This window comes from Ursus arctos, unplaced genomic scaffold (genome assembly GCF_023065955.2).
Source record: "Ursus arctos isolate Adak ecotype North America unplaced genomic scaffold, UrsArc2.0 scaffold_30, whole genome shotgun sequence".
Taxonomy (NCBI): domain Eukaryota; kingdom Metazoa; phylum Chordata; class Mammalia; order Carnivora; family Ursidae; genus Ursus; species Ursus arctos.
The window spans coordinates 722,668-794,756 of NW_026622986.1; positions in this window are offsets into that span (position 1 = coordinate 722,668).

Sequence of the window (72,089 nt, forward strand, 5' to 3'; positions counted from 1 at the left end):
AAAGGACCCCTGCGCCAAAACACCCGGGCCCATCCTCCCGCTCACCAGCGCCCTCAACTCGGTCCGCCACTCTGCTATCCACACAGCTGGCGAATAGGGCCTGCTGGCCTCCTAGGGGCTACCCTAACCCTATCTTGGCCCCCGAAGGGCCCCTCCCAAGGGGCCTGGCACCGGAACGCGGGGGATTGGTGATACCCGAGCCTCAGCGCCTGACTCACCCTGCTGCCCCACCACCATTTGGGCTGCTAGGGGCGCCGCCAGTCATTCAGGGAGGAGAATGGGCATGGCCCGCTGACTCCCCGGACACATTCGAAGGCCCCCGGTGCCAAAACGTTTGGGCCCACGCTCCCGCTCCACAGAGACCTCACCTCGACCCACCCCTCCTTTCGCCACACAGCTGGCAGATTGAGCCTGCTGGCGTCCCGGGGGCTAAACCTAACCCTAGGTCATCCCCCGAGGGGCCCCTCCCAAGCGGCCTGCTGCCCCAACGTGGTGGATTGGGGACCCCCGAGCCCCAGCGCCAGACTCACCTGCCGCCCCGCCATCACCCGGGCCGCTAGGGGCCCCGCGGGTCATTCAGGGTGGGAGAATTGGCAGGGCCCTCCTTTTCACCTGCGAAATTCGAAGGCCCCCCGCTCAAAAAAGTTGGCTCCACGCTCCTGCTCGCCAGCGCCCTCACCTCGGCCCGCCCCTCCGCTTGATGCAGAGCAGTGGATAGTTCCTGCCAAGCTCCTGGGGGCTAACCGAAACCCTAGGTTGGCCCCGTAGGGCACATCCCAAGGGGCCTGGCTCTGCAACGCTTGGGATTGGTGACTGAGCCCCAGAGCCAGACTCACCCTGCCGCACTGTCGCCACCCGGGCCGCTAGGGGCGCTGCCAGTCATTCAGGGTGGTAGAACAGTCAGGGCCCTGGAGAAACCGGCGACATTTGAAGCCTCCCGCGCCAAAATGCAGGGGCCCACGCTCCTGCTTGCCAGGGCCTTTACCTCGGCCTGCCCACCTCTCGCCGCCCAGCCAGAGGATTGGGCCTGCCGGCCTCCTGGGGGCTAACTCTAACCCTAGGTCAGCCCAGGAGGAGCCCCTTCCAAGGGGCCAGGCGCTGCAACGCTGGGGATTGGGGATCCCCGAGCCACCGTGCGGGACTCACCCTGCTGCCCCACCACCAACGGATCCGGTAGGGGCGCCGCTGCTTATTCAGGGCAGGAGAATGGGCAGGGCACTATGAGCCATGGCAACATTTGAAGGCCCAGGGCGCCAAAACGCTGGGGCCCACGCTCCCACTCGCCATCGCCCTCAACTCGGCCCGCAACTCTGCTCCTCACACAGCCAGCAGATCGGGCCTGTCGGCCTCCTGGGCGCTAACCCTAACCCTAGGATGGCCCCTGATGGTCCCTTCCTAACGGGCCTGGCGCCACAACACCGGGGCTTGGGGACCCCCAAGCCCCAGCGCCAGATGCACCCTGCCGCCCCGCCCCACAGAGGCCGCTAGGGGCGCCGACTTTCCTTCAGGGTGGGAGAACGGGCAGGGCCCTCCGAACACCCGCCAACCTTCGAAGGCGCCCTGAACCAAAACGCTTCAGCCCAGGCTCATGTTCACCAGCACTCTCACCTCAGCCCAACTCTCCTCTCAAGGCACAGGTGGTGTATCGGGCCTGCTGGCCTCCTGGTGGCTAACCCTAACTGTAGGTCAGCCCCGGAGGGGTCCTTCCCAAGTGTCCTGGCGCCGCAACGCTGGGGATGGGGACCCTGAGCCCAAGTGCCGGACTCACCCTGCTGCCCTTCAGCCACCGGAGACGCTAGGGGCCCACTGCTCAATCAGGGCAGGAGAACGGGCAGGGCCCTCTGAACCCACACCATCCTTCGAAAGCCCCCCATGCTCCCATGCTAAATGCTTTCCCCCATTTTAGCCCATGCTAAAATGCTTGGGCTCATGCTCAGGCTTGGCAGCGCCCTCACCTCGGCCCAACACTCTGCGTGTTGCACAGACGCTGATCAGGTCCACAGGCCTTCTGCAGGTAACCATAACCCTAGATCGATCCCCGAGGGGCCCCTCCCAAGGGGTCTGGCGCCGCAACGCCGGGGATTGGGGACCCCAACCTCAGCACTGGACTCACCCTGCCGCCCAGCCGCCACCCGGGTCTTGGGGTGCTGCCGTTCATTCAGGGCGGTAGAACAGGCAGGGTCCTCCAAGACAGGGTGACCTTCAAAGCCCCCCGGCGCCAAAAGGCCTGGGCCCACGCTCCCGCTCACCAGCGCCCTCACCTCGGTCTGCCACTCCGCTCTCCAACAGCTGGCGAATAGGGCCTGCTGGCCTCCTAGGGGCTAAACCTAACCCTAGGTTGGCCCCTGAGGGGCCCCTTCCAAGGGTCCTGGCGCTGGAATGCGGGGGAGTGGGGATACCCGAGTCGAAGCGCCTGACTCACCCTGCCGCCCTGCCGCCACCTGGCCTGCTAGGGGCACTGCCGGTCATTCAGGGCTAGAGAAGGGGCAAGGCCTTCCCAGCTCCCTGTGACTTTCAAAGGCTCCCTGGGCAAAAACGCTGGTGCCCATGCTCCGGCTCCCCAGCACTCTCACCTCGGCCCACCCCTCCCTTTGCTGCAGAGCCAGTGGATAGGGCCTGCCTGCCTCCTGGGAGCTAACCCTAACCCTAGGTCTGCCCCCCAGGGACCCCTCCCAAGGTTCCTGGTGCCGCTACTCCGGGGATCTGGCACTCCAAGCCCCAGAGCCAGACTCACCCTGCCACAACGCCGCCACCCAGGCCGCTAGGGGCGCCGCCGCTCATTCAGGGAGGTGAATGGGCAGGGCCCGCGGGGTCCCAGGAGACATTCGAAGGACCCTGGCGCCAAAACGCTTGGGCCCGCGCGCCCGCTCGACAGAGACTTCACATCGACCCACCCCTCCATTAGCCACACAGCTGGCGGATTGAGCCTGCTGGTGTCCTGGGAGCTAACTCTAACCCTAGGTTGGCCCACGAGGAGCCCCTCCCAAGGGGCCTGGTGCTGCAATGCCGGGGATTGGGGATCTCTGAGCTGCAGCGTGGGACTCACCCTGCCGCCCCACCACTAATGGAGCCGCTAGGGGCACCGCTGATTATTCAGGGACGGAGAACGGGCAGGGCCCTTCGAGCCATGGCAAAATCCCAAGGACCAGGGCGCCAAAACGCTGGGGCTCACACTCCCGCTCGCCGTCGTCCTCAACTCGGCCCGCACCTCCGCCCATCGCACAGCCGGCAGATCGGGCCTGCCAGCGTCCTGGGCGCTAACCCTAACCCTAGGACGGCCCCTGAGGGTCCCTTCCTAAGGGGCATGGCACCGCAACGCCGGGGATTGGGGACCCGCAAGACCCAGCTCTGGATGCAACATGCCGCCCCGCAACACACGTGCTGCTAGGGGCGCCACCATTCATTCAGTGTTGGAGAACTTGCAGGGCCCTCCGAACCCCCGCCCACCTTCAAAGCCGCCCGGAGCCAAAATGCTTGGGCCCAGGCTCATGTTCACCAGCATCCTCAGCTCGTCCCAACTCACCGCTCAACACACAGGCGGTGTATCCGGCCTGCCGGCCTCCTGGGGGCTAACCCTAACCATAGGTCGGCCCTCGAGGGGCCATTCCCAAGGGGCCTGGGGCCGCAAAGCCGGGGATGGGGACCCCGAGCCCAAGTACCGGACTCACCCTGCTGCCCTTCAGCCACCCGAGCCGCTAGGGGCCCACCGGTCAATCAGGGCAGGAGAACGGTTAGGGCCCTCCGAGCACCCACGGATGTTCATAGGCCCCCCGCGCTAAAACGCTTGGGCTCATGCTCAGGCTCGCCAGCGCCCTCACTTCGGCCCAACACTCCGCGTGTTGCACACCCACTGATCGGGTCCACTGGCCTTCTGGGGGCTAACCGTAACCCTAGATCGACCCCAAGCAGCCCCTCCCAAGGGGCGTGGTGCTGCAACGCCGGGGATTGGGGACCCCGGAGCCTCAGCACTGGACTCACCCTGCAGCCCAGCCGCCACGTGGGGGCTTGGGGTGGTGCTGTTTATTCAGGGCAGGAGAATGGGCAGGGCCCTCCAAGACATGGAGACCTTCAAAGGCTCCCCGCGCCAAAACACCCGGGCCCACGCTCCCGCTCACCAGCACCCTCACCTCGGCCCGCCAATCCAGTCTCCACACAGCTGGCAAATAGGGCCTGCCGGCCTCCTAGGGGCTAAATGTAACCCTAGGTTGGCCCCCGAGGGACACCTCCCAAGGGGCCTGGCGCCGCAACTCGGTTGATTGGGCACCCCCGAGCCCCAGTTCCAGATTCACCTGCTGCCCTGCCTACAGCCGGGCCGCTAGGGGCGCTGCGGGTCATTCAGGGTGGGAGAACTGGCAAGGCCCTCCGTTTCCCCTGCAGCCTTAGAAGGCCCCCCACGCAAAAAAGTTGGCTCCCACGCTCCTGCTCGCCAGGGCGCTCACCTCGGCCCACCCCTCCGCTTGCTGCAGAGCTGGTGGATAGTTCCTGCCAGGCTCCTGGGGGCTAACCGAAACCCTAGGTCGGCCCCATGGGGCACATCCCAAGGGGCCTGGCTCTGCAAAGCTTGGGATTGGTGACTCAGAGCCCCAGAGCCGGACTCACTGTGCTGTACTGTCACCACCCAGGCCGCTAGGGGCGTCGCCGGTGATTCAGGGTGATAGAAGTTGCAGGGCCTTCTGAGCCCCTGGTGACCTTCAAAGGCCCCCACACCAAAATGCTGGTGCCCACGCTCCCGCTCCTCAGCGCCCTCACCTCGGCCCACCCCTCCGCTCTCTGCACAGCTGGCGGATCTGGCCCGCTGGCCTCCTGGGGGCTAACCCTAACCCTAGGTCGGGCCCAAGGGGCCCATCCCAAGGGTCCTGGTGCCGCTACGCTGGGGATCGGGGACCCCAAGCCCCAGAGCCAGACTCACCCTGCCACAACGCCGCCACCCGGGCCGCTAGGGGCGCCCCTGGTCACTCAGGACGGGAGAACAGACAGGGCCCTGGAGAAACCGGCAACATTTGAAGTCTCCCCCACCAAAATGCAGGGGTCCACGCTCCCGCTTGCCAGAGCCTTTACCTCGGCCCGCCTACCTCTCGCCGCCCAGCCAGAGGATTGGGACTGCCGGCCTCCTGGGGGCTAACTCTGACTCTAGGTCAGCCCACGAGGAGCCCCTCCCAAGGGGCCTGGCCCCGCAAATCTGGGGATTGGAGATCCCCGAGCCTCAGCGCAGGACTCACCCTGCCGCCCCACCACTAACGGATCTGCTAGGGGCGCCGCTGCCTATTCAGGGCAGGAGAACGGGCAGGGCGCTACGAGCCATGGCAACATTCAAAGGCCCAGGGTGCCAAAACGCTGGGGAACATGTTCCCACTCGCCATCGCCATCAACTCAGCCTGCACCTCTGCTCCTCACAGAGCCGGCAGATCGGGCCTGTCGGCGTCTTGGGCGCTAACCCTAACCCTAGGACGGCCCCTGAGGGTCCCTTCCTAAAGGGCCTGGCGCTGCAACGCTGGGGATTGGGGACCCCCAAGCCCCAGCGCTGGATGCACCTTGCCGCCCCACCCCACATGGGCCGCTAGGGGCCCCGACGTCCCTTCAGGGTGGGAGAACTGGCAGGGCCCTCCAATCTCCCGGCGACATTCCAAGGCCCCCGCGCCAAAATGCTTGGGCCCACGGTCCAGCTCTCTGGCGCCCTCACTTTGGCCTGGCCCACCGCCACCGCACAGCAGGCGGATCATGCCTGCCGGACTCCTAGGTGCTAACACTAACCCTAGGATGGCCTCAGAGGGGCCCCTCCCAAGGGGCCTTCACTGCAACACACGGCATTGGGGACCCCCAAACCGCACTGCCAGACTCACACTGCCACACCGCCACCACCCGGGCCGCTAGGGGCGCCGCCGGTCATTCAGGGCGAGATAACGGGCAGGGCCCTCCGAGCCTCTAGCGATGTTCAAAGGCCCCCTGGGCCAAAACGCTAGATACCATACTCCTGCACGCCAGCACCCTCACCTCAGCCCACTCCTCCGCTCGCCACACAGCCGGCGCATCATTCCTTCTGGCCTACTGGGGTCTAAACCTAATCCTAAACCCTAACTCCTAACCCTTACCCTAACCCTAACCCTATCCTAAACCTAAACCTAAACCCTAATCCTTAAACCCTAAACCCTAACATTAACCCTAAACCCTAAACCCTAACCCGTAACCCTAATCCCGAAACCCTAAACACTAAACCATAACCTTAACCACTAACCCCAAACCCCAAACCCTAACCCTAAACCCTAACCCTACCCCGACCCCTACCATACCCCTAACCCTGCCCCTAACCCTACCCCTTCAGCTAACCCTACCCCTAACCCGTACCCTAACCCTAAACGTAACCCTAACCCGTACCCTAACCGATACTCTAACCCTAACTCTAACCCGTACCCTAACCCTACCCCTAACCTGTACCCTAACCCTAACTGTAATCCTAACACATACTCTAACCCGTACCCTAACCCGTACTCTAACCCGTACCCTAACCCGTACCCTAACCCTAACCCTAAACCGTAACCTAACCTGTACCATAACCCTAAACTGTACCCTAACCCTAACCCGTACCCTAACCCTAATCCGTACCTTAAACCGTACCCAAATCCGTAAACCAACACTAACCCTAAACCATACCCTAAGCCGTAACCTAAACCGTACCCTAATGTGTACCCTAACGCATACCCTAACCCTAACCCGTACCCTAAACCTAACCCGTACCCCAACCATAACCCTAACCCTAAACCCAAACCCTAAACCCTAGCCCATACCCTAAACCCTAATCTGTACCTTAACCCATAACCTCTAACCTGTAACCCCTAAACCCAACCCTAACCCGAACCCTCTCCTTCCCCTAACCCTAACCCCTACCCTCACACATACCCTAACCGTAACCCATACCCTAACCTTAACCCATACCCTAATCCGTACCCTAACCCCAGGGATTGGGTACACCTGAGCCCCACCATGGGACTCAGCCTGCCACCCCTCAGGAACCATGCCCCTTGGGGTGCCACAGAGCATCCCATGCAGGAGAACTGGTAGGGCCCCCCTGAGCCCCCAGTGATCCTCAGCGGCCCCATACACCCCAACTCTGAGGCCCACGCTCATCCCGCCCCATGCCTCCTTTCAGCTTGCCACCGAGCTCGTCACAGAGACTGCAGATCAGGCCTGCTGGGTTCCTGGGGCCTAGACCTGACCCTAGGTCGGCTGGGTAGGGCCCCTCCCCGGGGGCCCGGTGCCACAGCCCCAGGGACTGGGGACACTTGAGCCCCACTGAAGGACAAAGCCTGCCAGCCCGCAGGAAACCGTGCCCCTTGGGAGGCTGTAGAGCATTCAGGGTGGGAGAACAAGGAGGGTCCCCAGAGACCCCGGCGAACTCCGGCAATCCCTAAACCCAACCTTGAAGCCCATGCTCACCCCACCCGTGTACGCTCACCTCAGCCCGCAGCGGAGCTCGCCACATAGTGGGCAGATCTGGCCTGCGGGTTTCCTGGGCCCCAAACCTAACCCTAGTTCATCTGTGGAGGGGCCCCTCCCCAGGAGCCTGGAGCCAAAGCCACGGGGATTCAGGATACCTGAGCTGCACAGCAGGACTCAGTCTGCCACCCCGCAGGAAACCATGCGCCTTGGGAGGCCATAGAGCATTCAGGGCGGGAGAACCAGGAGGGCCCTCCTGAGCCACCAGCGAACTTCGGCGGCCTCCCGCACCCCAACCCTGATGCCCACGCTCCCCCTCCCCACACCCTCACCTCAGTCCTTGTAGCTAGCCATATAGCCAGCATATCGGGCCTGCAGGGCTCCTGGGGCCTAACCCAGCCCTAGGTTGGCCGAGGCTGTGGGGGCCTCCCCAGGAGCCTTACACCGCAGCCCCGGGGAATTGGGATACCTGTGCCCCACCGCAGGACTCAGCTTGCCACCCGACAGGAAACCATGCCCCTTGGGGCTCTATGGAGCCTACAGGGCATGAGAACTTGGGGAGGCCCCCGGAGCCCATCCCCATCTTTTGGCAGCCCCCCGTGCCCCAACCCTGAGGCCCATGCTCACCCTCCTCCATGGCCTCCTCTCAGCCCTCCACAGAGCTCGCCGCACAGCCTGCTGATTGCCCTGCCGGGCTCCTGGACCCTAACCCTTACCCTAGGTTGGCCACAGAGGGGCCCCTCCACAGGGTCCTGGCACCCCACTCCGGGGGATTGGGGACACCCAAGCCACACCGTAGGACTCAGCCTTCAGCCCACAGTAAACTGTACCATTTTAGGGCACAACACAGCATTCAGGGCAAGAGAATTGGGGCACCCCCTGAGAGCCCCTGCTGGTGAACCCCGACCTTTGTGGGCCCTTCCGGATGAAACCCCAAGGCTCACACTCTCCCTCCCTTGTGCCTTCATCTCACTCGGCCTGGGAGTTCTCTGAGCACTGGGCAGTTCGGACCTGCTGTCTCTTGAGGCCTAACCTAACCCTGGGTCTTCTACTGAGGTTCCCTCCCCCATTTGCCTGCCTCCAAGGCACCAGGCATTGGGCTTACCTCTGCACGACTAGAGGACTCAGCCTGCCCCACAGCAGGAAACTGTCCATTTGGGGCTGCAGCAAGGATTCATAGGAAAATCAGAGGGCCCCCCTCAGCCCATCCCAGGCAACCCCCACTTTCAGAGATCTCCCTGGATCCAATTAGTAGCTTCACACTAACCTTTAAACTTGCTCTCCACAGAGATCTTTTGAAATTCTCCACACTTCCAACCGATGTCATCATCCAGCTTCAGTGCCTTACCCAGCTTTAGGTCTTGAGATGGATTAAAATGGGAAGTCATTTCACTGATGACGACGTACTGGTGACCAAAAGATACATGCATACATGCTTCATATCACTTGGCTTCAGGAAAATGTAAATCTAAGCCCCTATAGATGCCATATCACACGAGGCCGAATATCTAAAAAATAAGAAGACATGAAACTACACATGTTGGAGAGGATGTGGAGAAACGGGAACCCTCTTACACCCCTGTACGAATGCAGTCCGGTACAGCCACTCTTGAAAATGGTACGGAGTTTCCTCAAGAAGTTATAAATAAAGCTACCCTATGTCCTAGCAATTGCACTACTGGGTATTTACCCCCAAAGAGACAGAGGTAGCGAAGACGGGACACATGCACCCCAGTGTTCATAGCAGCAATATCCATAATAGACAAACTGTGGAAGGAGTGCAGATGACCATGGATAGATGAATGGATAAAGAAGATGTGGATCATATATATAATGGAATATTACTCAGCCATCAGAAAGGATGAACACTTCCCATCACACCAACCTGGGTGGAGCTGGAGGGTATTATGCTGAGTGGAATAAGTCAATGAAAGAAAGGCAATGATCATATGCTTTCACTCCTATGTGGAATATCAGAAACAAGGAAGAAGACAATAGGGGAAGGAAGGGAAAATAGAATGGAAAGTCATCAGAAAGGGAGAAAACCCATGATGGACTCTTAACTATCGCAAGAAACTGATGATTGCTGGAGGAGAAGTTGGGGGGGGGGTAACTAGGTGAGTAGCATTAAGGAGGTCTCACGATACAATGAGCACTGGGTATTACACATGACTGAAAATTTATTGAAGACTACATCGGAAACTAATGATGTATGTAATTTGGCTAATTGAATTTAAATTAAAGAATAAAGGACCTCGAATAAACAATCCTAAACATTTGTATGGTACCACTAAAATTCTGAACTGCCAGTGCAATGTGGAAAAGAAAAACAAAGCTGGGGGACCCAAATTTCAGATTTCAGGTTATACTACAAAGCTGCAGTCATCCTAACAAGAGAGTACGGCACAAAAATAGACACAGCGACAAAAGGAACAGGACACAAATTCAGACAGAAACCCACAATTATGTGGTCTATGAGTCTTCCACAAAGAAAGCAACGATATCAAAAGGGAAAAGGTCAGTCTCTACAACAAATGGTGTTGGGAAAACTAGACAGCTAAGCACAAAAGAATGAAATTAGACTGCTTTCTTACACAATACAGACAAACACAAACACAAAACAGTTTCAAGACCTCAATATGAGACCTGAATCCATATAAATCCTACAGGAGGGAAGACAGTAACTTCTTGACATGGACCATACCAACGTTTTTCTGGACTGTCTCCTGAGGCAAAGGAAATGAAAGCAAAAATAAACTATTGGGAATCCAGCAAAATAAACAGTTTCCACACGGCAGAAGAACAATGAAAATGTAAAAATAATAAGACAACCTACTCAAAGGGAGAAGATATTTGCAAAGATCATATGCAATAAAGGGATAGTGTCCAAAACATATACAACTGATACTACTCGACCCCCAAAAAACAAATAATCCAGTTAAAAAATAGGCAGAAGACATGGACAGACATTTCTCCAAAGAAGAAATACAAATGGCCAACAGTCCTGTGAAAATATGTTCACCATCACCCATCATCAGGAAAATGTAAATCCAAAGGACAATGAGTAATACCCCAAACCTGTCAGAATGGCTAACATCTAAAGCACAACAAAGAGTAGGTGTTGGGAAGATGTGGATAAAGGGGAATCCTCGTGAACTGTGGGTGGGAATGCAAACTGTGGTGGCCACCGTGGAAAAGAGTATGAAGGTTCCTCAAAAAATTAAATATAGAACTATCCTACGATCCAACAATCACACTACTCGTATTTACCCAAAGAATAGGAAAACAGTAACGTAAAAGGATACGTGCAACCCATGTTTCTTGCACCATTATTTACAATATCACAATATGGAAGCAACCCAAGTGTCTGTAGAAAAATTGACAAATGAGATGATAGATGTGTGTATTCACACACACACACACACACACACACACACACACACACACACACACAATGGAGTATTACTCCGCTTGAAAAAGAATGAAACCTTGCCATTTGCAAACACATGGATTGAGCTAGAGAGTATTATCCTAACTGAAATCAGTCAGTCAGAGAAAGACAAATCCCATAGGATCTCACTCTAATGGGGAATTTAAAAAACAAACAAAAATAAGTAAATAAAAGAGAAAAAGAAGACACACCAAAATACAAACTCTTAACAAGAGAGAACAAAAGGATGGTTACCAGAGAGGAGGTGGATAGAGGGATGAGCGAAATACATGAAGTGGATTAAGAGGACACTTTTCTTGATGACCACTGAGTAATATATACAATTACTGAATCACTCTATTGTACACCTGAAAGGAATGTAACACTGTATGTTAGCTCTACTGGAATTAAAATAAATTTTGAAAAAAGATTTTTCTTTCAGGAACCTCTTTGAAAAAGCTTTTCCTGTGCACTGTGCATAAGCCCTACTTGGGAGGATTCACTCTACAATAATTATTCACTCTATGCCTCGAATTCAGATTTCACTGAGTTCTTACTGTGGATCCCAGCCCACGGGAGCCATGGTCCTTTTCTGTCCTGGCTCAGCACCTATGCATTCAAGATTGGAAGTAGAGACACATGTCACTTCACTGTCCAGAAAGCTATTATTGTTTCTGTTTCAGTGAGAGAGAGTCACAGACTTTGGGACAGGTTTCAGAGCAGGTTTATTATGGATTCTGGATCTCTACTTCAATGTTCATTACCTGGATCCATTTGGCTAATAGGTTCCCTGAGGATGGGCTTGCTACCAAGCACATACATGGAAGATGCAACGGTGGGTGGGCTTGGTGCTGGACAGGAAGAAGATCAAAAACAGACAAGGGTCTGATTCCCCCCCCCCCATCCAGGAACTGCTACAGTAGAGGGTACGGGAGGTAGAATCCATGCAAAACTCCAAGGTCACCAGCTGAACACAGGAGGCATAGGTCAAGGGAACTGGAGATGCAGGGGTTGAAGGCTGCTCTGAGCTACCTAGGAATAAAAGTAACCAAAAATGAGAAAGACATAGTACACTCAACACATGGCAGAAAAGAAATGAAAAACATGTGTGTCGAGGGGGGCAGGATGTATGGGTCAAAGATTTGGAAGGCAACACAAACAAATGGACGCTTACACCATGCGCCTTAACTGGAAAAGTTAATTATGTGAACATGTCCATCGTACCCAAAGCAATTGACAGATGTGATGAAATCCCTATCTGAATACCAGTGGCATTCTTCGAGCAAATAGAAAACAGTCCTCAAACTTGGATGGAATCACAAAAGACCCCAAATACCCAAAGCAACCTGGAGAAAGAAAGGTGCAGTCAACACACTCCTGGATTTCAAGCTAGATTACAAAGCTCTTGTCATCAAAACAGGATGGTACTGGCATAAACACAGACACCAGGTCAGTGGAACAGAACAGAAAGCTCAGAAACTTACCCACACGTAGATGATCCTAACTTACGACACAGCAGCAGAAGATATGCCATGAGGGAAGGACTGTCTCTTCAGTGAGCGGTAACAGGCAAACTGGACACTAAATGCAGAAGAATATAACTGGGTCACTTTCTTACACCACACACAAAATTTTTAATGGATGAACGATTTGAAGATAAGAACTGAATCCATAAACCTCCAAGAAGACACAGGTACTAAGTCTCTCGACATTAGTTTTGGCAAAGAGTCTTCAGATAGGACACCAAATGCAAAGGCAACAAAAGCAAAAATAAACAAGTGGAACAACATCAAACTGAAATCTTCCACATGGCAAAAGAAACCACCAAAAACTTAAAAGGCCACTGACCCAATAGGAAAAACATATCTGTGAATCATATGTGTGAGAAGAGGCAAATATCCAAAATACACACAACACTCATACAAATCAAACCAAAAAAATACTGTAAAAAATTGGGGCGAATATATGAACAGATACTTCCAAAGATGGCACACAGGTGCCAAAAGACAGAAAAAGTTGTTCGACATCACTCTTCGTCGTCAGGGAAACATCAGTCAAACCCACAATCGGCTATCCTCTCACAACTGTTGGAACAGCAATTGTCCCAGAGATGGACAACAAGTGGGGTCAAGGGTGTGCAGACGAGGAGACACTGTGCACTGTTGGTGGGAATGGAAATTGGTGCAGCCACTGTGACAAACGGTATGGACGTTCCTGAAAAAATAAATGCAACTACCACATGACCCAGTAATGGCTCTACTGAGTATTGATTTGGAGAACACAAAAATACTGCCTCAAAAAGACAGATGCACTCCCACATTCACTGCAGCATTATTCACAAGAACCAGACATGGAAACACAGACCTTGGGGGCCTTATGCCAAGTAACTCAGACACAGAAAGACCAATACCAGATGCTCTCATGTACATTCCACGTGGAATAAACAAATACTGAATGCGTAGATACTGAGAGCAGATTGGTAGGTGCCAGATTCGGGGATGGGGTGGTAGAAACGGGTGAAGGTTGTCAAAGTCTCAATGTTTGAGTGAGAAAATCCGACAGTCATGAAATGTTCTGTCCAGCATGGAGACTAAAAATAACCCCCAGCATGGGGTATAGGTTTCCTTGCTCTTTGAAAGTACAGGGCTTCTGAGAAACCTTGCACAGCAGAAATGGTGTCAAGAAGGAATGGCCATTAATTTACACGGAAAATTAGACAGTGTGCTCAGACTCCAAAATTCCTTCTCCTTGGCTTTTCTCAGGCCTCAGGACACAAGTTTCTAAGGGAGGCCCAGCATAAATGAAGATAAAGCACAACAGAGGCTCACAGACACCATTCAAAGTGCTGGTGGCTGGATGCGGAGAGCAGTTCCCAGCAGAAGGAGCTGGTTTGGGTGCATGCCGCCTCTGTTGTGCTTCTCCCCAAAACAGATGCTGAACGCGATTCTCACTGTTCACCTTTTTTCATAAGAGGGAAATCCTCTTCAGGTCTCTTCCTCTTACTGAAGATGGCTAATAACGTATTTCTTTCAATAAAGCCCAGTGTCTTACTGTGAACGTTGAAAAAGTGGGGGATACTTGTACTTGAGCATTGCTGAAGGAGCATTGTGAAAGGTTCTCCCAGACACAAACCTCAGCAGATCCACCGGGAATGGCACCTGCATCAGCATGCGGAACACGGACTACCTCCTACCCTCAGAAACCCTCTCCTTCCCCTTGATCAGGACAACCCACAACAGCTGGGAGTTACTCCAATTCCTCCATTCTCCTGCTCCTAATAGCTAACCCATCAGCAAATGCTGTGAGCTCCATCTTCAAAATGGACCCAGAATAGGTCTAACCACTCCATCCAAGCCCACCTGTCTGGTCCACAGCACCTGAGTTCCTGGAAAAGCTTCGTCATTGACCTGCCTTGCCATCTTCAACCCTCTGTCATTTGTTCTCAACATTGTCGCCAGGATGGTCCAGTGAAACAGGGTCTCATGGTGTTATAGCCCTGGAATGGCTTTCTGTCACCCTCTGTCACCTCTCTGAGCTCATGTCCTAGGCTGTCTCCTGTGGCCACAGGGCCTTCTTGCTGCTCCTGGACATACCTGGAATTCTCCTGCCCCAGAGCCTTTGCACATGCTTTGCCTTCTGTTAGAATGTTCTTGATGTGTTCTCACTCATCTTCGGAGAAGTCTGAATTGGAGTGACAGGGACAGAAGATGAGGATGTGTGTTGGGTGAGGCTGGTGGCCCAGAAGAAGGTTCTCTGCCAGCTCTCTGCCTGTGCCTCACTTGTCCTCAGCCAGGAACTTGCACACAGCCCTCACCTGTCACAACTCTCACCCAGGAGAGCCACAGCCACCCCTGGAGCCCACCCTGCCCACACCCTGCTGCAGAATGCATTCAGCTGTCCTCTGGGACCCTGTAAGCGTTACCCAGACCTGGAACTCCCCCGTCTCCTGCAAAGCTCCCGGATTCCCCCTCTTCTTCCAAAATCACACTGGCGCAAGGCTTTCATGAGAAAGCTATAACGCTAACTAATGAAAGGTTCACACCTACTTTCCCCTTCTGTTGCCTTTCTCTCCACCTTCTTTCCTACCTGTGCAAACTGTAACATATCAGTGGAACATGAACATGCTCTGAGACCTGAATCATTCATTGCAGCTTTCTGAGGACTCCTTATGTGATAAGCAACTAGTGTATCCTACAAAAGGGTGTTTTACAACTCTCATCTATAGAATAGTACAGCCCAATTCACTACACTTTTACCTCACTCTTCATGAAGCAGAACACTTTTTCCTTTCTACTTTTACTTAAATTCCAGTTAGTTCACATGCCATGGAATATTCACCTCAGGGGTAGGATTTAGTGATTCCTCACCTGCATACAGTACCCGGTGCTCATCACAAGTGCCCTCCTTAATACCCCTCACCCATTTAACTCTTCCCCTCACGCCCCTGTCCTGCAGCAACATTCGGTTTGTTCTCCAAGGTTGAGTCTATTTCCTTGTTTGCCTCTCTCATCACCCCTCCACTCTGTTCATCTGTTTTCTTTCTGAAATTCCACAAGCGTGAGAGCATAGGATATTTGTCTTTCCTCACTGATTTTGCTTAGCTCAATACACTCTAGATCCATTCACATCCCTGCAAATGGTAAGATTTCATTCTTTTTGAAGCTGGGTCATATTCCATTATATATATGTATCCCACATCTGCTTTATCCTTTCATCAGTGCATGGAATTTAGGATTCTCTCCATAGTTTGGCTACTGTGGACATTGCTGCTATAAACATCATGGTGCATGGACCCCCTTCGAATCTGCATTTTTGTATCCCTTGGGTAAATACCTAGGACAGCAATTGCTGGATCATGTGGTTGTTCAATGTTTAACTTTTTGAGGAACCCCCACACTGTTTCCCAGACTGGCAGCACCACTTTGCATTCCCACCAACAGGATGGGAGGGTTCCCCTTTACGCAGAACATTATCTGCCGGCAATTTCATAAGAGGAAACAAAACCTCTGGGAGATGCACCCAGGGTCAGGCAAGCAGTTGCAGACTTCACCCCAAGGCTCCTGACGCCAAACCCCTTTAAGCCACCAGCATGCCACTATCCAAATGAATTCCCAGACTCTCCTTCTGACTCCACCACCAAAGAAACTACAGAGAGAATATGGCACCTCAAAATATCGAGATAATACATTTAGTAAAACTAGAAAGTCAAGCTCAACTTTCAAACAGGAACAGGCCGCTTTGGATAATTTTCAATTTTCCTTCCATCCTAATTTTAACTCTTCTGATGAATAAAATAATCAATGATGAAACATCACCTTTGTCAAATGACATCGTCCAAGTCTGTATCAGATGAATAAAGCCACCTAACTCTAGATGCTGGCCACTCAAACAAATCTTAGGCCTAATTGAATAAACACTGTTAGATGAAGGAACAAATTAGATGTTACAAACAGGCACAGAGTGAATCTCACCTTCCCTTTCTAATAAAAGAGGATTCCTAGGAAACAGATGGTCAAAATACATTTGTAAGCAATAAATGGACAGAGAAATTGTGATCCCCTGAAAGTTCTACCTTCAGGGAAACTAAGTAATTCTTGCACCAAACCCAGAATGCTGACAGCTACTTCAATTTTACTTTGTGGCTCCACTAGAGAAAAGAGAAAAGCCCAGGAGGTTTTGAGGTAATGAGAGGTTTTACCTCCAGCCCTAACATGGTTAGGACATTTTGCCAAACATACCTGTGCTTTCTCTGAACACTGGCGTCCTGTGACAAGCTGCCTCGCTGACTCGGATGCTGACGTTCAAAACCTCGGGTGTCTTGGAGTCAGAGCAGAGAAGTGCTGTCAGCTGTGGAGAAGAAGGCACCTCTGACCTAAAGCCTGCACATCTGCTTCGGTTTCTCTGTGAACGGGCAACACATACTTGTTTAGCAGTAATTATCTTCATTCTCAATAGACCAATGACCTTGCCTTTTCTGGAAAGCAGACTTACTCTTCTAAAGAAACCCTCAATTCGTCTATTCCCAATGCAACTAGAGTGGGGTCTGGTTTACGCCCGCCACCAGGCCCCCACCTGGATGATTTTCCTGCATGATTCTAACAGCCAATTACCACTAACCTGGGGGCACACGGGGCATAATGCTGAAGTATGGGACGACTCTGGGGCTTGCTACTGCCACACCTGTGCCTGGTGGACCAGGGCACACCCTGCTGAACTCGGGGTACTGCTCAAGATGCATCACCTGCACTGTGTCAGAGAACCGGGGGACACATCACTGAAGGTGGGGACTCTATGAGGTCCTTACCCACACTCTTGCCAGGGAACAGGGGAAACCCTGAAATTCTGCAACCCATCCCACAAAAGCTCAGGTGAGTGGGCGCCCTGGAGTTCATGGGTATGGGGAATAAGGCCAGTTGAGGACATGGGGCAGAAGAGAGTTTAGAGGGAAAAAGAAAACTCACCTGAGTCCCCACAATGAACCCTCTCCAAGTGCCCTTCCAGAACCCTGCCTCTCACCTGGGGTGCACCCTACTCCCGGACCCCCCACCCCTGGTGCATGCTGCTCACTCACCAGCTGGGACCTCCGCAGGGCAACTCTCTCTCTCCCAGTGCCCCATCTTCTGCCCCAGGTCTGCACTCCACTTCAACTCTGGAACAGCCCACAGAGACGTAGCTCCACACCGAAGCAGTGATTGGTCAGGGAGGGTGGTTCCCCACACCTGGGATGCCAGGAAAACGGCCCTCAAACCCCTGGAGCCCTGAAAGTGCAGGGGGACCAAGAGGTGCCTCCTCTACTCAACACCCAGCACAGGCATGGGTGGGGTACTGGGCCGGGCTCCCCACACACACCTGGCGCTTCCAGGGACCCCTCTAGCTGCAGAACACCCTCAGAGTCCTGCCCCTTCCCTTTTTGCACCAGCCCTCCCTGCTGGGGTGTGCCTGGTTCTGGGCAAGGTCAGTGGCTCTCAGACCCTCCAAGGCTTGGGATTTAGGAAATGCAATGATTTCGGGGCGCCTGGGTGGCACAGCGGTTAAGCGTCTGCCTTCGGCTCAGGGCGTGATCCCGGCGTTACAGGATCGAGCCCCACGTCAGGCTCCTCCACTGTGAGCCTGCTTCTTCCTCTCCCAGTCCCCCTGCTTGTGTTCCCTCTCTCGCTGGCTGTCTCTATCTCTGTCAAATAAATAAATAAAATCTTAAAAAAAAAAGGAAATGCAATGATTTCATGCATTTTCAGTATGTACATGTCAGTAGGACTTTAATCTTATGGGAGCCAAAGAGGTTCGTTATTTTTTCTTATCTTTATGTTGGCATTTTTGGTTATTGTTCTCTTCTCGAAGCAGATGTACAACATGTGCTTGGGGCAGAAAGAGGGCCCATGCTTTGAGTTTTTGCCCAATCATTTTGAGCCGGGTAAAATGTTAAAGGATAGCTTCCCTGGGATCCCAGGATCAGGGCCCACAGATGATATAAGATAAAAATTCCTTTTATCATTATAATTACTCCTAAATGGAGGAATTTGAGACAAAAGCACCTTTCACAAGAGTACCAAGAAATCAAAATGATGCCCACAGAAGGCTACCTGCTCCATGGTCAGCACAGGTAACAGAAGTGTTCACAGTCTCTGGACTCCTGCCCTTCTCCTGACCAAATCTCTGAAGCACACAGACCACTTAAAATCAGAATTGTAGAACTGCTAGACACCTTACAGATGTCTGGCACCATTCCTTTGGACTGCAGAAGAAAACACAGTAGCTCGTTGTCCCAAACTAATTTCAACATGAAGTGCCCCCTGGATGCACTAAGTTCTTTCTCTGCAAATGTTGACTAATGTAAGTCACAGTCATACCATTTAAACACTAGGATGGCTGGGAAGTCATCGTAGGTAAGGGAATATTTTAGCCATGTTTATAAGCATTGGGTCACTTTGTAGAAGAGGCTGAGCTGAGTGTTTTTAAATACTATTTCAGACCTGTTTTACAGCACCCTCTGAACATACCAGAGCCTGAATCGACTAAAAAAGATAGTTGATTTCAGTAACTTTAATATCAGAAAAATATTATACTGTCTGTATTCCTAAGGATCTTTGAGTATCTTACCCAGAGGTCCTCCACTGAGATAATGTTCTTAATGATCACCATGGGCAGAGGTGAAATGGCCTGCTGAATTCATTCCAGTTATCCACATGACAAGAAAATCCTGATACTTGATAGGTTTTCAGATGGAGAAGACCAGAGATAAGAGGGAAATAGTACCCTGTATGGAAAAACAAGGGATTTGGAGTCAGTTTGGGGATCCCACTTAGGTTTCTGACACTAAAATCCTCTGTGACTCATATCATCTGAGTCCCTGTCTAACCACCTGAACATGTGCCTAAAAATATCTACACCCTAGTTGAGAAGTTTAAGAGGCAGAATGCTACAAAGAGCCAGTATGATGTCTCTCAAGAACAGGTGCTCAGGAAGCCATAATTGCTATTGGGTCTATTTCTTTTCCAGAAGAAAGAACACATGTTGAATCCATATTTCTAATAGATGACTTACCAGATGATTTTCAAACCTGAAGGAAGGCCAAGAATTCGCTCTTGTGTCATATTTCACTCAGAAATCATGTTGTTGGACTGGTGAGTACGATACAATAGCAACATCATCACTAAGAGTGGGGAGCTTCTAATTTCCATACGGCCATGTTGACCCCCTTAGCTCAGAGCCACCAGAAAGGGCAGCTGGGGAGGGGGCACCGTCATCACTATGAGTGGGGAGCTTCCCATTTCCATATGACCATGTTGACCCCCTTAGCTCAGGGCCACCAGAAAGGAGAGCTGTGGGGGACCACAGGCCAAGGCTGCCAGGTGTGGCTGGGGCAGGCAGAACTCTGACTTAAGGCTCAACTCCTGTCTAGGTTATTATAATGCTCTTCACAAAGAAAGTGCCATTGTGTGTGAGCCCTCATGTAGAAAAGGTTCAGAATTTCCATTGAGATTCCCTCTCTGACCTTTCGGATATGTAGCAAAGTTCCATTAGTTTTTAAACATTGAAGGACTTCCTGGTTTTCTTTTCGCTATGACTGTGGCTCAATTGCCCTTTGGTCTAAGAATAGAATCTAGTTAATTTCAGGGTTTAACATTTGTCGACTTGATTCATGGCCCCACCTATCATCTATTTGGGTAAAGAGTCTATGACCACTTGAAAATAATGTATTCTGCACTTATTATGGAATGTTCCCTATATGTCAGTTAGGTCACATTTGTTACCAATGTTTTGTCTGCTTTTTCTGTCAGATTTTGAGAAAGGTATATTAAAATCTTCAAACAATGCTGCTCTATTCAACGTTGCATCGGAGAATCTACCAGTGTTAGAAGGCAAGAGAAACAAAAAGTATAATAATTGAGTGGACAATTGTGATTATTCACAGATAATACGATTGTGTACATAGAAAATTCAAGACAGTCTATAAATACCCTATTAGAATTAAAAATGCAATTTATAAATTTGAGATGGATTGTAGCTTCCCATTGGACAGTTTCTGAAAGAAAACGTAGAACCTGTCAATCTTGGGGTAGGACATAGGGTGCACTAACCATTTAAAAGAATTCAGTGGGACTTCATAAAAATGTGACATTTCTCCTTATCTTATGACCATAAGAAAATGAAAAAGTGAACCGCAGGCTGGGAAGTAAAGATTTGCAATACACACACTGACAAAGACTTGTCAAAAAAGAATTCCTGCTCATCAACCATAAAAAGTCTATTTATAAACGAATACTTCACAAAAGATTGACTGATGGCCAATAAGAACAGGAAAGGGTGCCCTACAGCATTATTTTCAGGAACAGCAAGGCCTTTCCTAAAATGAAAACATACACACAAACCAGTATTCCCTAGATGGATGACACTCCTTATTTCTTAGGACAGCTTGAAGAACAGACTAGCATCAAAATAAAGTGATGAAATTCCTGACACTCAGAGGATGGACAACTGACCTCAAACTACAGTACAATTTCTAGGCATCATTCGGTCCTCTGAAGGCAGACAACTACCACACCCCTTCCTACACCACACAGGTTGCTTCCCAACCCCTACCATTAAAGAAGAAGATGAGAAACAGATAGGACTAGTAGGAAATAGCAAAAATCACATGTGGGGATTATCCTGAAACACACTGATCACATAACTAGTGTAAGGAAGTGTAGGGAACTGACAAGGACAGAGCCTCGAGAGGTACTTCTTTGGGAAATGCTGTCTGAAATCGTCAAATGTTGGTGCCTGCTAATGAGGGCTCTGAGCATACCCTAGGGTTTGCTCACAAGGGTCTGCAACACCATCGCTGAGGACTGAAACTCTTCAAGACCTCAAAGATTGCCTGATTGACTATTGGACTAAGAGATTCCCATGTTCTGAAAACAGATACCAACTCATTGAAAGGTTTACCTGGGCTCTCTCGGAGGCCCTACAAGAAGCTGAACCATTCACTGAAAATCAATTACACACACACACACACACACACACACACACACACACACACACACACCTGTCATTTCACCAATTACTTAAACATCAAGGTTCTTCCTACCTTTTATTTTTCACATTGATATTTATACTCACATGAAATGTCATCATTTCTAATGAACACTGATGTCAAAATAGAGATCCATTGACACAATATTCACAAAATGGAACTTCCCTGCTGTAATTTTCAATATAGCGTTTTTTAAAGTTCAGACATATTTTAGGTGTTTGGTAACTTATACAGGAGAAGATCAGCATTGAAAAACTCTGAAGACTGACAATGAGTTTTAAGCCTAGAGAACAAAAATTGTCCAATTTCATAGATAATAAGGAACCAAAGGGAAAGCATGGAAGCTGTAGTCGAATAATTTTACACATATGCATCCTCTATAATTCTACTACTGAGGGGCGTGTTTTATTACCACTATGCATGCATCAATTGTCTTCCACGTGCACGTGCACAGGTATAATGAATTACTACAGTAGAATGAAATATCTGGGAACTCTTTGGCGGCATCTATAATGAACAATGAAATTTCGATCTTATATTTGGTGAATTTCCACTGTCCGTCCCTTTAGACAATGGACCCTAAACAGAAGGGGGAATGAACCACGAGAGACTATGGACTCTGGGAAACAAACTGAGGGCTTCAGAGGGGAGAGGGGTGGGGGATTGGGATGGGCCAGTGATGGGTATTAAGGAAGGTACATATTGCATGGAGCACTGGGTGTTATATGCAAATAACGAATCACGGAACACTACATCAAAAACTAAGGAAATACTGTATAGTGACTAACATATCATAATAAAAAATTATTATTAGAAAAAAATTAAAGGTAATAAAACCAATACATCTTTTCTGTTTCAAGAACAATCACAATTGAGAAAAAACTAACTTCCAATCCCTAAAGCAAAACACAGACCAAGTTCCATTTCACTCCCCTTTAGTCACATTCTCTGTGGGTTCTATTTCCCTACCTCCTTTCCTGCTGAGCATGGAGCCTGGGCTCGATCCCAGATCCTGGGATCATAACCTGAGCCAAAGGCACATGCTTAACTGGCTGAGCCAGCCAGGAGACCCAGCCATGTTTTTCTTAAGCAAAAGGACACTTTCTCACGATGCCTTCACATGACTTCCCATGGTACCAGAGATCTGCATTTGCCTCTAGGAGGTTGCAGATGAAGGCAATTGCAAACTCTCACAATGGTTTATCAAATACAATGACCTGCCTGGTGACAGTGAAACTCTTATGAGCCCACGAGAGGGTGCTGTGACACTCAGCTGTGGCTGGGCTGGCACAGAGAACCAAATCCATTTCCCTGCCTGATGTCTGTGAGGAACAGATGCCCGCACTGTGAATGAGACCCTGCCACTGAGCTGTCCAGAGATGGCCATCCTCACGGAGGATGAGGATAAAGGACAATGCCTGAGGAGAACTCATCTGTCTCTTTTATCTTTTCATATTTTTGACAGTGGACAAATCACTGCCTAGGAGTCCCCAACTACCTTAGTCTCATCTGTGAATGACCAAGACGTTTTACAAAACACTTAAGATTTTGACCTCACAAATGCCTACAACAACTTACCATAGGGATTCAACATTAAGCAAAGATACTGTTCGTTGGAAGAGAGGTCCTGCCCACTGTTGTTTCTCACTTATATGCTCATCTTCCTTACCTCATGGTAACATAACCACCTTGATTCCTGCTTCTGTCTTCAGGAAGCCTGATGTGACTTGAAGGGCATTACCCTGACATCGTTCTTTCTTAGCAATAAGATGTGGACATTTCCCTAGTCCTACACACACAAAGTTGAATCAGAATCAGGATTGAGGAGGCTGATGAGAGTTGAAGGTGTTTTCCTGTACACGGTGGTTTATTACCAATAAGGATGGGTCAGAGTCCTCGAAATTCCAGAACCTTTTCATTAATGCTTCCTACTCGTGAAAGATGATGTACATTGGTCCTTCCCTGTATAATGTGGTGACTCAGAGAAAAGTGCTTAGCCCTTTCGTCAGACATCCACGACCACTTTGGGGCTGGCTTCCATATTCACAAAGGATGATGTTAGGGCTAAGAGTGTTCCTGTACACTGTTATTTCTTACAGATAATTGTATGGCATTTTTGTTACATTGCCAGAGCCACTTATCGCCGGGCTTGCCGGCCTCCTGGGGAAGAACCCTAACCCTAGGTCAGCCCCCGAGGGGCCCCTCCCAAGGAGCCTGGCACTGCAATGCTGGGGATTTGGACCCCCGAGCCCCAGTGCTGGACTCACTCTGCCACCCCGCAAGCACCCAGGGCGCTAGGGGCGTTGCCAGTCATTCAAGAACGGAGAACGGGCAGGGCCCTCTGATCCCCCTGCGACCTTCAAAGGCCCCCCGTGCAAAAACTCTGGCTCCCACGCTCCTGCTCCCCAGCGCCCTAACCTCGGCCCACCCCTACTCTCACTGCAGAGCTGGCGGATTGGGCCTGCTGGCTTCCTGGGGGATAACCCTATGCCTAGGTCGCCCCTAAGGGGCCCCTCCCAAGTGGCCTGGCGCCGCATGCCAGGGATTGGGGACCCCCAAGTCCTAGTGCCGGAGACACCCTGCCGCCCTGCCACCACATGGGGCACTAGGGGCGTCACCATCCCGTCAGGGCGACAGAACGGGCAGGACCCTCAAAGCCACCTACGACCTTTGAAGGCACCCCGAGCCAAAGTCAAAATGCTCTGGCCCACGCCCCCACTCGCCAGCTACCTCACCTCGACCCACACATCCATTCACCGCACATGGGCGGAACGAGCCTGCCAGCATCCTGGGGGCTAACCCTAACCCTAGGTCGGCCCCCGAGGGGCCCGACCCAAGGGGCCTGAGGCTGCAACGCCGGGTATTAGGGACCCCCGATCCCAGGCGCCGGACTCACCCTGCCGCCCCACCACCACCTGGGCCGCTAGGGGTGCCGCTGGTCATTCAGGGTGGGAGAACGGGCAGGGCCCTCCGAGCCCGCGGCGAACTTCAAAGGGCCCCCATCCAAAAGGCTTGAGCCCACGCTCCCGCTCCTAAGCGCCCTCACCTCGGCCCCCCCCTCCGCTCCCCACAGAGCCAGTGGATGAGGCCTGCCCTCCTCCTGGGGGCTACCCATAACCCTAGGTTGGCCCCTGAGGGGCCCCTCCAATGGGGCCTGGCACCACAATGCCTGTGATTGGGGACCCCTGAGCCCCAGCGCCGGACTCACCGTGTCGCCCCGCTGCCACCCGGGCCGCTAGGAGCACCGTTGGTCATTCAGGGAGGGAGAACGGGCAGATCCCTCCGAGCCCCTGGTGACATTTGTTTTTTTGTTTTTTTTTTTTTTTAAGATTTTATTTATTTATTTGACAGAGACAGCCAGAGAGAGAGGGAACACAAGCAGGGGGAGTGGGAGAGGAAGAAGCAGGCTCATAGCGGAGGAGCCCGATGTGGGACTCGATCCCGGAACGCCGGGATCACGCCCTGAGCTGAAGGCAGACGCTTAACGACTGCGCTACCCAGGCGCCCCCCCTGGTGACATTTGAAGGCCCGCCGCGCCAAAACGCTTGGGCCCATGCTCCCGCTCGCCTGCACCCTCACCTCGGTCCACCCCTCCGCTCACTGTAGAGCCAGTGGATCGGGACTGCAGGCCTCCTGGGTGTTACCCTAACCATTGGTGGGCCCCCGAGGGGCCCATCCCAGGTTCCTATTGCCGCAATACCGGGGATTGGGGACTCCTGAGCCCCAGCGCCAGACTCACCCTCCCGCCCTACTGCCACCTGGGCTGCTAGGGGCGCTGCAGTTCATTCAGGGAGGGAGAACAGGCAGGGCCTTCTGAGCGACCGGCGACCTTCGAAGGCCCCCCCCAACCAAAACACTTGGTCCCACGCTCCCGCTCACCAGCGCCCTTACCTCGGCCCTCCCCTCCACTCGCCGCACAGCTGGCGGATCGGGCCTGTGGGCCTTCTGGGGGCTAACCCTAAACCTAGGTCGGCCCCCTAGTGGCCCCACCCAAGGGGCCTGGCGCCGCAACGACGGGGAAAGGGGACTCCCGAGCCCCAGCACCGGACTCACCATGACCCCCGCAGCCACCCGGGCCACTAGGGGCACCACCGGTCATTCAGGGCGAGAGAACAGGCAGGGCCTTCCGAGCCTGCAGCGACCTTCGAAGGCCCCCCGCGCCAAAGCACTAGGGCCCATGCTCCCGCTCGCCATCGCCCTTACCTCGGCCTGCCCCTCCGCTCGCCGCACAGCCGGCGGATCAGGCATCCTAGCCTCCTGGCAGCTAACACTAACCCTAGGTAGGCCCCCTAGGGGCCCATCCCAAAGGGCCTGGCGCTACATCGCTGGGGATTGGGGACCCCCGAGCCCCAGCGCCAGACTCTCCCTGCCACCCTGCTGCTAAACGGGCCGCGAGGGGCGCCGTCGGTCATTCAGGGCAAGAGAACAGGGAGGGCCCTCCGAGCCCCTGGCAACCTTTGAAGGTCCCTCGCGCCAAAATGCTAAGGCCCACCTTCCCGCTCGCCAGCACCCTCATCTCATGCCACCCCTCCGCTCGTGCACAGGCGGAGGATCGGGCCTGCGGGCCTCCTGGGGGCTAACCCTAACCCTAGGTCAGACCCGAGGGGCCCCTGCCAAGTGGCCTGGCGCCGCTAGCCAGGGATTGGGGACCCCCAAGCCCCAGCGCTGGATGCACGTTGCCGCCCTGCCCCACACGGGCCGCTAGGGGCGCCGACGTTCCTTCAGGGTAGGAGAACGGGCAGGTCCCTCCAATCCCCCGGCGACCTTCTAAGGCCCCCCGCGCCAAAATGCTTGGGCCCACGCTCCAGCTCTCCGGCGCCCTCACCTCGGCCTGGCCCTACACAACCGCACAGCTGGCGGATCATGCCTGCCAGACTCCTAGGTGCTAACACTAACCCTAGGACGGCCCCAGAGGGGTCCCTCCCAAGGGGCCTTGCGCTGCAACGCATGGTATTGGGGACCCCCAAACCGCACTGCCAGACTCACACTGCCACTCCGCCACCACCCGGGCCGCTGGGGGCGCTGCCGGTCATTCAGGGCGAGAGAACGGGCAGGGCCCTCCGAGCCTCTAGCGATGTTCAGAGGCCCCCTGCGCCAAAACGCTGCATACCATACTCCTGCTCGCCAGCGCCCTCACCTCAGCCCACTCCTCCGCTCGCCGCACAGCTGGCGCATCAGTCTTCTGGCCTACTGGGGTCTAACCCTAACCCTAAACCATAATCCCTAACCTTAAACCCTAAACCTTAATCCCTAATCCTAATCCTAACCCTAACCCCTAACCCTTACCGTAACCCTAACCCTACCCTAAACCTAACCCTAAACCCTAATCCTTAAACCTTAAACCCTAACATTAACACTAAACCCTAAACCCTAACCCCTAACCCTAATCCCGAAACCCTAAACACTAAACCCTAACCTTAACCACTAACCCCAAACCATAACCCTAAACCCTAACCCTACCCCAACCCCTACCATACCCGTAACCCTACCCCTAACCCTACCCCTTCAGCTAACCCTACCCCTAACCCGTAACCTAACCCTAAACCTAACCCTAACCCGTACCCTAACCTGTACTCAAACCCTAACTCTAACCCGTACCCTAACCCTACACCTAAACTGTACCCTAACCCTAACTGTAATCCTAACACATACTCTAACCCTTACCCTAACCTGTACCCTAACCCTAACCCTAAACTGTACCCTAACCCGTACCTTAAACCGTACCCTAAACCAAACCGTAACCCTAACAAGTACCCTAACCCATATCCTAACCTTAACACTAAACCATAAACACTGACCCTAACCCATACCCTAACTCGTACCATAACCAATACCCTAACACTACCCGTACTCTAACACTAACCTGTACCCTAACCGTAACCCTAAACCTTAAACCGTAACCCGTACCCTAACCCTGACCAGTACCCTTACCTTAACCTGTACCCTAACCCATACCCTAACCCGTACCCTATCCCTAACCCGGACCCTAACCCATACCTAACCCATATTTAACCCTAAAATGTACCCTAACCCATATCCCAACCCTAAACCGTACCCAATCTCTATCCCTAACCCGTTCCCTAACCCGTACCCTAACCCTAACCCTAAATCGTAACCTAACCTGTAACATAACCCTAAACTGTACCCTAACCCTAACCCGTACCCTAACCTTAACCCGTACCCCAAACCGTACCCTAATGCGTACCCTAACCCGTACCCTAACCCTAACCTGTACCCTAAACCTAACCCTTACTCCAACGCTAACCCTAACCCTAAACCCAAACCCTAAACCCTAACCTGACCCTAAACCCTAATCTGTACCCTAACCCATAACCTCTAACCTGTAACCCCTAAACCCAACCCTAACCCATACCCTCTCCTTCCCCTAACCCTAACCCCTACCCTCACCCATACCTTAACAGAAACCCATACCCTAACCTTAACCCGTACCCTAATCCGTACCCTAACCCCGGGGATTGGGTAAACCTGAGCCCCACCACGGGACTCAGGCTGCCACTCCTCAGGAAACCATGCCCCTTGGGGCACCACAGAGCATCCCGTGCAGGAGAACTGATAGGGCCCCCCTGAGCCTGCAGCGATCCTCGGCGGCCCCCTATACCCCAACCCTGAGGCCCACGCTCATCCCGCCCCACGCCTTCCCTTCAGCTTGCCACCGAGCTCGTCGCAGAGCCTGCAGATCAGGCCTGCCGGGTTCCTGGGGCCTAGACCTGACCCTAGGTCGGCTGGGTAGGGCCCCTCCCCTGGGGCCCGGTGGCGCAGCCCTAGGGATTGGGGAAACCTGAGCCCCACTGTGGGACAAAGCCTGCCAGCCCACAGGAAACCGTGCAGCTTGGGAGGCTGTAGAGCATTTAGGGCAGGAGAACCAGGAGGGCCCCCAGAGCCCCCGGCAAACTTCGGCGATTCCTAAACCTAACCTTGAAGTCCATGCACACACCACCCTGCACTCTCACCTCAGCCCGCGGCGGAGCTCGCCACATCGTGGGCAGATCTGGCCTGTGGGGTTCCTGGGCCCCAACCCTAACCCTAGTTCATCTGTGGAGGAGCCCCTACCCAGGAGCCTGGAGCCACAGCCGCGGGAATTCGGGACACCTGAGCCCCACAGCAGGACTCAGTCTGTCACCCCGCAGGAAACCGTGCGCCTTGGGAGGCCATAGAGCATTCAGGGTGGGAAAACCAGGAGGGCCCTCCTGAAACACCAGCAAAACTTCGGCGGCCTCCCGCACCCCAACCCTGAGGCCCAGGCTCACCCTCCCCACACCCTCACCTCAGCCCGTGTAGCTAGCCATACAGCCAGCAGATCGGGCCTGCGGGGCTCCTGGGGCCTAACCCTAGCCCTAGGTCTGCCGTGGGTGTGGGGGTCTCCCCAGGAGCCTTACACCGCAGCCCCGGGGAATTGGGATACCTGTGCCCCACCACAGGACTCAGCTTGCCACCTGACAGGAAACCGTGCCCCTTGGGGCTCTACAGAGCCTACAGGGCACGAGAAATTGGGGAGGCCCCCGGAGCCCATCCCCATCCTTTGGCAGCCCCCCATACCCCAACCCTGAGGCCCATGCTCACCCTCCCCCATGGCCTCCTCTCAGCCATCCACAGAGCTCGCCGCACAGCCTGCAGATTGTCCCTGCCGGCTCCTGGACCCTAACCCTTACCCTAGGTTGGCCACAGAGGGGCCCCTCCCTAGGGTCCTGGCACCCCACTCCGGGGGATTGGGGACACCCAAGCCACACCGTAGGACTCAGCCTTCAGCCCACAGTAAACTGTACCATTTTGGGTCACAACAGAGCATTCAGGGCAAGAGAATTGGGACACCCCCTGAGAGCCCCTTCTGGTGAACCCCGACCTTTGTGGGCCCTTCCGGATGAAACCCCAAGGCTCACACTCACCCGCCCTTGTGCCCTCATCTCACTAGGCCTGGGAGTTCTCTGAGCACTGGGCAATTCAGACCTGCTGCCTCTTGAGGCCTAACCTAACCCTGGGTCTTCTACTGAGGGTCCCTCCCCATTTGCCTGCCTCCAAGGCACCAGGCATTGGGCTCACCTCTGCACGACTAGAGGACTCACCTGCCCCACAGCAGGAAACTGTCCATTTGGAGCTGCAGCAAGGATTCATAGGAAAATCAGAGGGCCCCCCCTCAGCCCTTCGCAGGCAACCCCCACTTTCAGAGATCTCCCCGGATCCAATTAGTAGCTTCACACTGACCTTTAAACTTGCTCTCCATGGAGATCTTTTGAAATTCTCCACACTTCCAACCAATGGCATCATCCAGCTTCAGTGCCTTACCCAGCTTTAGGTCTTGAGATGGATTAAAATGGGAAGTCATTTCACTGATGACGACGTACTGGTGACCAAAAGATACATGCATAAATGCTTCATATCACTTGGCTTCAGGGAAATGCAAATCTAAACCCCTATAGATGCCATATCACACGAGGCCGAATATCTAAAAATAAGAAGACATGAAACTATATATGTTGGAGAGGATGTGGAGAAACGGGAACCCTCTTACAACCCTGTACGAATGCGGTCCGGTACAGCCACTCTTGAAAATGGTACGGAGTTTCCTCAAGAAGTTATAAATAAAGCTACTCTATGTCCCAGCAATTGCACTACTGGGTATTTACCCCAAAGAGACAGAGGTAGTGAAGATGGGACACATGCACCCCAGTGTTCATAGCAGCAATATCCATAATAGACAAACTGTGGAAGGAGTGCAGATGACCATGGATAGATGAATGGATAAAGAAGATGTGGATCATATATATAATGGAATTTTACCCAGCCATCAGAAAGGATGAATACTTACCATCACACCAACCTGGGCGGAGCTGGAGGGTATTATGCTGAGTGGAATAGGTCAATGAAAGAAAGGCAATGATCATATGCTTTCACTCCTATGTGGAATATCAGAAACAAGGAAGAAGACCATACGAGAAGGAAGGGAAAATAGAATGGGAAGTCATCAAAGACGGAGAAAATCCATGATGGACTCTAATCTATCGCAAGAAACTGATGATTGTTGGAGGAGAAGTTGGGGGGGTAACTGGGTGAGTAGCATTAAGGAGGTCACACGATACAATGAGCACTGGGTGTTACACACGACTGAAAATTTATTGAAGACTACATCTGAAACGAATGATGTACTGTAAGTTGGCTAATTGAAGCGCAAAAGACCTCGAAGAAACAATCCTAAACATTTGTATGGAACCACTAAAGATTCCGAACAGCCAGTGCAATGTGGAAAAGAAAAACAAAGCTGGAGGACTCACAATTTCAGATTTCAGGTTATACTACAAAGCTGCAGTCATCCTAACAAGACAGTATGGCACAAAAATAGACATAGCGACCAAAGGAACAAGATACAAGTTCAGACAGAAACCCACGATTATGTGGTCCATGAATCTTCCACAAAGCAAGCAATGATATCAAAAGGGAAAAGGTCAGTCTCTACAACAAATGGTGTTGGGAAAACTAGACAGCTACGCACAAAAGAATGAAATAGACTGCTTTCTTACACAATACAGACGAACACAAAACAGTTTCAAGACCTCAATATGCGACCTGAATCCATAAAAATCCTACAGGAGGGAAGACAGTAACTTCTTGACATGGACCATACCAACGTTTTTCTAGACTGTGTCCTGAGGCAAAGGAAATGAAAGCAAAAATAAACTATTTGGAATACAGCAAAATAAAAAGTTTCCACACGGCAGAAGAACAATGAAAACGTAAAAATAATAAGACAACCTACTCAAAGGGAGAAGATATTTGCAAAGATCATATGCAATAAAGGGATAGTGTCCAAAACATATACAACTGATACTACTCGACCCCAAAAAATCAAATAATCCAGTTAAAAAATAGGCAGAAGACATGGACAGACATTTCTCCAAAGAAGAAATACAAATGGCCAACAGTCCTGTGAAAATATGTTCACCATCACCCATCATCAGGAAAATGTAAATCCAAAGGACAATGAGGTAATACCTCACACCTGTCAGAATGGCAACATCAAAAGCACAACAAAGAGCAGGTGTTGGGAGAATGTGGATAAAGGGGAATTCTCGCGAACTGTGGGTGGGAATGCAAACTGTGGTGGCCACCGTGGAAAAGAGTATGAAGGTTCCTCAAAAAATTAAATATAGAACTACCCTACGATCCAACAATCACACTACTTGTATTTACCCAAAAATAGGAAAACAGTAACGTAAAAGGATACGTGCACCCCTATGTTTCTTGCACCATTATTTACAATATCACAAAATGGAAGCAACCCAAGTGTCTGTAGAAAAATTGACAAATGAGATGAGAGATGTGAGTATTCACACACACTCACACACACACACACACACACACACACACATACACACACACAATGGAGTATTATTTGGCTTGCAAAAGAATGAAACCTTGCCATTTGCAGCCATATGGATGGAGCTAGAGAGTATTATCCTAACTAAAATCAGTCAGTCAGAGAAAGACAAATCCCATACGATGTCACTCTAATGGGGAATTTAAGAAACAAACAAAAATAAATAACTAAAAGAGAAAAAGGAGACACACCAAAATACAAACTCTTAACAAGAGAGAACAAACGGATGGTTACCAGAGAGGAGGTGGATAGAGGGATGAGTCAAATAGATGAAGGGGATTAAGAGGACGCTTTTCTTGATGACTACTGAGTAATATATAGAATTACTGAATCACTCTATTGTACACCTGAAATGAATGTAACACTGTATGTTAGCTCTACTGGAATTAAAATAAATTTTTAAAAAAGATTTCTCTTTCAGGAACCTCTTTGAAAAAGCTTTTCCTGTGCAATGTGCATAAGCCCTACTTGGGAAGATTCACTCTACAATAATTACTCACTCCATGCCTCAAATTCAGATTTCACTGAGTTCTTACCGTGGATCCCAGCCCACAGGAGCCATGGTCCTTTTCAGTCCAGGCTCAGAACCTATGCATTCAAGATTGGAAGTTGAGACACATGTCACTTCACAGTCCAGAAAGCTATTGTTGTTTCTGTTTCAGTGTGAGAGAGTCACAGACTTTGGGACAGGTTTCAGAGCAGGTTTATTATGGATCCTGGATCTCTACTTCAATGTTCATTGCCTGGATCCGTTTGGCTAATAGGTTCCCTGTGGATGGGCTTGCTTCCAAGCACATACATGGAAGATGCAACGGTGGGTGGGCTTGGTGCGGGATAGGAAGAAGACCAAAAACAGACAAGGGTCCCACCCCTCCCCTGATCCAGAAACTGCTACGGGAGAGGGTACGGGAGGTAGAATCCATGCGAAACTCCAAGGTCACCAGCTGAACACAGGAGGCACAGGTCAAGGGATATGGAGATGCAGGGGTTGAAGGCCGCTCTGAGCTACCTCTGGGAGGAAGGGAGGGAAGGAATGAGAAGGAGACACTGCCTGCCCCTGGCCCATGCCAGCTGCCCACCACTCCGACACGCATCAGGTTATGAGCTGACACAGCCTGGGCTCAGGATGGGCTGGCTCGGGTCCCTCAATCCTCAGTGGGACAGCTGGCCCCAGGGCTCAGAGACATGCTGAGGGAAATGAGGGGGAATGCTGCCCCACCCAGGTCATCCCCTCCTTGAGCAGACAGCCCTTCAGAACTGCTAAAAAAAAACCCCACTAACGGGGTTGAAAGACATGCCATGGATGAACTAAGGCATAGAGATATGTAAAATAACATTCATTTTTAAGTTCAGAGCTGTCATCTCAGGAATTGGGGAGAAGTTCCCTGAAGAAGACTGAGGGGAGGGCAGGCCATGCTGAAAAGGGAGACATGGCTCTCATGATTGGGGACCTGCAGCCACCTTCCAGGGCAGGGCTTCATCCTCGCATCACACGAGATCCATGGAAGTGTTCCATCGGGGCCAGATGTTTGTCTCGAGAAGGCTATCCTGGCATTGGACTGCACAGGGCACCAGGGACGAGGGCCAGATGGAGGACGGACAATACCCCGGAGGCCATGGGGCAAGAGCAGAGGCACATGACCTTGAAGATGATGATGAAAAGCAGGAGGTGGCAGCATGGAGCCGGCCCGAAAGTACCATGGGAGCAGTGCCCACAGCTACACTGACTGGGTGCCTTCTGTGCCCGGTGTGGCTGACTTCAGTGAGCTCCAGACTAGTCCTGACCACAAGTCTAGGAAGTGTGCACCACCCCCGGCCTCCTCTCCCCTTGCAGCTTCTAGGAATCACGGTCACAGACCCTGGTCAGCTTTTGTGGAAACCAAGCAGTGGCTTCCCCACACGCTGCACCTCTGGTGGTGGTCCAGTGCGACCCTCGTGCCTGGCCAGGCACTGATGTCTACCTGTCTCCACACAAATCCACAGACAGGAGGGTGTCCCTGAATTCCACAGCACCTGATGAGACAGATCCACAGAACCCAACACCCAGTGGGTCACTCGAGACCTCACCTATGGTCATGGAGCTCACCATACCCTATTTCTGTCACTTCCCACAGAAACCCTGTTTCTGATCCCCCACAATACCATACATCCTGGTTGCTGACCTGGGGTCATGCCATGAACCCACATGGCACCTTTCTTTAAGTGAAGGCTATGCCTACACCTCCTAGAAAATATTTCTAATGAAGTACAAGTCCATCAGGTCTATGGTGTGAACGGTAGCACACAGCCTGCCTGGTAGTAGTCAGTAATTCTAACAAGGGTTAACCCCACCCCCTGTCTCACAAAACCTTCCTCCATCCCCACTGAACTCATGGTCTGCCCTCAGAAAACCCTCCAGGAAACAAACTTTTCATCTGAATGCTCTCTTCACCTTCTGCTTCAAATCTTGTCCAACCACAATGATATGAAACTAGAAATCAGACTCAGGAAAAAATGGGACAGCCAAAAATAGGTGGAGATTTGGGGCCTGGGTGGCTCAGTCATTAAGGATCTCCTTTCAGCTCAGGTCTTGATCCCAGGATTCTGGGATCTAGCCCCGAGTCAGGCTCCTTGCTCAGTCGGAAGCCTGCTTCTCCCTCTCCCACCACCCTGCTTGCATTCCCTCTCTCGCTGTCTCACTCTCTGTCAGATACTTAAATAATCTTAAAAAAATATGTGGAGATTTAACAACATACTACTGAACAACCAACAGTCAAAGAAGAAATCAAAAAATTTTTAGAAGTACCTTGACACTGATGAAAAAGACAACCTACAAAAACTTATGGGATGTAGCAAAAGTAACTTTATGGGGGACATTCATAGAAATTCAAGTCTTCATCAGTCCATGAGAATGGTCTCCATTAAACAACCTGATTTATGTGGGAAAGAACTAGAAAAAAAAACAACAAACAAAGCCCCAAATTAGTAGAAATAAGGAAATAACAAAAAGCAATGCATAAATAAATCCAATGGAGACTAAAAAGACAAAAAAAAAAAAAAACAATGAAAATGAGAGCGGCCTTTTTTGGAACGATAAACAAAACTGACAAACTTAGCTAGACTCACCAAGAAAGACAGAGGACTCGAATACAATCAGGAAAATAAGATAATGGATTCCTGTCTCATATCAAAATCAAAAGAACTCTTCAACCTTGAACACAACAACTTCTTGCAAGCCACGTCTCTAAAGGCAAAGGAAATAAAAGCAAAAATGAACTATTGGCACTTCATCAGGATAAAAAGCTTCTGCTCAGCAAAGCAAATGATCAAAAAATAAAAAGGCAACCTATGGAATTGAAGAAGATATCTGCAATGATTTTACAGTTAAAGGGCTGGTATCCAAGATCTATAAAGAACTCCTCAAACTCGACACCCAAAAAATGGGCAGAAGACACAAAGAGATACTTCTCCAGAGAAGACATACAAATGGCCAACAGACACATGAAAAAATGCTCCACATCAATTGCCATCAGGCAAATACAAATCAAAACGACAATGAGATACCACCTTACACCAGTTAGAATGGTTAAAATTAACAAGGCAGGGGGCACCTGGGTGGCACCGCGGTTAAGCGTCTGCCTTCGGCTCAGGGCGTGATCCTGGCCTTATGGGATCGAGCCCCATACAGGCTCCTCCGTCATGAATCTGCTTCTTCCTCTCCCACTCCCCATGCTTGTGTTCCCTCTCTCGCTGGCTGTCTCTATCTCTGTGGAATAAATAAATAACATCTTGAAAAAAATTAACAAGACAGAAATAAAAAAAAGTCAGAGAGGAGGTGAAGAAAGGGGAGCCCTCTTACACTACTTGTGAGAATTCAAGCTGGTTACAGCCACTTTTGAAACCAATATGGAGGTTCCTCAAGACGTTAAACACAGAGCTATCCTACGACCCACCAATTGCACTACTGGGTATTTACCCCATAGACACAGAGTAATGAAAAAAGGGGCACCTGTATCCCAATGTTCATAGCAGCAATGTCCATAATAGCCAAACTGTGGAAGGAGCCAAGATGTCCTTCAGCAGATGAATGGACAAAGAAGATGTGGTTCATCTATACAATGGACTATTACTCAGTCATCAGAAAGGATGAATACCCACCATTTGCACCAACGTGGATGGACCAGGAGGGGATTATGCTAAGTGAAATTAAGGCAAGCAGAGAAAGACAATTATCATATGGTTTCACTCCTATGTGGAATGGAAGGAATAGCATGGAGGACATTAGGAGAAAGAAGGGAAAAGTGAAGGGGGGGAATGAGAGGGGGACATGAACCATGAGAGACTACTGACACTGGGAAACAAACTGAAGGTTGCAGAAAGGGAGGGGAAGTGGAATGGGTTATCCTGGTGATGGTTATTAAGGAGGGCACCTGTTGGGGCGCCTGGGTGGCACAGCGGTTAAGCGTCTGCCTTCGGCTCAGGGCATGATCCCGGCGTTATGGAATCGAGCCCCACAACAGTCTCCTCCGCTGTGAGCCTGCTTCTTCCTCTCTCACTCCCCCTGCTTGTGTTCCCTCTGTTGGTGGCTGTCTCTATGTCTGCCGAATAAATAAGTAAATTCTTTAAAAAAAAAAATTAGGGCACGTGTCATAATGAGCACAAGGTGTTATATGCAAACAATGAATCATGGAACACTACATCAAAAACAAATGAAGTACTGTAGGGTGACTAACATCATTTTAAAAAAAGAGAAAGATATGAAATCCATACAGGAATACTGTCACTATTTACAAAGGACATGAAATCCCGAAAGATTCACACACACAAAAAAATCTGTTAGAATAAACAAATTCAAGAAAGCTGCAGGATATAAAGTCAATATACAGAGACCTGTTGTCTTTTTTTTTTCAGATTTTATTTATTTATTTGAGAGGAAGAGAAAAAGTACGAGCAGGGGGAGTGTCAGAAAGACGGAGAAGCAGACCCTCGCTAAGCGGGGAGCCCAACACGGGGCTTGATCCCAGAACTCTGGGTTCATGACCTGAGCTGAAGGCAGATGCTTCACCTATGGGGCCACCCAGATGACCCAACTTCTTGCATTCCTGTATACTGATGACACACTTTTGCAAAGAGAAATTAAAAAAGCAATGCCATTTACAATTGCATCAAAAAAAAAATCTAGGAACACAAGTAACCAAAAATGAGAAAGACAGTACACTCAACACATGGCAGAAAAGAAATGAAAAACATGTGTGTCGAGGCGGCAGGATGTATGGGTGAAAGAGTTGGAAGGCAACACAAACAAATGGAAGCATACACTGTGCTCATTAACTGGAAGAGTTAATTATGTGAACATGTCCATCGTACCCAAAGCAATCGACAGATGTGATGAAATCCCTATCTGAATTCCAGTGGCATTACTCGAGGAAATAGAAAACAGTCCACAAACTTGTATGGAATCAAAAAGACCCCAAATACCCAAAGCAACCTGGAGAAAGAAAGGTGCAGTCAACACACTCCTGGATTTCAAGCTATATTACAAAGCTGTTGTCATCAAAACAGGATGGTACTGGCATAAACACAGACACCAGGTCAGTGGAACAGAACGGAAAGCTCAGAAATTTACCCACACGTAGATGATCCTAACTTACGACACAGCAGCAGAAGATATGCAATGAGGGAAGGACTGTCACTTCAGTGAGCGGTAACAGGCAAACTGGACACTAAATGCAGAAGAATATAACTGGGCCACTTTCTTACACCACACACAAAATTTTTAATGGACGAATGATTTGAGCATAAGACCTGAATCCATAAACCTCCAAGAAGACACAGGTACTAAGTCTCTCGACGTTGGTTTTGGCAAAGAGTCTTCAGATCGGACACCAAATGCAAAGGCAACAAAAGCAAAAATAAACAAGTGGAACAACATCAAACTGAAATCTTCCACACGGCAAAAGACCCCAGCAAAAACTTAAAAGGCCACTGACCCAATAAGAAAAAAATATCTGTGAATCATATGTGTGAGAATAGGCTAATATCCAAAATACACACAACACTCATACAAATCAAAAGAAACAAAATAAACTGTATAAAAAATGGGGGGAATATGTGAATAGATACTTTCCAAAGATGGCACACAGGTGCCAACAGACAGAAAAAGTTGTTTAACATCACTAAATATCGTCAGGGAAACATCAGTCAGACCCACAATCGGCTATCCCCTCAAAACTGTTGGAACACCATTGTCCAGAGAGAGACACCAGGTGGGGTCAAGGGTGTGCAGATGAGGAGACACTGTGCACTGTTGGTGGGAATGGAAATTGGTGCAGCCACTGTGACATACGGTATGGAGGTTCCTGAAAAAATAAATGCAACTACCACATGACCCAGTAATGGCTCTACTGAGTATTGATTCGGAGAACACAAAAATACTGCCTCAAAAAGACAGATGCACTCTCATGTTCACTGCAGCATTATTCACAAGAACCAGACATGGAAACACAGACCTTGGGGGCCTTATGCCAAGAAGCTCAGACACAGAAAGACCAATACCAGATGCTCTCATGTACATTCCACGTGGAATAAACAAATACTGAATGCATAGATACTGAGAGCAGATTGGTAGGTGCCAGATTTGGGGATGGGGTGTTAGAAACGGGTGAAGGTGGTCAAAGTCTCAATGTTTGAGTGAGAAAATCGGACAGTCATGAAATGTTCTGTCTACCATGGAGACTAAAACTAACCCCGCAGCATGGGGTATAGGTTTCCCTGCTCTTTGAAAGTACAGGGCTTCTGAGAAACCATGCATAGTAGAAATGGTGTCAGGAAGGAATGGCCATTAATTTACATGGAACAATTAGACAGTGTCCTCAGACTCCAAAATTCCTTCTCTTTGGCTTTTCTTAGGCCTCAGGACACAAGTTTCTAACGGAGGCCCAGCATAAATGAAGATAAAGCACAACAGAGGCTCACAGACACCATTCAAAGTGCTGGTGGCTGGATGTGGAGAGTGGTTCCCAGGGGAAGGAGCTGGTTGGGGTGCACGCCGCCTCTGTCGTGCTTCTCCCCAAAACAGATGCTGAACACGATTCTCACTGTTCACCTTTTTTCATAAGAGGAAAATCCTCTTCAGGTCTCTTCCTCTTACTGAAGATGGGTAATTACGTAGTTCTTTCAGGAAAACCCAGTGTCTTACTGTGAACGTTTAAAAAGTGGGGGATACTTGTACTTGAGCATTGCTGAGGGAGGAGATGTGAAAGGTTCTCCCAGACACAAACCTCAGCAGATCCACTGGGAAACGCACCTTCCTCAGCATGCGGAACATGGACTATCTCCTACCCTCCGAGAAACCCTCTCCTTCCCCTAGATCAGGACAACCCATAACAGCTGGGAGTTACCCCAATTCCTCTGTTCTCCTGATCCTAATAGCTAACCCATCAGCAAATCCTGTGAGGTCCATCTTCAAAATGGACCCAGAATAGGTCTAACCATTCAATCCAAGGCCACCTGTCTGGTCCACAGTGCCTGAGTTCCTGGAAAAGCTTCGTCATTGACCTGCCTTCCCATCTTCAACCCTCTGTCATCTGTTCTCAACACTGTAGCCAGGATGGCCCAGTGAAACAGGGTCTCATGGGGCTATAGCCCTGGAATGGCTTTCTGTCACCCTCTGTCACCTCTCTGAGCTCATGTCCTAAGCTGTCTCCTGTGGCCACAGGGCCTTCTTGCTTCTCCTGGATATACCTGGAATTCTCCTGCCCCAGAGCCTTTGCACATGCTTTCCCTTCTGTTCACAATGCTCTTGATGTGTTCTCACTCACCTTCCGAGAAGTCTGAATTGGAGTGACAGGGACAGAAGATGAGGCTGTGTGTGTTGGGTGAGGCTTGTGGCCCAGAAGAAGGTTCTCTGCCAGCTCTCCGCCTGTGCCTCATGTGTCCTCAGCCAGGACCTGTCACACAGCCCTCACCTGTCACAACTCTCACCCAGGAGACCCACAGCCACCCCTGGAGCCCACCCTGCCCACACCCTGCTGCAGAATGCATTCAGCTCTCCTCTGGGACCCCTGTCAGCTTTACCCAGACCTGCAACTCCCCCGTCTCCTGCAAAGCTCCCGGATTCCTCCTCTTCTTCCAAAATCACACGGGCGCAAGGCTTTCATGAGAAAGCTATAACGCTAACTAATGAAAGGTTCACACCTACTTTCCCCTTCTGTTGCCTTTCTCTCCACCTTCTTTCCTACCTTTGCAAAGTGTAACATATCAGTGGAATATGAACATTCTCTGAGATCTGAATCTTTCATTGCAGCTTTCTGCGGACTTCTTATTTTAAGCAACAAGTGTATCCTACAACAGGGTGTTTTACAACTCTCATCTATAGAATAGTACAGCCCAATTCACTACAATTTTACCTCACTCTTCATGAAGCAGAACACTTTTTCCTTCTTCTCTTACTTAAATTCCAGTTAGTTCACAGGCCATGGAATATTCGCTTCAGTGGTAGGATTTAGTGATTCCTCACCTGCATACAGTACCCGGTGCTCATCACAAGTGCCCTCATTAATACCCCTCACCCATTTAACTCTTCCCCCCACGGCCCTGTCCTGCAGCAACACTCAGTTTGTTCTCCAAGGTTGAGTCTATTTCCTTGTTTGCCTCTCTCATCACCCCTCCACTCTGTTCATCTGTTTTCTTTCTGAAATTCCACAAGCGTAAGAGCGTAGGATATTTGTCTTTCCTCACCCATTTTCCTTAGCTTAATACACTCTAGATCCATCCACATCCTTGCAAATGGTAAGATTCCATTCTTTTTGAAGCTGGGTCATATTCCATTATATATATGTACCCCACATCTGCTTTATCCATTCATCAGTGCATGGACTTTGGGATTCTCTCCATAGTTTGTCTACTGTGGACATTGCTGCTATAAACATCATGGTGCATTTACCCCTTTGGATCTGCATTTTTGTATCCTTTGGGTAATACCTAGGAGAGCAATTGCTGGATCATGTGGTTTTTCTATGTTTAACTTTTTGAGGAATCCCCACACTGTTTCCCAGACTGGCTCACCACTTTGCATTCCCACCAACAGAATGGGAGGGTTCCCCTTTACGCAGAACATTATCTGCTGGCAATATCATAAGAGGAAACAAAACCTGTGGGAGATGCACCCAGGGTTAGGCAAGCAGTTGCAGACTTCACCCCAAGGCTCCTGAATCCAAGCCCCTTGAAGCCACCAGCATGCCACTATCCAAAAGAATTCCCAGACTCTCCTTCTGACTCCACCACCAAAGAAACTACAGAGAGAATATGGCACCTCAAAACATCGAGATAATACGTTTAGTAAAACTAGAAAGTCAAGCTCAACTTTTAAACAGGAACAGGCCGCTTTGGATAATTTTCAATTTTCCCTCCACCCTAATTTTAGCTCTTCTGATGAATAAACTAATCAATGATGAAACATCACCTTTGTCAAATGACATCATACAAGACTGTTTCAGATGAATAAAGCCACCTAACTTTAGATGCTGGCCACTCAACCATATCTTAGGCCCAATTGAATAAACACTGTTAGATGAAGGAACAAATTAGATGTTACAAACAGGCACAGAGTGAATCTCACCTTCCCTTTCTAATAAAAGAGGGTTCCTAGGAAACAGATGGTCAAAATACATTTGTAAGCAATAAATGTACAGAGAAATTGGGATCCCCTGCAAAGTTCTACCTGCAGGGAAACTAAGTAATTCTTGCACCAAACCCAGAACGCTGACAGCTACTTCAATTTTACTTTGTGGCTCAACTAGAGAAAAGAGAAAAGCCCAGGAGGTTTTGGGATAATGAGAGGTTTTACCTCCAGCCCTGACATAGTTAGGACATTTTGCCAAACATACCTGTGCTTTCTCTGAACACTGGCATCCTGTGACAAGCTGCCTCGCTGACTCCAATGCTGACGTTCAAAACCTCAGGTGTCTTGGAGCCAGAGCAGAGAAGTGCTGTCATTGGGGAGAAGAAGGTACCTCTGACCTAAAGCCTGCACACCTGCTTCGGTTTCTGGGCGAAGGGGCAACACATACTTGTTGTTTAGCAGTAATTATCTTCATTCTAAATAGACCAATGAGCTTGCCTTTTATGGAAAGCAGACTTACTCTTCTAAAGAAACCCTCATTTCGTCTAGGATATTTTTCCCAATATAACTAGAGTGGAACATTTATTTCTCACTTAAATAGAAAACACTGTTATTGTCGACACTGCCTGAATGAAGATTTAAAAACATTTTAGAGAGAAAGGAAGAGACCTTAATTCAAACCCAAGTCAGTACAGCTGCCTGGGAGACACAATCTTCATCAAGAAGGGAGTGCTCCGGGGAAGGAACATTTGGGACAGGCTTATATATTTTTTTCTGTTTTGTTTTACATACAGAGTTACACACCACAATGAGGATCTTCTTAGATTCCAGAAAGTGACAGACTCTTCCTTATGTTTTCAGTATGTACGTGTCAGTATGACTTTAATCTTATGGGAGCCAAAGAGGTTCTTTATTTTTTCTTATCTTCATGTTGGCATTTTTGGTTATTGTTTTCTTCTCGAAGCAGATGTACAACATGTGCTTGGGGCAGAAACAGGGCCCATGCTTTGAGGTTTTGCCCAGTCATTTTGAGCTGGGTAAAATGTTAAAGGATAGCTTCCCTGGGATCCCAGGATCAGGGCCCACAGATGATATAAGATAAAAATTACTTTCATCATTATAATTACTACTAAATGGTGGAATTTGAGACAAAAGCACCTTTCACAAGTGTACCAAGAAATCAAAATGATGCCCACAGAAGACTACCTTCTCCATGGTCAGCACAGGTAACAGAAGTGTTCACAGTCTCTAGACTCCTGCCCTTCTCCTGCCCAAATCTCTGAAGCACACAGACCACTTAAAATCAGAATTGTAGAACTGCTAGACACCTTAGAGATGTCTGGCACCATTCCCTTGGACTGCAGAAGAAAACACAGTAGCTCCTTTTCACAAACAAATTTCAACACGAAGTGCCCCCTGGATGCACTAAGTTCTTTCTCTGCAAATGTTGACCAATGTAAGTCACAGTCATACCATATAAACACTAGGATGGCTGGGAAGTCATCGTAGGTAAGGGAATATTTTAGCCATGTTTATAAGCATTGGCTCACGTTGTAGAAGAGGCTGAGCTGAGTGCTTTTAAATACTATTTGAGACCTGTTTTACAGCACCCTCTGAACATACCAGAGCCTGAATCAACTAAAAAAGATAGTTGGTTTCAGTAACTTTAATACCAGAAACATGTTATACTGTCTGTATTCCTAAGGATCTTTGAGTATCTTACCCACAGGTCCTCCACTGAGATAATGATCTTAATGATCACCATGGGCAGAGGTGAAAAGGCCTGCTCAATTTGTTCCAGTTGTCCACATGACAAGAAAATCCTGATACTTGATAGGTTTCCAGATCGAGAAGACCAGAGATAAGAGGGAAATAGTACCCTGTATGGAACAACAAGGGATTTGGAGTCAGTTTGGGGATCCCACTTAGGTTTCTGACACTAAAATCCTCTGTGACTCATATCATCTGAGTCCCTGTCTAACCACCTGAACATGTGCCTAAAAATATCTACACCCTAGTTGAGACGTTTAAGAGGCAGAATGCTACAAAGAGCCAGTATGATGTCTCTCAAGAACAGGTGCTCAGGAAGCCATAATTGCTATTGGGTCTATATCTTTTCCAGAAGAAAGAACACATGCTGAATCCATATTCCTAATAGATTTCTCACCAGATGATTTTCAAACCTGAAGGAAGGCCAAGAAGTCGCTCTTGTGTCATATTTCACTCAGAAATCATGTTGTTGGACTGGTGAGGACGATACGATAGCAACGTCATCACTAAGAGTGGGGAGCTTCTAATTTCCATAAGGCCATTTTGACCCCCTTAGCTCAGAGCCACCAGAAAGGGCAACTGGGGAGGGGGCACCATCATCACTATGAGTGGAGAGCTTCCCATTTCCATATGGCCATGTTGACCCTGTAGCTCAGGGCCACCAGAAAGCACAGCTGAGGGGGACCACAGGCCAAGGCTGCCAGGTGTGGCTGGGGCAGGCAGAAGTCTGACTTAAGGCTCAACTCCTGTCTAGGTTATTATAATGCTCTTCACATAGAAAGTGCCATTCTGTGTGAGCCCTCATGTAGAAAAGGTTCAGAATTTCCATTGAGATTCCATCTCTGACCTTTAGGATATGTAGCAAAGTTCCATTTAATTTTTAAACATTGAAGGACTTCCTGGTTTTCTTTTCGCTATGACTGTGGCTCAATTCTCCTGTGGTCTAAGAATAGAATCTAGTTAATTTCAGGGTTTAATATTTGTAGACTTGATTCGTGGCCCCACCTACAATCTATTTGGTAAAGAGTCTATGACCACTTGAAAATAATGTATTCTGCACTTATTATGGAATGTTCCCTATATGTCAATTAGGTCACATTTTTACCAATGTTTTGTCTGCTTTTTCTGTCAGATATTGAGAAAGGTATATTAAAATCTTCAAAAATGCTGAACTATTCCATGTTGCATCGGAGAATCTACCAGTGTTAGAAGGCAAGAGAAACAAAAAGTATAAGAATTGAGGGGATAATTGTGACTATTCACAGATAATAGGATTGTGTACATAGAAAATCCAAACCAGTCTATAAATACCCTATTAGAATTAAAAATGCAATTTATAAATTTAAGATGGATTGTAGCTTCCCATTGGACAGTTTCTGAAAGAAAACGTTGAACCTGTCAATCTTGGGGTAGGACATTGGGTGCACTAACCATTTAAAAGAATTCAGTGGGACTTCATAAAAATGTGACATATATCCTTATCTTATGACCATAAGAAAATGAAAAAGTGAACCGCAGGCTGGGAAGTAAAGATTTGCAATACACACACTGACAAAGACTTGTCAATAAAGAATTCCTGCTCATCAACCATAGAAAGTCTAATTATAAACGACTACTTCACAAAAGATTGACTGATGGCCAATAACAAAAGGAAAGGGTGCTCTACAGTATTATTTTCAGGAACAGCAAGGCCTTTCCTAAAATGAAAACATACACACAAACCAGTATTCCCTAGATGGATGACGTCCTTATTTCTGAGGACAGCTTGAAGAACCGACCAGCATCAAAGTAAAGTGATGGAATTCCTGACACTCAGAGGATGGACAATTGACCTCAAACTACAGTACAATTTCTAGGCATCATTCGGTCCTCTGAAGGCAGACAACTACCACACCCCTTCCTACACCACACAGGTTGCTTCCCAACACCTACCATAAAAGAATAAGATGAGAAACAGATAGGACTAGTAGGAAATAGCAAAAATCACATGTGGGGATTATCCTGAAACACACTGATCACATAACTAGTGTAAGGAAGTGTAGGGAACTGACAAGGACAGAGACTCAAGAGGTACTTCTTTGGGAAATGCTGTCTGAAATCGTCACAAGTTGGTACCTGCTAATGAGGGCTCTGAGCATACCCTAGGGTTTGCTCACAAGGGTCTGCAACACCATCTCTGAGGACTGAATCTCTTCAAGACCTCAAAGCTTGCCTGATTGACTATTGGACTAAGAGATTCCCATGTTCTGAAAACAGATACCAATTGAAAGGTTCACCTGGGCTCTCTCGGAGGCCCTACAAGAAGCTGAACCATTCACTGAAAATCAATTACACACACACACACACACACACACACACACACACACACACACACACCTGTCATTTCACCAATTACTTAAACATTCAAGGTTCTACCTACCTTTTCTTTTTCACATTGATATTTACACTCACATGAAATGTCATCATTTCTAATGAACACTGATGTCAAAATAGAGATCCATTGACACAGTATTTACAATATGGAAATTCCCTGCTGTAATTTTCAATATAGCGTTTTTTAAAGTTCATACATATTTTAGGTTTTTGGTAACTTATACAGGAGAAGATCAGCATTGCAAAACTCTAAATACTGACAATGAGTTTTAAGCCTAGAGAACAAAAATTGTCCAATTTCATAGATAATAAGGAACCAAAGGGAAAGCATGGAAGCTGTAGTCGAATAATATTACACATATGCATCCTCTATTATTCTACTACCGAGGGGTGTGTTTTATTACCACTATGCATGCATCAATTGTCTTCCACGTGCACCTGCACAGATATAATGAATTACTATAGTAGAATGAAATGTCTGGGAACTACTTGGCGGCATCTATAATGAACAATGAAATTTCGATCTTATATTTGGTGAACTTCCACTTTCTGTCACTTTAGACAATGGACCCTAAACAGAAGGGGGAATGAACCACGAGAGACTATGGACTCTGGGAAGCAAACTGAGGGTTTCAGAGGGGAGAGGGGTGGGGGATTGGGATGGGCCAGTGATGGGTATTAAGGAAGGTACATATTGCATGGAGCACTGGGTGTTATATGCAAATAATGATTCCCGGAACACTACATCAAAAACTAAGGAAATACTGTATAGTGACTAACATATCATAATAAAAAATTATTATTAGAAAAAAATTAAAGGTAAAAAAAAAACCAATACAGCTTTTCTGTTTCAAGAACAATCACAATTGAGAAAAAACTAACTTCCAATCCCTAAAGCAAAACACAGACCAAGTTCCATTTCACTCCCCTTTAGTCACATTCTCTGTGGGTTCTAAGCTATTTCCCTACCTCCTTTCCTACTGGGCAGGGATCCCGGGCTCGATCCCAGAACCCTGGGATCATAACTTGAGCCAAAGGCACATGCTTAACTGGCTAAGCCAGCCAGGAGCCCCAGCCATGTTTGTCTTAAGCAAAAGGACACTTTCTCACAATGCCTTCACATGACTTCACATGGTACCAGAGACCTGCGTTTGCCTCTAGGAGGTTGCAGATGAAGACAATTGCAAACTCTCACAGTGGTTTATCAAATACAATGACCTGCGTGGTGACAGTCAATCTCTTATGAGCCCACGAGAGGGTGCTGTGACACTCAGCTGTGGCGGGGCTGGCACAGAGAACCAAATCCATTTCCCTGCCTGATGTCTGTGAGGAACAGATGCCCCCACTGTGAATGAGACCCTGCCACTGAGCTGTCCAGAGATGGCCATCCTCACGGAGGATGAGGATAAGGGACAATGCCTGAGGAGACCTCATCAGTCTCTTTTATCTTTTCATATTTTTGACAGTGGACAAATCACTGCCTAGGAGTCCCCAACTACCTTAGTCTCATCTGTGAATGGCCAAGAGGTTTTACAAAACACTTAAGATTTTGACCTTACAAATGCCCACAACAACTTACCATAGGGATTCAAATTAAGCAAAGATACTGTTCGTTGGAAGAGAGGTCCTGCCCACTGTTGTTTCTCACTTATATGCTCATCTTCCTTACCTCATGGTAACATAACCACCTTGATTCCTGCTTCTGTCTTCAGGAAGCCTGATGTGACTTGAAGGGCATTACCCTGACATCGTTCTTTCTTAGCAATAAGATGTGGACATTTCCCTAGTCCTACACACCCAAAGTTGAACCGGAATCAGGATTGAGGAGGCTGATGAGAGTTGAAGGTATTTTCCTGTGCACGGTGGTTTATTACCAATAAGGATGGGTCAGAGTCCTCGAAATTCCAGAACCTTATCATTAATGCTTCCTACTCGTGAAAGATGATGTACATTGGTCTTTCCCTGTATAGTGTGGTGACTCAGAGAAAAGTGCTTAGCCCTTTCGTCAGAATTCCACGACCCCTTTTGGGCTAGCTTCCATATTCATAAATGATGATGTTAGGGCTAAGAGGGTTCCTGTACACTGTTATTTCTTACAGATAAATGTATGGCATTTTTGTTACATTGCCAGAACCACTTAGTGCCGGGCTTGCCGGCCTCCTGGGAACGAACCCTAACGCTAGTCGGCCCGTGAGGGGCCCCTCCCACGGGGCCTGGCGCCACCACGCCTGGCTTTTGGGATCCCCGAGCCCCACCGCTGGATGCATCCTGCCGCGCCGCCTACACCCGGGCCGCTAGGAGCTCCGCCGGTCATTCAGGGAGGGAGAACGGGCAAGGCCCTCCGAGCCCCCGCCTACATTCGAAGGCTCCTGGAGCCAAAACCCTAGGGTCCATGGTCCCGCTCGCCAGTGCCCTGCCTCGTCCAGCCTCTCTGCACGCCATAGAGCTGGCGGATCAGGACTGCCGGCCTCCTGGGGGCTAACCCAAACCCTACGTCAGCCCCCGAGGAGCCCCTCCCAATGGGCCTGGTGCCGCCACACCGGGGCTTGGGGACCCCCGAGCCCTGGCGCTGGGCTAACCCTGCCGCCCCGCCGCCACCAGGGGCCGCTCGGGCGCCGCCGGTTGTTCAGGGCGGAAGAACTTGCTGAGCCCTTTGAGCCCCCGGTGACTTTCGAAAGCCCCCCACGCCAAAACACTTGGGCCCATGCTCCTGCTCAACAGCGCCCTCACCTAGGCCAGCCCCTCCGCACGTCGCATAGCCAGCGAACCAGGCCTGCCAGCCTCCTTTGGGCTAACGATAACCCTAGGTCGGCCCCCGAGGGACCCCTCCCAAGGGGACAGGCAGTGCCACGGCGGGTATTGGGGACCCCCGAGCCCCAGCTCCGGACTCACCCTGCCACCCCTCTGCAACCCTGGCCGCTTGGGCGCCGCCGGGCATTCAGGGCAGGAGAACAGGCAGGGCCCTCTGAGCCCCCAGCGACATTCAAAGGCCCCACACACCAAAACCTTAGGGCCCACGATCCCGCTCGCCAGCGCCCTCACCTCGGCCCGTCACTCCGCTCGCCGCACAGTGGGCGGATCGGGCCTGCCGACCTCCTTTGGGCTAACCATAACCGTAAGTCAGCCCAGAGGGAATTCTCCCAAGGGGCCTGGCGATGCCACGCCAGGGATTGGGGACCCCCGAGCCCCAGCTCTGGACTCATCCTGCCGCCCCGTTGTGATCCGGCCAGCTAGGGTCAACGTCCTCACAGGGTGGGAGAACAGGCAGGGCCCTCCGAGACCCTGGTGACTTTCGAAGGACCCCCGCGCCAAAAAGCTTGGGCCCACGCTCCCGCTCACCAGCGCATTCACATCGGCACGCCCCTCCGCTCGCTGCACAGCTGGCGGATCTGGCCTGCTGGCCTCCTGGGGGCTAACCTTAAAGCTAGGTAGGTCCCAGAGGGGCCCCTCCCAAGGGACCTGGCGGCGCCACGTCAGGGATTGGGGACATCCGAGCCCCACCGCAAGATGAACCGTGCGGCCCAGCCACCACCCAGGCCACTAGAGGCGCCACCGGTCATTCAGGGCGGGAGAACGGGCAGGGCCCTCCGAGCCCCCGGCTACATTCAAAGGCCACCAGTGCAAAAACTCTTGGGCCCACGCTCCCGCTCGCCAGCGCCTTCATCTAGGCCTGGCCCTCCACTCGCCGCACAGCTAGTGGATCGGGCCTGCCGGCCTCCTTTAGGCTAAACCTAATCCTGGGTCGACCCCCGATGGACCCCTCAAAAGGGTCCTGGTGCCACTACGCCGGGGATCAGGGACCCCAAGCCCCAGAGCCAGACTCACCCTGCCGCAATGCCACCACCCAGGCAGCTAGGGGCGCCACCGGTCATTCAGGGCGGGAGAATGGACAGGGCCCTGGAGAAACCGGCAACATTTGAAGCCTCCCATGCCAAAATGCAGGGGCCCATGCTCCCGCTCCCCAGAGCTTTTACCTCGGCCCGCGCACCTCTCACCGACCAGCCAGAGGATTGGGCTTGCCGGCTTCCTGGGTGCTAACTCTAACCCTAGGTCAGCCCAGGAGGAGCCCCCCCGCAAGGGGCCTGGCCCCACAACGCTGGGGATTGGGGATCCCCGAGCCACAGTGTGGGACTCACCCTGCTGCCCCACCGCCAACAGAGCCGCTAAGGGAGCCGCTGGTTATTCACGGCAGGAGAACGGGCAGGGCCCTTCGAGCAATGGCAACATTCGAAGGCCCAGGGCGCCAAAACACTGGGGACCACGCCCCGCTCTGCATTGCCCTCAACTCGGCCCGCACCTCCGCTCCTCGCAGAGCCGGCGACTCAGACCTGCCGGCCTCCTGGGCGCTAACCCTAACCCTAGGACGGCCCCTTAGGGTCCCTTCCTAAGGGGCCTGGCGCCACAACACCGGGGATTGGGGACCCCCAAGCCCCAGTGCCGGATGCACCCTACAGCCCCGCCCCACATGGGGCGCTAGGGGCGCCGCCATTCATTCAGGGTGGGAGAACTGGCAGGGCCCTCCGAACCCAGCCGACCTTCGAAGGCACCCCGAACCAAAATGCTTGGGCCCAGGCTCATGTTCACCAGCACCCTCACCTTGGCCCAACTCTCCCCTCTACGCACAGGCTGTGTATGGGGCCTGCCGGCCTCCTGGGGGCTAACACTAATTGTAGGTCGGCCCCCAAGGGGCCCTTCCCAAATGGCCTGGCCCCACAAGGCCGGGGATGGGGACCCCGAGCCCAAGTGCTTGACTCACCCTGCTGCCCTTCAGGCACCCGAGCCGCTAGGGGCCCACCGGTCAATCAGGGCAGGAGAACGGGCAGGCTCTCCAAGGGCCCCTGAATTTCGAAGGCCCCCCGCGCAAAAACGTAGGCTCCCATGCTCTTGCTCGCCAGCGCCCTCACCTCGGCCCACCCCTCCGCTTGATTCAGACCCGGTGGATAAGGCCTGTTGTGCTCTTGGGGGCTAACCGAAACCCTAGGTCTGCCTCGTGGGGCACATCCCAAGGGGACTGGCTCTGCAATGCTGGGGATTGGTGACTCAGAGCCCCAGAGCCGGACTCACCCTGCCACATTGTCTCCACCCCGGCGGCTAGGGGCACCTCCGGTCATTCAGGGCGAGAGAAGGGGCAGGGCCTTCCAAGTCCCCAGTGACCTTCAAAGGCTCCCCACGCCAAAACGCTGGTGCCCACGCTCCCGCTCCCCAGGGCCCTCACCTTGGCCTGCCCCTCCGCTCCCCGCACAGTGGGTGGATCGGGCCTGCTGGCCTGCTGGGGGCTAACCCTAACCCTAGGTCGGCCCCCCAGGGGCCCCTCCCAAGTGTCCTGGTGCTGCTAAGCTGGGGATCAGGGACCCCAAGCCCCAGAGCCAGACTCACCCTGCCGCAACGCCGCCACCCAGGCCGCTAGGGGCGCCGCCGGTCATTCAGGGCAGGAGAAGGGACAGGGCCCTGGAGAAACTGGCGACATTTGAAGCCTCCTGCAACAAAATGCGGGGGCCCATGCACCAGCTCGCCAGTGCCTTTACCTTGGCCCGCACACCTCTCACCACCCAGCCAGAGGATTGGGCCTGCCAGCCTGCTGGGTGCTAACTCTATCCCTAGGTCGGCCCAAGAGGAGCCCCTCCCAAGGGGCCTAGCCCCGCAATTCTGGGGAATGGGGATCCCCGAGCCGCAGCACGGGACTCACCCTGCCGCCCCACCGCCAAGGGAGCCGCTAGGGGCTTCGCTGGTTATTCAGGGCAGGAGAAAGGGCAGGGCCCTCCGAGCCATGGCAACATTCCAAGGCTCAGGGTGCCAAAACGCTGGTGCCCACGATCCCGCTCCCCAGCCCCTCACCTCGGACCGCACCTCCGCTCGCGGCAGAACTGGCGGATCGGGCCTGCCGGCCTCCTGGGCGCTAACCCTAACCCTTGGACGGCCCCTAAGGGTCCCTTCCTAAGGGGTCTGGCGCCGCAACGCCCGGGATTGGGAACCCCCAAGCCCCAGCGCTGGATGCACCCTGCCGCCCCACCCCACACGTGCCGCTAGGGGCGCCGCCATTCATTCAGGGTGGGAGAACGGGCAGGGCCCTTCGAACCCCCACCGACCTTCAAAGGTGCCCCGAACCAAAACGCTTGGGCCCAGGCTCATGCTCACCAGCACCCTCACCTCAGCCCAACTCTCCGCTCGATGCACAGGCGGTGAATTGGGCCTGCTGGCCTCCTGGGGGCTAACCCTAACTGTAGGTCAGCCCCGGAGGGGCCCTTCCCAAGTGGCCTGGCACGACAACGCCGGGAATGGGGACCCCAACCCATTTGCCGGAGTCACCCTGCTGCCCTTCAGGCACCGGAGCCTCTAGGGGCCCCACCGGTCATTCAGAGCGGGAGAACGGGCACGTCCCTCAGCCCCCACCGACCTTCGAAGGCCCCCCACACTAAAACGCTTAGGCTCATGCTCAGTCTCGCCAGCGCCCTCACCTCGGCCCAACCCTCTGAGAGCCTCACAGCCACTGATCGGGTCCACCGGCCTCCTGGGGGCTAACCGTAACCTTAGATCGACCCCCGAGGGGCCCCTCACAAGGGGCCTGGCGCCACAATGCCAGGGATTGGGGACCCCGGAGCCTTCAGCGCTGGACTCACCCTGCCACCCAGCCGCCACCCGGGGGCTTGGGGTGCTGCCGTTCATTCAGGTGGGAGAACGGGCAGGGCCCTCCGAGACACGGCGACCTTCAAAGGCCCCCCGCACCATAACACCCGGGCCCTCGCTCCCGCTCACCAGTGCACTCACCTCGGTCCGCCACTCCAGTCTCCACACAGCTGGTGAATAGGGCCTGCCAGCATCCTAGGGGCTAAACCTAACCCTAGGTCAGCGTCCGAAGGGCCCCTCCCAAGGGGCCTGGCGCCGCAAGGCGGTGGACTGGGACCCCCGAGCCCTATGCCCCGACTCACATGCCGTCCCGCCGCCACCTGGGCTGCTAGAGGCACCGCCGGTCATTCAGGGAGGAGAATGGGCAGGGCCCGCCGCGTCCCAGGAGACATTTGTACGCCCCCAGTGCCAAAACGCTTGGGCCCACGCTCTTGCTCGCCAGTGCCCTCACCTCGGCCCTCCCCTCCACTCCACGCACAGCAAGAAGAGACTGCCTGCCGGCATCCTGGGTGCTAACCCTAACCCTAGGTCAGCCACCCAGGGGCCCCTCCCAAGGGTCCTGGTGCCGCTTCAGCAGGGATCAGGAACCTCAAGCCCCAGAGCCACAATTACCCTACCGCAACGCTGCCACCCGGGCTGCTAGGGGCACTGCCGTTAATTCAGGGCGAGGGAAGGGGCAGGGCCTTCCGAGCCCCCGGTGGCCTTCAAAGGATCCCCGTGCCAAAATGCTTAGGCTCATGCTCAGGTTTGCCAGCGCCATCACCTCGGCCCAACCCACCGCATGCTGCACAGCTGCTGATCGGGTCCACCGGCCTCCTGGGGGCTAACCGTAACCCTAGATCGACCCCGAGCGTCCTCTCCCAAGGGGCCTGGTGCCGCAATGCCGGGGATTGGGGACCCCAAGCCTCAGCACTGGACTCACCCTGCCGCCCAGCCACCACCCGGGGGCTTGGGGTGCTGCCTTTCATTCAGGGCGGGAGAACTGGCAGGGTGCTCCGAGACATGGCGACCTTCAAAGGCCCACCGCGCCAAAATGCCCAGGCCCATGCTCCCACTCTCCAGCGCCCTCACCTCGGACCGCTGCTCCGCACACCGCACAGCCAGCCAATCCGGGCTGCCAGCCTCCTGGGGGCTAACCTTAACCCTAGGTCGGCCGCGAGTGGCCCCTCCCAAGGGGCCTAGTTCTGCAAGCCAGGTAATGTGGACCCCCGAGCCGCAGTGCCGGACTCACCCTGCCGCCTTGCCACACCCGGGCCGCTAAGGGCGCCGCCGGTTATTCATGGCGAAAGAAGGGGCAGGGCTTTCCGAGCCCCCGGAGACATTCGAAGGCGCCCCGCGCCAAAACGCTTGGCCCTACCCTCCAGCTCGCCAGTGCCCTCACCTCGGACCGCTGCTCCACAGACCGCACAGCCAGCCAATCGGGCCTGCCGGCCTCCTGGGGGCTAACCCTAAGGCTAGGTGTGCCCCCGAGGGGCCCATACCAAGGGGCCTGGCGCTGCAACGCCAGGGATTGGGGAACCCCAAGCCGCAGTGCGGGACTCCCGCCATTGTCCCACCAACAATGGAGCCGCTAGGGGCGCCACTGGTTATTCAGCCAGGAGAAGGGGCAGGGCCCTCCAAGCCATGGCAACATTCAAAGGCCCAGGGCGCCAAAACGCTGGTGCCCACGCTCCCGCTCCCCAGCGCCCTCACCTTGGCCCGCCCCTCCACTCACCGGACAGTGGGTGGATCAGGCCTGCCGGCCTCCTGAGGGTTAACCCTAACCCTACATCAGCCCCCCAGGGGCCCCTCCCAAGTGGCCTGGTGACGCAACGCTGGGGATGGGGACCCCGAGCCCAAGTGCCGGACTCACCCTGCTGCCCTTCAGCCACCTGAGCCTTAGGTGCCCCGCTGGTCATTCAGAGTGGGAGAACGGGCAGGTCCCTCCGAGCCCCCACCAACCTTTGAAGGCCCCCCACGCTAAAACGCTTGGGCTCATGCTCAGTCTCGCCAGGGCCCTCACCTCGGCCAAACCCTCCAGGTGCCAAACAGGCGCTGAACGGGTCTACTGGCCTCCTGGGGGCTAACCATAACACTAGATCGACCCTGAGTGGCCTCTCCCAAGGGGCCTGGTGCCACAACGCCGGGGATTGGGGATCCCGAGCCTCAGCACCTGACTCACCCTGCTGCCCAGCCACCACCCGGGGGCTTCGGGTGCTGCCATTCATTCAGGGTGTGAGAAGGGGCAGGGCCTTCCGAGATATGGTGACCTTCGAAGGCCCCCCATGCCAAAACGCCCAGGCCCACCCTTCCACTCACCGGCGCCCTCACCTTGGTCCGCCACTCCGCTCTCCACACAGCTGAAGAATAGGGCCCGCCGGCCTCCTAGGGGCTAAACCTAACCCTAGGTTGGCCCCCGAGGGGCCCCTTCCAAGGTGCCTGGCGCCACAAGTCTGGGATTGGGGACCCCCAAGCCCCAGCACCTGATGCAACTTGCCGCCCCACCCCACCCGGACTGCTAGGGGCGCCGATGTTCATTCAGGGTGGGAGAAAGGGCAGGGCCCTCCGAACCCTCGCGAACCTACGAAGCCGCCCCAAACCAAAACGCTTGGGCCCAGGCTCATGTTCACCAGCACCCTCACCTCGGCCCAACTCTCCGCTCGATGCACAGGCGGTGTTTCAGGCCGGCCAGGATCCTGGGGACTAACCCTAACTGTAGGTTGGCCACCGAGAGGCACTTCCCAAGTGCCCTGCGCCACAACGCTGGGGATGGGGACTCTGAGCCCAAGTGCTGGACTCACCCTGCTGCCCTTCAGGCACTGGAGCCACGAGGGGCCCCACCGGTCATTCAGGGCGGGAGAAGGGGCGGGGCCCTCCGAGCCCCCGGCGACTTTCGAAGGCCCCCCGCGCCAAAACGCTTGGGCCCACACTCCGGATCACCAGCACCCTAACCTCAGCCCACCACTCTGCTCCCCGCACAGCCAGCAGATCCGGCCTGCCGGTCTCCTTTGGGCTAACCATAACCGTACCTCAGCCGAGAGGGACCCCTCCCAAGGGGCCTGGCAATGCCACGCCAGGGATTGGGGATCCCTGAGCCCCAGCTCCGGGTTCACCCTACCACTCCGCAGCCACCTGGGCTGCTAGGGCACTGCCTGTCATTCAGGGCGGGAGAACTTGCTGGGCCCTCTAAGCCCCTGGTGACCTTCGAAGGCACCCCGCGCCAAAACGCTTGTGCTCACCTTCCCACTCGCCAGCGCCCTCAACTCAGCGAGCCCCTCCACACACCGCATAGCCGGCGGATCAGGCCCATCTGTCTCCTGGGGGTTAAACCAAACCCTACGTCAGCCCCGAGGGGCCCCTCCCAAGGGGCTTGGCGCTGCCACGCCAGGGCTTGGGATCTCCCGAGCCCTAGCTCCAGACTCACCCTGCCATCCCGCCGCAAACCGGGCCGCAGGGGCGCCGCCGGTCATTCAGGGCGGGAGAACAGGCAGGGCCTTCCGAGCCCCCGCTGACCTTTGAAGGCCCCCCGCGCAAAAACGTTGGCCCCATGCTCCTGCTCGCCAGCACCTTCATATCGGCCCACTCCCCGCTTGATTCAGAGCCTGTGGATAGGGCCTGCCAGGATCCTGGGGGCTAACCAAAACCCTAGGTCGAGCCCGAGGGGCATATCCCAAGGGGCCTGGCTCTGCAACGCTGGGGATTGGTGACGCAGAGCCCCAGAGCCGGACTCACCCTGACGCACTGTCGGCACCTGGGCCGCTGGCGGCACCGCCAGTCATTCAGGGTGACAGAACCGGCAGGGTTCTCCGAGCCCCCGCCGACCTTTGAAGGCCCCCCACGCTAAAACACTTGGGCTCATGCTCAGTCTCGCCAGCGCCCTCACTTCGGCCCAACCCTCCGCGTGCTGCACTGCCGCTGATCGCGTCCACCGGCCTTCTGGGGGCTAACCGTAACCCTAGATTGACCCCCGAGGGGCCCCTTCCAAGGGGCCTGGCTCCGCAATGCCGGGGATTGTGGACCCCCGAGCTTCAGCACTGGACTCACCCTGCCACCCAGCTGCCACCCGGGGGCTTGGGGTGCTGCCGTTATTCAGAGCGTGAGAACGGGCAGGGCCCTCAGAGACACGGCAACCTTCGAAGGCCCCCCGCGCCAAAACGCCCGGACCCACACTCCCGCTCACCAGCGCCCTAACCTCGGTCCCTCACTCCAGTCTCCACACACCTGGGGAATAGGGCCTGCCGGCCTCCTAGGGGCTAAACCTAACCCTAGGTTGGCCCCCGAGGGGCCCCTCCCAAGGGGCCGGGCGCCACAACACCGGGGATTGGGGATACCCCAGCCGCAGTGCCTGACTCAACCTGCCGCCCCGCCGCCACCTGGGCTGCTAGGGGCGCTGCTGGTCACTCAGGGAGGAGAATGGGCAGGGCCCGTCGAGTCCCCGGAAACATTCGAAGTCCCCCGGCGCCAAAACGCTTGAGACCACACTCCCGCTCCACAGAGACCTCACCTCGACCCACCCCTCAATTCGCCGCACAGCTGGCGGATTGAGCCTGCTGGCGCCCTGGGGGCTAAGCCTAACCCTAGGTCATCCCCCGAGGGGCCCCTCCCAAGGGGCCTGGCGCCGCAACGCGGTGGATTGGGGACCCCTGAGCCCCACCGCCAGACTCACCTGCCACCCCGCCACCACCCGGGCCGCTAGGGCACTGCTGGGCATTCAGGGCGGGAGAACGGACAGGGCCCTGGAGAAACCAGTGAAATTTGAAGCCTCACACAACAAAATGCAGGGGCCCATGCTCCCGCTCCACAGGGCCTTTACCTCTGCCCACCCACCTCTCGCCGCCCAGCCAGAGGATTGGGCCTGCCAGCCTCCTGGGGGCTAACTCTAACCTTATGTCGGCCCAGGAGGAGCCCCTCCCAGGCACCAGGCACAGCAACGCTGGGGATTGGGGATCCCCAAGCCAAAGGGCAGGACTCACCCTGCCGCCCCACTGCAAACAGAGCCGCTAGCGGCACCGGTGGTTATTCAGGGCAGGAGAAGGGGCAGGGCCCTCCGATCCATGGCAACATTTGAAGGCCCAGGGCACCAAAACGATGGGGACCACGCTCCCGCTCGGCATCGCCCTCAAACCGGCCCACACTTCCACTCTTCGCAAAGCCTGCGACTTGGGCCTGCCAGCCTCCTGGGCGCTAACCCTAACCCTAGGACGGCCCCTGAGGGTCCCTTCCTAAGGGGCCTGGTGCCACAACGCAGGGGATTGGGGACCCCCAAGCCCCAGTGCCAGATGCACGCTGCTGCCCCGCCCCACACAGGCGGCTAGGGGCGTCGCCATTCATTCAGGGTGGGAGAACTGGAGAGCCCTCCGAACCCCCGCCAACCTACCAAGGCGCCCAGAACCAAAACCCTTGAGCCCAGGCTCATGTTCACCAGTACCCTCACCTCGGCCGAACTCTCCGCTCGACGCACAGGTGGTGTATCGGGCCTGCCAGCCTCCTGGGAGCTAACCGTAACCATAGGTCAGCCCCCGAGGGGCCCTTCCCAAGGGGCCTGGCATCGCAACGCTGGGGATTGGGGACCCCCAAGCCCCAGTGCCGGATGCACGCTGCCGCTCCACCCCACAGGGGCCGCTAGGGGCGCCGCCATTCATTCAGGGTGGGAGAACTGGCAGGGCCCTCCGAACCCCACCGACCTTCAAAGGCGCCCCGAACCAAAACGCTTGGGCCCAGGCTCATGTTCACCAGCACCCTTACATTAGCCCAACTATCCCCTCTACGCACAGGTGGTGTATCTGGCCTGCCGACCTCCTGGGGGTTAACCCTAACTGTAGGTCGGCCACTGAGGGGCCCTTCCCAAGTGGCCTGGACCCACAAGGCCGGGGATGGGGACCCCGTGCCCAAGTGCCTGACTCACCCTGCTGCCCTTCAGCCACCCAAGCCGCTAGGGGACCACCGGTCAATCAGGACAGGAGAACGGGCAGCGACCTCCGAGCCCCCGCTGACCTTCGAAGGCCCCCCGCGCAAAAACGTGGGCTCCCATGCTTCTGCTCCCAGCGCCCTCACCTCGGCCCGCCCCTCCGCTTGATTCAGAGCCGGTGGATAGGGCCTGCCAGGCTCCTGGGGGCTAACCAAAACCCTAGGTCAGCCCCGTGGGGCACATCCCAAGGGGCCTGGCTCTGCAACGCTGGGGATTGGTGACTCAGAGCCCCAGAGCCGGACTCACCCTGCTGCACTGTCGCCTCCCGGGCCGCTAGGGGTGCCGCCGGTCATTCAGGGCGAGAGAAGGGGCAGGGCCTTCCGAGTCCCCGGTGACCTTCAAAGGTTCCCCGCGCCAAAATGCTGGTGCCCATGCTCCTGCTCCCCAGCGCCCTCACCATGGCCCGCCCCTCCACTACATGCACAGCGGGGGATCGGGCCTGCCTGCCTCCTGGGGGCTAACCCTAACCCTAGGTCGGCCCCCCAAGGACCCCTCCCAAGGGTCCTGGTGCCCCTACGCCGGGGATTGGGGACCCCAAGCCCCAGAGCCAGACTCACCCTTCCGCAACACCTCCACCCGGGCCGCTAGGGGCGCCGTCGGTCATTCAGGGTGGGAGAAGGGCCAGGGCCCTGGAGAAACCGGCGACATTTGAAGCCTCCCGCGCTAAAATGCAGGGGCCCATGCTCCCGCTCACCAGAGCCTTTACCTCAGCCCGCACACCTCTCGCCGCCCAGCCATAGGATTGGGCTTGCCAGCCTCCTGGGTGCTAACTCTAACCCTAGGTCGGCCCACGAGGAGCCCCTCCCAATGGGCCTGGCCCCGCAACGCTGGGGATTGGTGATCCCGGAGCCGCAGAGCGGGACACCCCTGCCTCCCCACTGACAACGGAGCCTTTAAGGGCGCCGCTGGTTTTTCAGGGCAGGAGAATGGGCAGGGCCCTTCGAGCCATGGCAACATTCGAAGGCCCAGGGCCTGCCGGCCTCCTGGGTGATAACACTAACCCTAGGTCGGCCCATGAGGAGCCCCTCCCAAGGGGCATGTCGCCGCAACACCGGGGATTGAGGACCCCGACCCTCAGCACTGGACTCACCCTGCCGCCCAGCCACCACCCGGGGGCTTGGGGTGCTGCCATTCATTCAGGGTGGGAGAACGGGCAGGGTGCTCCGAGACACGGCGACCTTCAAAGGCCCACCGTGCCAAAATGCCCGGGCCCACGCTCCCGCTCGCCAGCGCCCTCACCTCGGACCGCTGCTCCGCACACCGCACAGCCAGCTGATCGGGCCTGCCAGCCTCCTGGGGACTAACCCTAACCCTTGGTCGGCCCCCGAGGGCCCCCTCCGAAGGGGCCTGGTGCTGCAACGCTGTGGATTGGGGACCCCCGAGCCCCAGTGCCGGACTCACCCTGCTGCCCCTATGCCACCCGGGCCTTGAGTGGCGCCTCCACTCATTCAGGGAAGGAGAACAGGCAGGGCCCTCCAAACCCCTGGCGATTTTCGATGGCCCCCCCACGTCAAAACGCTTGGGCCCAAGCTCCCTCTCGCCAGTGCCCTCAACTCGGTCCAAAGCTCCGCACACCGCACAGCCAGTGGATCTGGCCTGCCGTCCTCCTGGGGGCTAACCCTAACCCTAGGTCGGCCCCGAGTGGACCCTCCCAGGTGGCCTGGCGCCTCAACGCCACGGATTTCGAACCCCTGAGCTCCAGTGCCACACTCACCCTGCCGCCCCGCCACACCCGGGCCGCTAGGGGCGCCGATGTTCATTCGGGGTGCGAGAACAGGCAGGGCCCTCCGAACCCCCGCCGACCTAACAAGGCGCACTGAACCAAAACACTTGGCCCCAGGCTCATGTTCACCAGCACCCTCACCTCGGCCCAACTCTCCGCTCGACGCACAGGTGGTGTAAAGGGCCTGCTGGCCTCCTGGCGGCTAATCCTAACTGTAGGTCAGCCCCCCGACGGGCCCTTCCCAAGTGGCCTGGCGCCGCAACGCCAGGGATGCGGACCCCGAACCCAAGTGCTGGACTCACCCTGCTGCCCTTCAGCCACCCGAGCCGCCAGGGGCCCCGGCGGTCATTCAGAGCGGGAGAACGGGCAGGTCCCTTCCGAGCCCCCGACGACCTTCGAAGGCCCCCCTCACTAAAACTCTTTTGCTCATGCTCAGTCTTGCCAGTGCCCTCACCTCGTCCCAAACCTCCGCGTGCCACACAGCCGCTGATCGGGTCCACCGGCCTCCTGGGGATAACCATAACCCTACATCGATCCCCAAGGCTCCCCTCCCAAGGGGCTTGGCGCCGCAACGCCGGGAATTGGGGACCCCGAACCTCAGCACCTGACTCACCCTGCCGCCCAGCCGCCACCCGGGGGCTTGGGGTGTTGCCGTTCATTCAGGTCGGGCGAACAGGCAGGGCCCTCGGAGACACAGCGACCTTCGAAGACCCACCGCGCAAAAACGCCCAGGCCCACCCTCCCACTCACCAGCGCCTTCACCTCAGTCCGCCACGCCACTCTCCACACAGCTGGCGAATAGGGCCTGCCGGCCTCCTGGGGGCTAAACCTAACCCTAGGTTGCCCCAGAGGGGCCTCTCCCAAGGGGCCTGACGCCGCATCGCCGGGGTTTGGGGACCCCCAAGCCCCAGCGCCGGATGCACCCTGACACCCCTCCCCACCCGGGCCGCTAGGGGCGCCGTCAGTCATTCAGGGCGGGAGAAGGGACAGGGCCCTGGAGAAACCAGCAACATTTGAAGCCTCCCGCGCCAAAAGGCAGGGGCCCACGCTCCCGCTCGCAAGAGCTTTCACCTCGGCCCGCGCACCTCTCGCCGCCCAGCCAGAGGATTGGGCCTGCCGGCCTCCTGGGTGCTAACTCTTACCCTAGGTCGGCCCACGAGGAGCCCCTCAAAGGGGCCTGGTGCTGCAACACCGGGGATTGGGGACCCCGAGCCTCAGCACTGGACTCACCCTGCCGCCCAGCCACCACCCGGGGGCTTGGGGTGCTGCTGTTCATTCAGGGTGGGAGAACGGGCACGGCGCTCCGAGACACGGCGACCTTCGAAGGCCCCCCGTGCAAAAACACCCAGGCCCACCCTCCCACTCACCAGCGCCCTCACCTCGGTCCGCCACACCACTCTCCACACAGCTGGGGAATAGGGCCTGCCGGCGACCTGGGGGCTAAACCTAACCCTAGGTTGCCCCAGAGGGGCCTCTTCCAAGGGCCTGGCGCCGCAACGCCGGGGATTGGGGACCCCCAAGCCCCAGCGCCGGATGCACCCTGTCGCCCCTCCCCACCCGGGCCTCTAGGGGCGCCGCCGTTCATTCAGGGTGGGAGAACGGGCAGGGCCCTCCAAACCCCCGCCTAAGTTCGAAGGCGCCCCGAATCAAAACGCTTGGGCACAGGCTCATGTTCACCAGCACCCTCAACTTGGCCCGCACCTCCGCTCCTCGCACAGCTGGCGACTCGGTCCTGCCGGCCTCCTGGGCACTAACCCTAACCCTAGGACGGCCCCTGAGGGTCCCTTCCTAAGGGGCCTGGAGCCAAAACGCCGGGGATTGGAGACCCCCAAGCACCAGGGCCAGATACACCCTGCCGCCCCGCCCCACGCGGGCCGCTAGGGGCGCCGCCATTCATTCAGGGTGGGAGAACTGGCAGGGCCCTTCGAACCTCCGCCGACCTTCGAAGGTGCCCCGAACCAAAACGCTTGGGCCCAGGCTCATGTTCACCAGCACACTCACCTCGGCCCAACTCTCCGCTCGATGCACAGGTGGTGTATCGGGCCTGTGGGGCTCCTGGGGGCTAACCCTAACCATAGGTCGGCCCCCGAGGGGCCCTTCCCAAGGGGCCTGGCGTCGCAACGCTGGGGATGGGGACCCCGTGCCCAAGTGCCGGACTCACCCTGCTGCCCTTCAGCCACCCAAGCCGCTAGGGGACCACCGGTCAATCAGGACAGGAGAACGGGCAGCGACCTCCGAGCCCCCGCTGACCTTCGAAGGCCCCCCGCGCAAAAACGTGGGCTCCCATGCTTCTGCTCCCAGTGCCCTCACCTCGGCCCGCCCCTCCGCTTGATTCAGAGCCGGTGGATAGGGCCTGCCAGGCTCCTGGGGGCTAACCAAAACCCTAGGTCAGCCCCGTGGGGCACATCCCAAGGGGCCTGGCTCTGCAACGCTGGGGATTGGTGACTCAGAGCCCCAGAGCCGGACTCACCCTGCTGCACTGTCGCCTCCCGGGCCGCTAGGGGTGCCGCCGGTCATTCAGGGCGAGAGAAGGGGCAGGGCCTTCCGAGTCCCAGGTGACCTTCAAAGGCTCCCCGCGCCAAAATGCTGGTGCCCATGCTCCTGCTCCCCAGCGCCCTCACCTTGGCCCGCCCCTCCACTACATGCACAGCGGGGGATCGGGCCTGCCTGCCTCCTGGGGGCTAACCCTAACCCTAGGTCGGCCCCCCAAGGACCCCTCCCAAGGGTCCTGGTGCCCCTACGCCGGGGATTGGGGACCCCAAGCCCCAGAGCCAGACTCACCCTTCCGCAACACCTCCACCCGGGCCGCTAGGGGCGCCGTCGGTCATTCAGGGTGGGAGAAGGGCCAGGGCCCTGGAGAAACCGGCGACATTTGAAGCCTCCCGCGCTAAAATGCAGGGGCCCATGCTCCCGCTCACCAGAGCCTTTACCTCAGCCCGCACACCTCTCGCCGCCCAGCCATAGGATTGGGCTTGCCAGCCTCCTGGGTGCTAACTCTAACCCTAGGTCGGCCCACGAGGAGCCCCTCCCAATGGGCCTGGCCCCGCAACGCTGGGGATTGGTGATCCCGGAGCCGCAGAGCGGGACACCCCTGCCTCCCCACTGACAACGGAGCCTTTAAGGGCGCCGCTGGTTTTTCAGGGCAGGAGAATGGGCAGGGCCCTTCGAGCCATGGCAACATTCGAAGGCCCAGGGCCTGCCGGCCTCCTGGGTGATAACACTAACCCTAGGTCGGCCCATGAGGAGCCCCTCCCAAGGGGCATGGCGCCGCAACACCGGGGATTGAGGACCCCGACCCTCAGCACTGGACTCACCCTGCCGCCCAGCCACCACCCGGGGGCTTGGGGTGCTGCCATTCATTCAGGGTGGGAGAACGGGCAGGGTGCTCCGAGACACGGCGACCTTCAAAGGCCCACCGTGCCAAAATGCCCGGGCCCACGCTCCCGCTCGCCAGCGCCCTCACCTCGGACCGCTGCTCCGCACACCGCACAGCCAGCTGATCGGGCCTGCCAGCCTCCTGGGGACTAACCCTAACCCTTGGTCGGCCCCCGAGGGCCCCCTCCGAAGGGGCCTGGTGCTGCAACGCTGTGGATTGGGGACCCCCGAGCCCCAGTGCCGGACTCACCCTGCTGCCCCTATGCCACCCGGGCCTTGAGTGGCGCCTCCACTCATTCAGGGAAGGAGAACAGGCAGGGCCCTCCAAACCCCTGGCGATTTTCGATGGCCCCCCACGTCAAAACGCTTGGGCCCAAGCTCCCTCTCGCCAGTGCCCTCAACTCGGTCCAAAGCTCCGCACACCGCACAGCCAGTGGATCTGGCCTGCCGTCCTCCTGGGGGCTAACCCTAACCCTAGGTCGGCCCCGAGTGGACCCTCCCAGGTGGCCTGGCGCCTCAACGCCACGGATTTCGAACCCCTGAGCTCCAGTGCCACACTCACCCTGCCGCCCCGCCACACCCGGGCCGCTAGGGGCGCCGATGTTCATTCGGGGTGCGAGAACAGGCAGGGCCCTCCGAACCCCCGCCGACCTAACAAGGCGCACTGAACCAAAACACTTGGCCCCAGGCTCATGTTCACCAGCACCCTCACCTCGGCCCAACTCTCCGCTCGACGCACAGGTGGTGTAAAGGGCCTGCTGGCCTCCTGGGGGCTAATCCTAACTGTAGGTCAGCCCCCCGACGGGCCCTTCCCAAGTGGCCTGGCGCCGCAACGCCAGGGATGCGGACCCCGAACCCAAGTGCTGGACTCACCCTGCTGCCCTTCAGCCACCCGAGCCGCCAGGGGCCCCGGCGGTCATTCAGAGCGGGAGAACGGGCAGGTCCCTTCCGAGCCCCCGACGACCTTCGAAGGCCCCCCTCACTAAAACTCTTTTGCTCATGCTCAGTCTTGCCAGTGCCCTCACCTCGTCCCAAACCTCCGCGTGCCACACAGCCGCTGATCGGGTCCACCGGCCTCCTGGGGATAACCATAACCCTATATCGATCCCCAAGGCTCCCCTCCCAAGGGGCTTGGCGCCGCAACGCCGGGAATTGGGGACCCCGAACCTCAGCACCTGACTCACCCTGCCGCCCAGCCGCCACCTGGGGGCTTGGGGTGTTGCCGTTCATTCAGGTCGGGAGAACAGGCAGGGCCCTCGGAGACACAGCGACCTTCGAAGACCCACCGCGCAAAAACGCCCAGGCCCACCCTCCCACTCACCAGCGCCTTCACCTCGGTCCACCACGCCACTCTCCACACAGCTGGCGAATAGGGCCTGCCGGCCTCCTGGGGGCTAAACCTAACCCTAGGTTGCCCCAGAGGGGCCTCTCCCAAGGGGCTTGGCGCCGCATCGCCGGGGTTTGGGGACCCCCAAGCCCCAGCGCCGGATGCACCCTGACACCCCTCCCCACCCGGGCCGCTAGGGGCGCCGTCGGTCATTCAGGGCGGGAGAAGGGACAGGGCCCTGGAGAAACCAGCAACATTTGAAGCCTCCCGCGCCAAAAGGCAGGGGCCCACGCTCCCGCTCGCAAGAGCTTTCACCTCGGCCCGCGCACCTCTCGCCGCCCAGCCAGAGGATTGGGCCTGCCGGCCTCCTGGGTGCTAACTCTTACCCTAGGTCGGCCCACGAGGAGCCCCTCAAAGGGGCCTGGCGCTGCAACACCGGGGATTGGGGACCCCGAGCCTCAGCACTGGACTCACCCTGCCGCCCAGCCACCACCCGGGGGCTTGGGGTGCTGCTGTTCATTCAGGGTGGGAGAACGGGCATGGCGCTCCGAGACACGGCGACCTTCGAAGGCCCCCCTTGCAAAAACACCCAGGCCCACCCTCCCACTCACCAGCGCCCTCACCTCGGTCCGCCACACCACTCTCCACACAGCTGGGGAATAGGGCCTGCCGGCGGCCTGGGGGCTAAACCTAACCCTAGGTTGCCCCAGAGGGGCCTCTCCCAAGGGGCCTGGCGCTGCAACGCCCGGGATTGGGGACTCCCAAGCCCCAGCGCCGGATGCACCCTGTCGCCCCTCCCCACGCGGCCCGCTAGGGGCGCCGCTGGTCATTCAGGGCGAAAGTAGGGGCAGGGTCTGTCGAGCCCCCACTGACCTTCGAAGGCCCCCCGCGCAAAAACGTGGGCTCCCACGCTCACGCTCCCAGCGCCCTTACCTTGGCCCGCCCCTCCGCTCCATGCACAGCAGGAAGTTCGGGCCTGCGGGGCTCCTGGGGGCTAACCCTAACCCTAGGTCCGCCCCCCAGGGGCACCTCCCAAGGGTCCTGGTGCTGCAACGTTTGGGATTGGGGACCCCCAAGCCCCAGCCAGGACTCACTTTGCCAACCCGCCGCCACCCGGGCTGCTAGGGGCGCTGCCGGACATTCAGGGTGGGAGAACGGCAGGGCCCTCCGAGCCCCTAGAGACCTTCAAAGGCCCCCCGCGCCAAAATGCTTGGGCCCTCACTCCAGCTCGCTGGCGCCTTCACCTCGGCCCGGTCCTCCGCTGCCACACAGCTGGAGGATCATGCCTGCTGGACTCCTAGTTGCTATCACTAACCCTAGGACGGCCCCAGAGGGGCCCCTCACAAGGGGCCTTGCGCTACATCACACGGCATTGGGGACCCCCAAAAAGCAGTGCCAGACTCACACTGCCACCCTGCCACCACCCGGGCCGCTAGGGGCGCCACTGGTCATTCACGGCGGGAGAACCAGCAGGACCCTCCGAGCCTCTAGCGACGTTAAAAGGCCCAATGCGCCAAAACGCTGGATACCATACTCCTGCTCGCCAGCACCCTCACCTCGGCCCACTCCTCCGCTCGCCGCACAGCCAGCGCATTGGTCCTGCTGGCCTACTGGGGTCTAACCCTAACCCTAAACCCTAACGCCTAACCTTAAACCCTAAACCTTAACCCCTAATCCTAACCCTAACCCTAACCCCTAACCCTTACCCTAACCCTAACCTAAACCTAAACCTAACCCTAACCCGTACCCTAACCCGTACTCTAACCCTAACTCTAACCTGTACCCTAACCCTAACCTGTACCCTAACCCTAACCGTAACCCTAACACGTACTCTAACCCGAACCCTAACCCGTACCCTAAACTTAACCATAATCTGTACCCTAACCCGTAACTTAAACCATACCCTAAACCTAACCATAACCCTAAAACGTACCCTTACCCGAACCCTAACCTTAACCCTAAACCCTGACCTTAACACATACCCTAACTCGTACCATAACCCATAACCTAACCCTACCCGTACCCTAACCCTAACCCGTACCCTAACTGTAACCCTAAACCCTAAACCGTAACACATACCCTAACCCTAACCAGTACCTTTACCTTAACCTTAACCCATACGCTAACCCGTACCATAACCCATACCCTAAGCCGTGCCCTATCCCTAACCCGGACCCTAACCCATACCTAACCCTAATCTGTAACCTAACCCGTACCCTAACCCATACCCTAACCCTAAACTGTACCCTATACCTATCCCTAACCGTTCCCTAACCCATACCCTAACCCTAAACCTAAACCGTAACCTAACCTGTACCATACACCTAAACTGTACCCTAAACCTAACCCGTACCCTAACCCTAACCTATACCCTAAACCGTACCCAAATCGGTATGCCAACACTTACCCTAAACCGTACCCTAACCCGTACCCTAAACCGTACCCTAATGCGCACCCTAACCTGTACCCTAACCCTAACCTGAACCCTAAACCTAACCTGTACTCCAACCCTAACCCTAACCCTAACCCTAAACCGAAACCCTAAACCCTAAACCGTACCCTAAACCCTAATCTGTACCCTAACCCATAACCTCCAACCTGTAAAACCTAAACCCAACCCTAACCTGTACCCTCTCCTTACCCTATCCCTAACCCCTCCCCTCACCCATACCCTAACCGTAACCCATACCCTAACCTTAACCCGTACCCTAATCCGTACCCTAACCCCGGGGATTGGGTACACCTGAGCCCCACCACGGGACTCAGCCTGCTACCCCTCAGGAAACCATGCCCCTTAGGGCGCCACAGAGCATCCCCTGCAGGAGAACTGGTAGGGCCCCCGTGAGCCCCCAGCGATCCTCGGCGACCCCCTACACCCCAACCCTGAGGCCCACGCTCATCCCGCCCCACGCCTTCCCTTCAGCTTGCCACTGAGCTCGTCGCAGAGCCGGCAGATCAGGCCTGCCCGGTTCCTGGGACTAGACCTGACCCTAGGTCAGCTGGGTAGGGCCCCTCCCCTGGGGCCCGGTGCTGCAGCCCCAGGGACTGGGGACACCTGAGCCCTACTGCAGGACAAAGTCTGCCAGCCTGCAGGACACCGGGCCCCTTTGGAGGCTGTAGAGCATTCAGGGTGGGAGAACCAGGAGGGCCCCCAGAGCCACCGGCGAACTTCGGCGATCCCTAAACCCAACCTTGAAGCCCATTCTCACCCCACCCCGCACCCTCACCTCAGCCTGCGGCGGAGCTCGCCACATAGTGGGCAGATCTGGCCTGCGGGGTTCCTGGGCCCCAACCCTAACCCTAGTTCATCTGTGGAAGGGCCCATCCCCAGGAGCCTGGAGCCGCAGCCGCGGGGATTTGGGACACCTGAGCCCCACAGCCGGACTCAGTCTGCCACCCTGCAGGAAACAGTGTGCCTTGGGAGGCCATAGAGCATTCAGGGCGGGAGAACCAGGAGGGCCCTTCTGAACCACCAGCGAACTTCGTCGGCCACCCGCACCCCAACCCTGAGGGCCACGCTCACCCTTCCCACACCCTCACCTCAGCCTGTGTAGCTCGCCATACAGCCAGCAGATCAGGACTGAGGGGCTCCTGGGGCCTAACGGTAGCCCTAGGCTGGCCACGGGTTTGGGGGTCTCCCCAGGAGCCTTACACCGCAGCCCCGGGGAATTGGGATATCTGTGACCCACCGCAGGACTCAGCTTGCCACCTGACAGGAAACCGTGCCCCTTGGGGCTCTACGGAGCCTACAGGGCATGAGAACTTGGGGAGGACCCCGGAGCCCATCCCTACATTTGGCAGGCCCCTGTTCCCCAACCCTGAGGCCCATTCTCACCATCCCCCATGGCCTCCTCTCACCCGTCCACAGAGCTCGCCACACAGCCTGCAGATTGTCCCTGCCGGGCTCCTGGACCCTAACCCTTACCCTAGGTTGGCCACAGAGGGGTCCCTCCCTAGGGTCCTGGCACCCCACTCCGGGGGATTGGGGACACCCAAGCCCCACCGTAGGACTCAGCCTGCAGCCCACATTCAACTGCACCATTTTGGGGAACAACAGAGCATTCAGGGCAAGAGAACTGGGGCACCCCCTGAGAGCCGCTTCTGGTGAACCCTGACTTTGTGGGCCCTTCCGGATGAAACCCCAAGGCTCACACTCACCCGCCCTTGTGCCCTCATCTAACTCGGCCTGGGAGTTCTCTGAGCACTGGGCAGTTCGTACCTGCTGTCTCTTGAGGCCTAACCTAACCCTGGGTCTTCTGTTGAGGGTCCCTCCCCGTTTGCCTGCCTCCAAGGGACCAGGTACTGGGCTCACCTCTGCACGGCTAGAGGACTCAGCCTGCCCCACAGCAGGAAACTGTCCATTTGGGGCTCCAGAAAGGATTCATAGGAAAATCGGAGGGCCCCCTTCAGCCCATCCCAGGCAATCCCCACTTTCAGAGATCTCCCCGGATCCAATTAGTAGCTTCACACTGACCTTTAAACTAGCTCTCCACGGAGATCTTTTGAAATTCTCCACACTTCCAACCGATGGCATCATCCAGCTTCAGAGCCTTACCCAGCTTTAGGTCTTGAGATGGATTAAAATAGGAAGTCACTTTACTGATGATGACGTACTGGTGACCAAAAGATACATGCATAAATGCTTCATATCACTTGGCTTCGGGGAAATGCAAATCTAAACCCCTATAGATGCCATATCACACGAGGCCGAATATCTAAAAATAAGAAGACATGAAACTATACATGTTGGAAAGGAGGTGGAGAAACGGGAACCCTCTTACACCCCTGTACGAATGCAGTCCGGTACAGCCACTCTTGAAAATGGTACAGAGTTTCCTCAAGAAGTTATAAATAAAGCTACCCTATGTCCCAGCAATTGCACTACTGGGTATTTACCCCAAAGAGACAAGGTAGTGAAGATGGGACACATGCACCACAGTGTTCATAGCAGCAATATCCATAATAGACAAACTGTGGAAAGGGTGCAGATGATCATGGATAGATGAATGGATAAAGAAGATATGGATCATATATATACTGGAATATTACTCAAAAGGATGAGTACTTACCATCACACCGACCTGGGTGGAGATGGAGGGTATTATGCTGAGTGGAATAAGTCAATGAAAGAAAGACAATGATCATATGCTTTCACTCCTATGTGGAATATCAGAAACAAGGAAGAAGACCATAGGGGAAGGAAGGGAAAATAGAATGGGAAGTCATCAGAGAGAGAGAAAACCCATGATGGACTCTTAACTATCGCAAGAAACTGATGATTGTTGGAGGAGAAGTTGGGGGGGGGTAACTGGGTGAGTAGCATTAAGGAGGTCACACGATACAATGAGCACTGGGTGTTACACACGACTGAAAATTTATTGAAGACTACATCTGAAACTAATGATGTACTGTAAGTTGGCTAATTGAATTTAAATTAAAGAATAAAAGACCTCGAATAAACAATCCTAAATATTTGTATGGAACCACTAAAGATTCCGAACAGACAGTGCAATGTGGAAAAGAAAAACAAAGCTGGAGGACTCACAATTTCAGATTTCAGGTTATACTACAAAGCTGCAGTCATCCTAACAAGACAGTACGGCACAAAAATAGACACAGCGACCAAAGGAACAGGATACAAGTTCAGACAGAAACCCACAATTATGTGGTCCATGAATCTTCCACAAAGCAAGCAACGATATCAAAAGGGAAAAGGACAGTCTCTACAACAAATGGTGTTGGGAATACCAGACAGCTACACACAAAAGAATGAAATTAGACTGCTTTCTTACACAATACAGACAAACACAAAACAGTTTCAAGACCTCAATATGAGACCTGAATCCATAAAAATCCTACAGGAGGGAAGACAGTAACTTCTTGACATGGACCATACCAACGTTTTTCTAGACTGTGTCCTGAGGCAAAGGAAATGAAAGCAAAAATAAACTATTGGGAATACAGCTAAATAAAAAGTTTCCACACGGCAGAAGAACAATGAAAACGTAAAAATAATAAGACAACCTACTCAAAGGGAGAAGATATTTGCAATGATCATATGCAATAAAGGCATAGTGTCCAAAACATATACAACTGATACTACTCGACCCCCAAAAAACAAATAATCCAGTTAAAAAATAGGCAGAAGACATGGACAGACATTTCTCCAAAGAAGAAATACAAATGGCCAACAGTCCCGTGAAAAGATGTTCACCATCACCAATCATTAGGAAAATGTAAATCCAAAGGACAATGAGGTAATACCTCAAACCTGTCAGAATGGCTAACATCAAAAGCACAACAAAGAGCAGGTGTTGGGAGGATGTGGATAAAGGGGAATCCTCGTGGACTGTGGGTGGGAATGCAAACTGTGGTGGCCACCGTGGAAAACGGTATGAAGGTTCCTTAAAAAATTAAATATAGAACTACCCTACGATCCAACAATCACACTACTCGTATTTACCCAAAGAATAGGAAAATAGTAACATAAAAGGATACGTGCACCCCTATGTTTCTTGCACCATTATTTACAATATCACAATATGGAAGCAACCCAAGTGTCAGTAGAAAAATTGACAAATGAGATGATAGATGTGTGTATTCACACACACACGCACGCACACACACACACACACATACACACACACAATGGAGTATTACTCGGCTTGAAAAAGAATGAAACCTTCCATTTGCAGCCACATGGATGGAGCTAGAGAGTATTATCCTAACTAAAATCAGTCATTCAGAGAAAGACAAATCCCATACGATGTCACATTAATGGGGAATTTAAGAAACAAACAAAAATAAATAACGAAAAGAGAAAAAGGAGACACACCAAAATACAAACTCTTAACAATAGAGAACAAACGGATGGTTACCAGAAAGGAGGTGGATAGAGGGATGAGTGATATAGATAAAGGGATGAAGAGGACACTTTTCTTGATGACCACTGAGTAATATATACAATTACTAAATCACTCTATTGTACACCTGAAACGAATGTAACACTGTATGTTAGCTCTACTGGAATTAAAATAAATTTTTAAAAAAGATTTTTCTTTCAGGAATCTCTTTGAAAAAGATTTTCCTGTGCACTGTGCATAAGCCCAATTGGGAGGATTCACTCTACAATAGTTATGCACTACATGCCTCAAATTCAGATTTCACTGAGTTCTTACCATGGATCCCAGCCCAGGGGAGCCATGGTCCTTTTCTGTCCTGGCTCAGCACCAATGCATTCAAGATTGGAAGTAGAGACACATGTCACTTCACAGTCCAGAAAGCTATTATTGTTTCTGTTTCAGTGTGAGAGAGTCACAGACTTTGGGACAGGTTTCAGAGCAGGTTTATTATGGATCCTGGATCGCTACTTCAATGTTCATTGCCTGGATCCATTTGGATAATAGGTTCCCTGTGGATGGGCTTGCTTCCAAGCACATACGTGGAAGATGCAAAGGTGGGTGGGCTTGGTGCGGGAGAGGAAGAAGACCAAAAGCAGACAAGAGTCCGACCCCTCCCCTGATCCAGGAACTGCTATGGGAGAGGGTATGGGAGGTAGAATCCATGCGAAACTCTGAGGTCA